The 72,089-nt window shown below is 35.1% G+C and overlaps 2 pseudogenes; one reads left to right on the top strand and one right to left on the bottom strand.

The window, feature by feature from the left end:
* The first annotated feature begins 34,449 nt into the window (after window positions 1–34,449).
* LOC141419899 (actin-related protein T1-like) lies at window positions 34,450–35,538 on the top strand (annotated as a pseudogene).
* Window positions 35,539–59,096: 23,558 nt separating this feature from the next.
* On the bottom strand, window positions 59,097–59,636 carry LOC141419448 (fibroblast growth factor 2 pseudogene; annotated as a pseudogene).
* Window positions 59,637–72,089: the final 12,453 nt, after the last annotated feature.

Here is a 72,089-nt window from a genome sequence, read left to right as displayed (position 1 = left end):
GAGTGTATATTCAGTGCTATTTTAAGAAATGTGAACACTTTGGCTTACATTATAACATCAGATGAAAAAAAATCAATTCAAAGAATAATTTTTAATTCCTGATATGATTAACAAAACTATATAGAAAAATAAGATTGTATTAAAAATACTCAATTATTTTTGAAGAACTTTTTCTCTTCACTACCATACATACTCATATAAATTACTAATCTAAGAAATGGTTCCTCACCTATATTAGGAACACAGTAAATATTTGTGAAACTATCTAAAGATGTGGATCTACTTTAAGTTGTCTTTTTTTTGAAGTTCTTTTCAAGTGAGCAACAGTAAACATTCTGACGTTCTCACTTTGTTCAAGACCCTAAGCCTACTAAACAGTGATTGTTACAAACACTACCCATTATAACCAAAATCATTTGCATTCATCATCCTAGTAAGAGAAACTATCATTATTCAGAACCAATTCTAAGTTAGTAATTCATTGGACATCAATCATTTGTAATGTGATCAAGAAAAGGGGGCTGGGACTTTTAGATTTGTATTTTGCCTCTCAATTTCTATCTTTGGGGCCTCACTCACTCCCCCCAGTACATATTTAAAAGGTTTCTGGAGCATAAGTTGGAGCACATATTCTCCAAGACTTGTTAATGTGGCTCTGAAAACAAATTCAGGCTCTAAGTTCAGAAGGGGCCTCCTAAAGACGAAATAAAATATACTAAGGGAGCACCCACAAATGGAAATGACTTCATGGACCAGGGAGCAGGACAGAGCTTTGCTCTTAGAGAAAGCTCAATGAACACATGATTCAACCCAAAGGTAAACACTGTTACACCCCAAAGTAATGTAATCTTTCATAATCAGATCAAAAAAGCGACTGTCTTTTAAAATAGGACCTTTTCAGGAAAACCACAATTCTTGGGACACTTTTTCAAGGTTAAACTGCTAAACACTATAACTAATACAATGAAAGAGGAAAAACCCAAAGTGGAAGGCAGTGACATTTCAAGGAAGTTAATTTTTGATGGAATTTGGCCTAGATAAAATAGATAATGCAAGTTTCATAAACTCCTATGAGAAAGTTGGTTTGAAAAACCACTTGTCATAATGTTGTAGATCTGATGATTTAGCAGCCACAGTAGGAAGGTAAGAGCATTTGCATATGCTGTTTTTCTCTATTACGTTAGAATTTATAGGAGGAAAATTCAAATTTCAGTTTTCAGGGCTGGTGGAGTAGTTCAAGCAGTAAAGTGCTTGCCTAGCAAATGTGAGGCCCTGAGTTCAAATCCCAATACCACCAAAATTATGCAAATAAAAAAACAAACATATTTATATTCACAAAATACCGTATTAACTAATCTGTTCACCATATGAATAAATTGATAATCTCTCAGTCATTTAAAAAATGCACAGCCAACCTATGATAAATCTTTCCAGTGCTCCAAATGAACTAGCAGTATTTAAGTTTTCTTTAAATGTCTTAAAATTGGAGTAGCTCAACATAATTCTCTTCAGAAAACAATTAGTAGCATAAAAAGTTCCTGGCTCAATGCTAAATGAAATTCGCATTTCTTTCTCTGAAATATTCAAATACAGGTATCCAGGACTGCAAGATTGTCTGCTGACAATATTGGTAATGTTTCTTTTGAAACACATTTGAAATGACATTTTTAGGAAATGATTGCTTATATCAACTAACTTCTCAAATGTGTGTATAATTGTTTCCTTTTACCTTCCATTCTTCTGATTGAATGAAAATACAAAGCTATATTGATAACTGAGCTTATAACCCCAGGAGTGCTTTTAAAAGTTCTATCAACAGAGCAAAATACTCAGATGTAAACAAAGTATCAACATAAACTTGCATGATGACTTTCATTCTAAGAAGTGAACAGTGATAAGCAGAGATAGATATGTCACGGGGGGGTTGGGGAGGTCTCTGAGAGGGAAAGAGGGAGAACTCAGCACTTAAGTTCTACAATGATTGAAATAGAATTTTGTGGATGAGACCCAAGATAATAGACTGACAAAGAAAGTATGCAAGCAAGAGCACAGCCTACACCTCATAAGCAAAGCATAGGTATATGGGAAGATCACAAATAAGCTGGCTTATAAGAAGTGTAAATGCTGGAATGTGTAGGGCGGTGGATCCTGTTAAACATTCCTTCGAGTAACTGGTCTCCACGATCTATGCACCTAGTACTTCGCAATCATTCCTGTTGTTATAGTATTTTAATATATTATCAGTTCAGCCAAGAGACGTTAAGTCTGAAATCTGTATCCTTGCAGCAGAGACTTAGGTTTCCTGTGATATTTAGTGACCATTGTCCTAGACCAATAGAAGGAAGTGTCTTAAAGATACTTAAAGACACATTAATCATCTGAAAAAAGGAGGAATGTAGGGAGAGTGTCATTTTTCTACTACTTGTTATTGCTCAGTTAAGAAGTGTGAAGCTTAAAATAAAGTGTACTTTGTTAGGTACTTCTTATCAGGTCATTCATTAATAATGTTTACTTCTGATTTTCTGGTTTTTGCTTCTCAAGTTGCATTTCCTTATACTTGCATACTGGGTATAGTTTGTAGCTCAGAACGTGGTCTACCTTGCTACATGTTTTATGTGAACTTGACTAAATGTTTTCTGCTGTTTTTAGATAAAGATCTCTACAAATGTCAGACTGATAATGCTGTCTAGCTCAACTATATATGCTTGTAGATTTTCTGCCTATCAGATTTATCAAATCTTTGAGTTACTGATAGAGGAGTACCGATTCCTCCAATTGTTATAGAATGAGTTGTGTTATTCCAAAACTTATATGTTGAAATTCTATTCCCCAGTATACCTCAAAATGTAACTTTATTTGGAGATAAAACCTACAAAGATGGAGCTAAGATTTAATGAAGTGATATTATTGAGCCCTAATCCAGTATGTCTGGTATAATGTTTACATTTATGTGTCAACATGACTTGTCCATGGGATGTCCACATAAGAGGTTGACAATTATTTCTGAGTAGGTCAATGAGATTGTTTCTGGAATAAATTTTCTGGAATAAATTATCAATTGAATTAGTGGACTGAGTAAACCTGAAGGCCCTATATGTGAGGCAATATCATTCAGAATCTGAGAGACTACTGAATAGAAAAACATAAAAGAACCAGAGGGAGTTCTCTGCCTGACTTCTGGGCTAGAACACAGACATTCTGCTATCCTTGATATTCCTGGTTCTCAGGCCATTAGGCCTGAACTGCAATCTATACCATTTTCTCTCAGGTTATCAAGCTGCGGACTTAGGCCATCAACTTTTCTGGGTGTCCAATTTATAGATGATATATTGTGGGACTTCTCAGCCTAGAAGCCTAAGTGTCCTCACTAATATAATAGTATCCTTCTAAGAAGTGGAAGAGTCACCAAAGATATGCATACACAGAAAATGACGGGAAGTACACAGCAAGAGGGACAAGAAGGTGGTCATACATACAAGTGATGAAGAGAGAATTCATCAGAAAACAGCCCTTGATCTTGTACTTCTGGCTCACACAACTGTTCTTTCAGCCACCCATCCTGTGGCATTTTGTTATAATAACTCTAGCAAACTAATATATTAGTAATATAGCATATTTTTCTACTTAATCTTATAGTTCTATCAGTTTTTGTCATATATATTTTGATATTTGGTAAATTAGTATGTATGAATAAAGGACTGATATATTTGTTTTATTTTTTTAGAACTGATTCTTTTGTCCTTACTTTATGCCTCTCACTAACACTGGTAATTTTCCTTATTCTGAAGTTTGCCTTGATTGAAATCATGATGAATATTCTACCTTTCTTTTTATTAGTGTTCCATGGTATATCTCTCTCTATCACTTTATTTTACCATATCAAGGTCTTATGTTATTTGATTCCATTACTTTACTTTTGATTGGAATATTTATATTATTCTCATTTAAGGTGAGTATTGATTTAATCTTGGTAGCCTTGGTAGGCTTGATAAGAATACAAAATTTTTCTCATTTATTGAATTTATTGATAGTACAGTTGCATGTAGTACTCATTATGACCTTTGCATGTTTTTGGTATCAGTTTCACTAGCTCTGTTTTTTCATTTTGATTTTGTTTGAACCGTCTTTGTTTTTTTTTTCTTAGTTTAAATAAAGGTTAGTCAATTTTATCTTTTCAAAAAACCAAATCCCAGTTTTATTTATCTTTTCCTTTTTTATTATCACTAATCTGTAATCTTTCAATTCAAATAAAACAAATGAATTCTTTACTTTTTTTATTCCTTCCCTGTTGTTCTTCTTTTACTGGCAAATGATCAAGTTTCTTATCTATAACATTTTTCTTTTCCATGAAGGAATTATTTCATCATTTCTTCCATGATGTCTCTACTGTTGATGAACTCTTCCATCAGGTATGTTTTGGGGAATGTTTTGGTTTTACTTTTACTTTTTGAAAGATAATTTTTCTGGATACCAAATTCTTGGTCTTTTTTTTTCAACACTTCAATAATTTATTTTTGCTTGTATGATTCTGATGAGAATTCAATTGCAATTATTATATTTTTTACTCTAAACCTAAGATTCCCTACATTGGGCTTGAAGACGTTTTCAGGATGTTTTAACATGCTATACGTAGGTGTGGATAATTTGGTATTTATTGATTCTGTTAATTTGATCAATCTACTGTTTAGTAAATGCTATTAGTTTGCAAAGTTGGTCACTGTTACTTCAAGGATCTCTTCTATTCCATTTTCTCCTTATTTTTCTTGTTTGAATTTTTTCTTACTCAAATTTTGTATATTGCAAACTTGTTCAAAATGCCCCAGTTATTGGATGTTCTCTGTATTTTTCCAGCATTTTTTCTTTGCATTTCATTCAGGAATTTTTCTACTTAGGATCTTAAAGTTCATTTCACAAATCTAGTTCACAAATTAATCTCAAAGAAAAGGCATTATTTATTTCATTACAGTATTTTTGATTTCTAGAATCTTTTCACAATCACCCAGATAAGTATCTTTCAGTTCTGGATTTTGTAGAATAGCTTTACTACTTTACTCCACCTTGTACTGATTAAGTGTATTATGTTGCAAGAGACAAAAAAAAACCATTTTGTTAACTGAAATTAGAGTACTGCCATTAAAAATACTTAAAAATATAAGAATGCCATTAGAACTATAAAGTGAGTGGAAGAAGGACTGTAAGGAAAGTATTAGAAACCCCACAAGAATTTTAGAAGCTTGATATTGCTATACAGTGACATGTAATTTAGTAAAAATGTTCACAGCAACAACTTCAAAGTATGAAATTCAAATTATGAACTATGTGATAAAGCTAAAAAGATTTCCAGGGAAATGTGTTGAGTGTGCCTCCCAGTTTTTCCTTGCTATATCCATCTTTTCATTGTTAAAAACTTGCTAATTTTATCCCTCATCTATGTATTCATATTGACTACTGTTTCAATGTCAGCTGCATACATATTTGTTAAAGTTATTTTAAATTCTCTGTCACATAATTTTTGTAAATTTGCTACATATAAATCTGGTTATGATTTTTCTCTCTTCAAATCATGTTATTTTTTTTCTTTTTCCCATATCTTGTAATATTGTTTTGAAAGGTGTATATTATATATCAGGTCAAGATAGATTTTACTTCAACATTAAAATTGACTTAAAAAAATGTCAATATCTCTGAATATTTAATAGGCAAAGAAAATGGCACACTGGTTTATTTTATGAAGTTGTCATATTTCATTGTATTTTCCAACCAATACTTATTAAAATATTTATGTATGTACTTTCAATTCCAAAATTTATCACTCTTATTTATATGAATTCAAATAATACTACTTAGCCATAATAATAAAAACAGCATGGTACTATTTTCTTGCAAATGGCATAACTTCATTCTTCTTTATGCCTGAATAATAATTCATTATATTTATAATATATATATATATATATATATATATATATTCTGAAAAGGACTTTTGGATAGTGACATGGTAACATCTCAAAGTGATACATGTGCCTATATCACATTGACATAGGAGAGAAGGAACTGGAAGAAATGAAAGGTTCTAGGTTAAAATGCTTCTACTTAGAATGTTGCAGGAAGTTAGGGATGGCATAGCAGAGAGATAAAACCTGAGTAATCTAAATGTGAGAAACATCATTTAGCACTGGGAAGGAAAAAAATCACGTAGCTAAGGTGAAGCATCCTATAAAATTAAATATAACCATGTATGAATTAGACCTTGCTTTTTCCTTTTGTAACCTGCTTGCAAAGGTATATAAGGTGAGACTCCTTTGTTCTCGGGGCTCAGCCTTTGGACATGAGTCCGCTGAGTCTATGGTGGCACTATAAAACATTGCTTCCTGCTAATTTCCTCAGAGTCCCATATCTCAGCCAGCAATTCCCCACAACATTTCCTGGGGGGCTCACCCAGTATTGTGGAGATGGTGAGTTATCACTTCTCTTGTCACTAGGGTGCATCCTCCCCGACCACCAGAAGGAGATCCCACCAGGCTCAAACAGACAGCATGATCTGGAGGGGGATTCATCCTCCTGGCAAGTCAGGGTGAGGGCTTTGGATGTACAATGGAACCCAGTGAGGTGCAGGAACCAATGAGGGGAGGGGAACACTGCTCATCAGACTAGTAAGAACCTGGGTTCGAATTCAGGCTTGCCACAGGAGGCAGAAGGGGAGACTGATCACCTCCCAGAGACTGCTAGTAACTAATAGTAACCATGGTGAAACTGTGTCTCTCAGGTTTAGCAGGCAGGGTAGAAGATCTGTGCTGTGTAAGAGTGTGTGAAAATGCAAGCCTGAGACACAGCCCAGCAACAAAGTGAGTGAACAATACACTGTTCCATGGACAACTTATAAGGTCAAGGGTGAGCCCCAACAGGGTTTCCAGTCTGGGGTTTATATAGGTTCACTAGGGCCAAAGAGACACCTAAGCCCCCACAAGGAGAGCGGCTGGAGAAAGAAGAAGTGAATGCTTTTCAAAACCCCTCCTCCTCTGTGTCCATTTGGCAGTCTGGTGATGAGAGGAGGTGGATGGAAATAAGAGTAAAAACACTCCCTTGGAGTATATAATTAATAATTTTAGAAAGGGATTTAATGGAGACTACTGGGAGTTAACTCTTAACAAGCTTAAGGTCCTTTGTAAAGTAAATTGGACTGCTTTTGGTGTAGGATGGCCCCCTGATGTGTCACTAGATAAAACTGGTTAATGAAGTTTACAGAGTGATTGTAGAAAACCCCTAAAACCCAGGACAATGGGAAAAGCCAAGAGGCTAAAATTGGTCTTCAAAAACCAGATTCTGTTGTTTGTTTAAATTCAGGTAGCAATTTATTGGGCCTACTAAGGAAAAATCAGAGTCTTTCAGTCTTGATGAGTAGCTTTGGTACCCCAGTTTGCATATCTTTTCCCAAAATGGGCATCCTGAAGGAGCACTGAGACTCAGGACTAACTGAGCTCTTATAAAAATTAGCATATGAAGAATGGACTTGCAATGATACTTAAGATCTGGTCTGACATGAAAGAAAAGGAATGTTGCAGAAGCGTTGTGAATGTAGAGAGGCAGAAGTGAAGGAATGGAAACAAAATTGGGATGAGGTCTTCATAGATGAAGTATAGTAAATTGAAAGTATAAATGTCATGAAAAGTTTGGAGACAGAAAAAGATGAAAGGTTTAATTCACTTCTTCAGTTGAGTTTTTCTGTCTTAAAAATAAAAAATAATTAGAAAACAATTTAGGATTATTAAAATACTAACTTGCTGGCACCTTTACTTCTAGGGAGTATAAACAGGGAGAACCTACCTAAAAGGGTGAGAAAAAGAGCAACTTTGACTGTTACTGGTTAAAAAAAAAAAAAAAAAAAACTGTTCCAAAAGGTTGTTGCAGTAAGCTTAGTCTGTTATTGAGACAGTCATGAGATGTTATGTTTCCATTGCTAATGGCTGGTCAGATTATGCATCCATCTAATGGTGTACTCACAATGTGTGTGTATGTGTAAGCATCTTCAAAATGGTTCTTAAGCTGCTGCTATAAGGATAATATGATACTCAAGGTAACAAGAGAAAAAAACAGGGTATTTGTTTTAAAGATCACTGTTATAAACTCCTTAGGCATTTTATACATAAATAAGTAAATATCTTGAGAACAGTTCTTATTATAAAGTCAATGTAAAAATTATTACTCTGATCTACTGTTACTTTTAAGAAAATAAGTTTTTAAACTTATTTCAATCAGGTCTCACTAAGATGCAGGAATTCAGAGGTTAACAGTCCAGCTCAGACCAGAAGAGAGAGAAAAAAAAGAAGAAGAAGAAAAAGGGGACCACAGCCTGCAGCAGGAATCTTAAAATTTGGGCAGTTAAAGAAATGACCTTCACATGTTTCATTCTATCATAAATACAATTTGAAATCTAATTTTCTCTTATAATACATGGGTGTATTAACAAATGAGTTTTCTCTAATTTGCTTTTATACAAAAATAATTTCATGGTTGCTTTCTTTCTTTCTTGTTTTTTCATACAAATGTAAGAGTCTAAGTTAAAAGGTTTTATGAGTTAATTTCAACAAGTAACGTGTGTAAGTAACATGTATTAAAGATATGGTTTTTAAAATAAAAGGATAAAAAGTACTTTTAGATAAAGAAGAGATAAAGACAAGATTCTTTGGGGGATACTAAATAAGTTGTCATAAAGATACAGAGTAAGTTGTCATAAAAGGATGGAGCTTATAGATGCTAATGTAAATGATTAAGTTAACTTAAATCCAGTTACATGAAAGGTTTTGTAAGGTTAAATTTTAATGTACTGATGCTAAGCTAAAACTTAATTCTCTAAGCTCATAACAACAAGGCTACCTTTAAAATATTGTATTGTTCTTGATAAAATTTACCAAAAGTTGTCATGCAAATGGTTTTTGTTTTGTCAAGATAAATGCCAGGAATTTTTGATGGTACGGGTTAATCAACAAATTTGTCAGGACAACTAGAGTTTATTAAAGCACAGAAAGACAAGGGGCAACTGATCACAGGGAGTGCTGTTGCACTAATATGAGGATTGAGACAGATTTACTTATGTAAAACAAAGCCACAGTGCATCCTCCAGATAGGATAAAAAAAAGAAAGAAAAAAAAAACTCAAAAATGAGCACTACGCTGGAAGTCAATACCTCCAATTTTTATTAGACTCAGCAGAGTACAGATGTTAGTCCTACTCTTTCCACAGACAGGTGGAGGAAATTTTGGGCCTGGGATGTCCAGATTGGGCCTGTTATTTTAGTGGGTTCCATTGACTACAGGTTGGTGGGATCCTGCTTTATGTCATGAGCCATATGTTAAATGTCAACAATCTGGGATGTGATCCCTTATCAACATCTGAGCCATGATTCTTGAACATCAAGTTTCCTAACTCCACACTTAGTCCCTATAAATATTTACCTGTGTTCTAGGTTGATTTTTTTCAGGGTTTTGACTACTAAGATAACTGAGTCATGTTCATTTAAGAGTTGATTTATCCATTTCCCCTAAAATCAGGAATGAGAAAAGGGTGCCCACCAACCCCACTCATTTTTAACACAGTACTAGAATTTCTAGCCAGAGCAATTAAGCAAAGAAGAAATAAAAGAAATACAAATAGCTAAAGAAAATGTCAAAATATCCCTATTTGCAGATGATATGATCAAAAAAACTCTACCTCAAAACTCTTAGACACCATAAACAGGTATAGCAAGGTGGCAGGATGCAAAATCAACTTTCAAAAATCATTAGCTTTTCCATACACCAACAATGAACAAACTGAGAAGGAATACAAGGAAACAATTCCATTTACAATAGCCTCAAAAAAAAATCAAATACCTAGGAGTAAGCTTAACAAAAGGTGTAAATGACCTCTACAAGGAGAATTACAAACCCAGAAGAAAGAGATTAAAGAAGACTACAGATGATGGAAAGATCTCCCATGCTCATGGATTGGAAGAATCAACATAGTAAAAATGTCTATACTACCAAAAGCAACCTACATGATTAGTGCAATTCCCATCAAAATCCTAATGACTTTCATCACAGAGATTAAAAAATCTACACTAAAGTTCATTTGGAAACAAAACAGACCCCAAATAGCCAAGGCAATACTCAGCAAAAAGAGCAATGCTGGCGGTATCTCAATACCTGAATTCAAACTATATTACAAAGCAATTATATTAAAAACAGCATGGTACCTGCACAAAAACAGACATGAAGACCAGTGGAACAGAATAGAGGACCCAGAAATGAAACCACACAGCTATACCCACCTTATTTTTGACAAAGCTGCAAAAACCATACAATGGACAAAAGACAGCCTCTTCAACAAATGTTGGTGGGAAAAGTGGTTAACCACCTGCAAAAAGCTGAAACTAGATCCATGTCTATCACTCTGTACTAGAATCAATTCAAATTGGATCAAGGATCTTAATATCAGTCCTGAAACTCTGAAGTTAGTACAGGAGGGAGCAGGAAACACTCTGGAACTAATAGCTATAGGCAAGGACTTCCTGAATAGAACCCCAGCAGCCCAGCAACTAAGAGAAAGAATGGACAAATGAGACTTCATAAAATTAAAAAGCTTCTGCACAACAAAAGAAATGGTTTCTAAATAAAAGAGACCACCCACAGAGTGGGAGAAAATATTTGCTAGCTATACATCTGAAAAAGTACTGATAACCAGAGTATACAGGGAACTTAAGGAACTAAACTCTCCCAAATACAAAGAACCAATTAAGAAATTGGCAACTGAACTAAATAGAACTTTCTCAAAAAAAGAAATTCAAATGGCTAAACAACACAAGAAAAAATGCTCACCATCTCTAACCATAAAGGAAATGCAAATCAAAATCACAATAGATTCCATCTCACCCCTTTTAGAATAGCCATCATCAAAAACACCACCAGCAACATGTGCTGGTGCAGATGTGGGGAAAAAGGAACCCTCATACACTGATGGTGGGAATGCAAGCTGTTGCAACCACTCTGGAAAAAAATTTGGAGGCTTCTTAAAAATCTAAACATAGACCTGCCATATGAGCCAGGAATCCCACTCCTGGGGATATACCCAAAGGAATGTGACACAAGGTACTCCAAAGGCACCTGCACACCCATGTTTATTGCAGCGCTATTCACAATAGCCAAGTTATGGAAATAAGCAAGATACCCCACTACTGACAAATGGATTAAGAAAATGTGGTATTTATACACAGTGGAATTTTACTCAGCCATGAAGAAAAATGAAATCTTATCATTTGCAAATAAATGTTAGGAACTGGAGAACATCATTCTGAGAGAGGTTAGCCAGACTCAGAAGACCTCATATGTGGTCTAGGGCAAATACAGCAATGTTGTAGGACTCAGGTTACATGACAGGGGAGAACATATAAGGGAGGTATGGGGTTAGATAGAAAACCCAAAACATGAAAGCATTTGATGTCCCCACTACAGAGGAATTAATACAGGAACCTTAAAGCAACAGAGGTCAACACAAGAAGGGGATCAGGAATCTGTGTAAAGATCAGTTAGAGATCAATCAACCTGGGTTGTAACACATTTGTACATGAAAACAATGTTAAGAATCTGTCTGTATAGCTGTCCTTATCTCAACTAGCAAAAATGCTATGTCTTTCTTATTATTGCTTATTTCTACTCTTCAACAGAACTTGAGAAAGCGCAAAACAGGTTCTGCCTGGAAGGGAGGGGGAAGGGGGAGAGAGGATGGGGGTGGGAGCAGAAGGGAGAAATGACCCAAACAATAAACAATGTATGCACATGTGAATAGATGAATAATAATAATAATAAAAAGAGTTGGTACATGTAAAATTTTCCAGATGATCTTATGATTAAACTACTGTTGTCTTGAGTGATTCTAATACAGTTGGTACCCTATACATGTCTGTGACTGGGCTATTTGGAGTCACTGATACTATCCTCTTCTAACTGCTGAAAAAAATCTAAGGTTTTACTTCAAGAACAACAACTAAATTAATACATATATATAACCTCTATAGAGCTGTAGTGCTGTTGTTGATTCCTATATATTAAATGTATTTATGTTTTTCAAGTATATCAATCCTTCTAAAATAAAAAATTTAGATAAACATGGTAACAAAAGGTTAGTGATACTGAGAAACTGTTCTGTTATTTGCTAAATTGTCCATCAGAATTTTAACCATGATTCTTTAGTTTTTGTCATTAGCATTGTGATCCTTCTGGGGCATTTACAGTCAAGTCCATAAAAAAATGACTGTAATAGCTACTTATGTGTCAACCAGGTTAGCTCTTTAGACATCTGCTTTTGTTAGATTTTGTATTGCATTTTCCTTGTCTAGAAGCCTGCTGCCTAAAATCCACTCCTTCTAAGCTTCTTTGTTGCTTAAATTTGGCCAAAAGGGTCTATTTCGCATTGACTCCCACCTGATCTGCTCGTTATTCCCCACCAACTCCTGGTCGACATGGGACCAAGACCAACCAAACAAACAAAATCCAAGAAAGAGCAAATCCTGACAATGAGAAAAAAAAAATGACCAGTCCAGAAAGATCATCAGTCTAAGAACATATCACCCTGAACACACTCAATCTCATCTGGTCTCAGAAGCTAAGCAAGATCAGGGCCTGGTTAGTACTTGAATGGGAGACAGATCTTCAGAAAAAACTGCTTGAGACAAGCAGTGTGAAGACAAGGGAGGAATAATGTAGCAAGGAGGAAGATCAGAAGAAAACAGACTAGGCCTGAGTCCTGAGAAAGTAGCAGGGAGGTAGGGATGAGATAGCAGAGAGATAAAACCTGAGGAATCTAAACATGAGGAAGGTCATATAGCACTGGGGATGAAAAAAAGTCATGTAGCTAGGGTAAAGTAAGCTATAAAATTAAATATGACCATATATGGGTTAGACTTTGCTTTTTGCTTCTGTAAACTGCTTGCAAGGGTATATCAGGTGAGACCCCTTTGTTCTCAGGGCTCAGCCTTTGGACATGAGTCTGCTGCTTCTGTTCTGGCACAATAAAACATTGCTTTCTGCTAATTGCCTTAGAGTCCTGTATCTCAGTTAGCAAACTCCTGAAACAAAGAGACATTTTTTTCTTCTTTTATTGTTTTACGTTAACTTACATGTGTATACATTGTTTGTGACACTTCTCCCTCCCCCCTCTGTACCTCCCTTTGTCCCCAACCCCCACCCCCAGCTTCTAGGCAGAACTTGTTCCACCCTCTTGTTCTCTAATTTTGTTGAAGAGAAAGCACAGGACATATTAAGAACAACATATTGTTTTTGCTAGTTTGAGATAAAGATAGCTATAGAGAGAGATTCCTAGCATTGATTCCATGAACTTGTGTATTGAAACCCACACTGGTTCACCTCTACTAGACCACCTCACAACTTCCTGGTCCCCTTCCCATAGTGGCCTCTGACAGTTTAGTATTACTTTGCATGCTCCTCTAAAGTGAGCACATCAACCACATTCAAGTTTTAGGTTTCCTTCCCTTTCACTATTTCTCCCATGCTCTCTCTCCCTTTAGTGTATGACCCATGTTCAACAAGATTATTGCATTTTTGGGGGTTCTATAATCCACATATGAGCAGAACCTGAGATTTTTGGCATTTTGAGCCTGGCAAACTTTGCTTAAGATGATGTTCTCCAGTTCCATTGATCTACTTACGAATGACAAGATTTCATTGTTCTTCATGGCTGAGTAAAATTCTATTGTCTATAAATATGAAATTTTCTTGATCCATTCTTCACTAGCAAGGCATCTTGGCTGTTTCCATAGCTTGACTATCATAAATAGTGCTGCAATAAACAGGGGTGTGCAGGTGCCTATGGTATAACCTGAGTTGCATTCCTTTGGGTATATCCCTAGGAGTGGTATTGCTGGATCATATGGCAGATCTATGTTTAGTTTTTTAAGAAGCCACATTTGTTTTCCAAAGTTGCTATACTAGCTTACATTGCCACCAGCAGTGTATGAGGGTTCCTTTTTCCTGCATCCTCGCCAACATTTGTTGTTGGTGCTGTTCTTGATGCTAACCATTCTGACGGGTGAGGTAGAAACTTAGTGTGGTTTTGATTTGCATTTCCTTTATGGGCAGGGATGGTGAACATTTTTTCATGTGTTTTTGGCCATTTGAATTTCTTCCTTTGAAAAATTTCTGTTTAGTTCAGTTGCCTACTTCTTTATTGGTTCATTAATTTTTGCAGAGTTTGGGTTTTTGAGCTCCTTGTATATTTTGGTTATCAGTCCTTTGATGTATCACAAGCAAAGATTTTCCCCCTTCTGTGGGTGGTCTTTTTAATTTAGCGACCATTGTTTTTGTTGTGAAGGAGCTTTTTAATTTCATGTAGTCCCATTTGTCCATTCTTAATTGCTGTCCTGTTAGAGTTCTACTGGGGATGTCCTTCCCTATACCTATTATTTCCAGGTTATTTCTGCTCTTTCACATACTAGCTGTAAGGTTTCAGTTCTGATATTAAGGTCCTTAATCCACTTTTATTTGATACTAGTACTGGCTGACAGGCATGGACCTTATTTCAGTTTTCTACAAGCAGGTAGTCACTTTTTCCAGCAACATTTGTTGATAAGCCTGTCTTTTCTCCATCACATGTTTTTAGTGCCTTTGTCAAAAATAAGTTGGGCATAGCTGTGTAGACTCAAATCCAGGTTATCTATGCTGTTCCAGTGGTCGTCATATCTGGTTTTCTGTCAGTACCATACTGTTTTTATTGTTCTTTTTGCTCAGTATTGCCTTAGCTATTCTTGGTCTTTTGTGTTTCCGAATGAACTTCAGGGTAGATTTTTCAATCTCTGTGATGCATGTCATTGAGATTTTGATGGGAATTGCATTGAACATAGATTGCTTGATTCTGTGAATCCATGAGCATTGGAGATCTTTCCATCTTTTGTAGTCTTCCTTGATCTCTTTCTTCAGTGGTTTGTAGTCCTCTTGATAGATGTCATTCACATCCTTTGTTAAGTTTACTCCTAGGTATTTGATTTTTTTGAGGCTATAGTCAATGGAATTTTTTTCCTGTATTCTTTCTCAATTTGTTTACTGTCACTGTGCAAAAAGGCTACTGATTTTTGTAAGTTCATTTTGTATCCTGCTACATTGCTGAAGCTGTTTATGATATCTAGGAGTTTTGGGGTAGAGTTTTTTGGGTTTTTAAGATATAGGATCATGTCTTCTGCAAATAGGGATATTTTGACTATTTCTTTATCTATTTGTATTCTTTTTATTTCTTCTTCTTGCCTTATTGCTCTGGCTAGGAATTCCAGGGCTATGTTGAATAGGAGTGGGGAGAATGGGTACCCTTGTCTTGTTCCTAAGTTTAGGAGAAATGTTTTAGTTTTTCCCCATTAAGTATGATGTTGGCTATAGGTTTGTCAATTATAGCCTTTATAATATTGAGGTACATTTCTTCGATTCTTAATTTTCTTTTTTTGGTGTGGTTGCCCTAAAATATAAAATGTATAGTTTTCTTAATATCAGAACATAAAATTTTTCCTCTTCTCAATTATTTATATATTTACTCATATGTTCATACATTGTTTGGGCCATTTCTCCCCCCTGCCCCCTCCCCCATCCTTGTCCCCCAGCTCCCATCTCTTCCAGGCAGTACCTGTTCTGCTTTTTTCTCCATTTTTGTTGAAGAGAAGACATACATAATCAATAATGAGAAAGACATAGTGGTTTTGCTAGTTTGATATAAGGATAGCTATACAGAGAGGTTCCTAGCATTACTTCCATGCATATATGTATTACAACCCAAATTGATTCATCTCCACCAGATCTCTTCACTACATCCCAGTTACCTTCCCATAGTGATCTCTGTCATTTTAAGTTTACTATATGAAGTCCTCTACAGTGGACACATCAAACACTTTCAAGTTCTGGGTTGCCTACCTCTCCCTATTCTTCATGTATGTGTTCTCCCCTTAGTGTGTGACCCATGTTCAATAATATTACTGCATTTGTTTTAGGTCTAAAGTCTGCATATTAGGGAGAATATATGATTTTTGGCTTTCTAAGTCTGCCTAACTTCGCTTAAGATGATCTCCAGTTCCATCCATTTGCATGTAAATGACAAGATTTCATTCTTCTTCATGGCCAAGTAAAATTCCATTATGTATAAATACCACATTTTCTTAATCCATTTGTTGGTAGTGGGGCATCTTGACTGTTTCCATAACTTGGCTATTGTGAATAGTGCTGCAATAAACATAGGTGTGCAGGTTCCTATGTAATAACCTGAGTCGCATTCTTTTGGGCATATCCCTGGGAATGGGATTGCTGAATTATATGGCAGATCTATGTTTAATTTTTTAAGAAACCTCCATATTGTTTTCAAGAGTGGTTGTACTATCTTGCATTCCCACCAGCAGTGTATGAAGGTTCCTTATTACCCACATCCTCACCAACATTTGTTGGTGGTGGTGTTTTTGATGATAGCTATTCTAACAGGGGTGAGGTGGAATCTCAATGTGATTTTGATTTGCATTTCCTTTACGGCCAGAGATGGTGAGGATTTTTAAATGAGTTTTGGCCATTTGGATTTCTTCTTTTGAAAAAGTTCTATTTAGTCCAGTTGCTGATTTTATCATGAAGTTGTTTTGATTCTTAAAAGGCTTTTTCTGAATCTATTGAGATGATCAAGTGGTTTCTGCCTTTGCTTCTATTAATGTGCTGTATTACATTTATTGATTTGCATATGTTGAACCACCCCTGCATCCCTGGGATGAATCCAACTTAGCCAAGGTGTATGATCTTTCTGATATATTTTTGCTTGGGTTGCCATTATTTTTTTGAGGATTTTGCATCAATGTTCATTAAGGAGATTGGCCTATATTTCTTTATGGATGTGTCCTTGCCCATTTTGGGGGTGAGTGTAATCCTGGCTTTATAGAACAAGTTAGGCAGTGTTCCTTCCCTTTCTGTGTCATGGAAAATTTTAAGGAGTGTTGGTATTACTTCTTTAAAGGTTGAGTAGAATTCAGCTGAGAATCCATCAGGTCCTGGACTTTTCTATTTTGGGAGACTTTATATTGCTGCTTCAACTTCACTATGTGTTATAAATCTGTTTAGGTGGTTAATATCCTCTTGGTTCAGTTTTGCATGGTAATAATTATCTAGAAATTTTTCCTTTTCTTCAAGATTTTCCAATTTATTGGACTATGGGTTGTCAAAGTAGTCTCTGATGATTCCCTGGAATTCCTTGTTGTTTATTGTTATCTCCCTTTTTGCATTTCTGATTTTACTGATTTTGATCTTTTTTCCTTTGTCATTTTAGTCAGATTTTCCAGGGACTTATTGATCATGTTTATTTTTTCAAAGAACCAGCTTTTTGTTTTGTGATTCTTTGTATGGTATCTTTGGTCTCTGTTTCATCAATTTTGGCCCTTATTTTTATTCTTTCTTTCTTTTTCCTTGTTTTGGGTTTTGCTTGTTCTTGTTTCTCTAGGAGTTTGAGATGTAGCATTAGGCAGTTTATTTGAGATCTCTCTCTTCTTTTATCATATGTTCACATGGCTATAACCTTTCCTGTTAAGACTGCCATTGCTGTGTCACATAGGTTCTGGTAGGTTCTGTTTTCATTTTCGTTAGCTTCCAGGAAATTTTTGATTTCCTGTCTTATTTCTACTATGACCAATTGATTGTTGAGCATTGTGTTATTCAGTCTCCAATTAATTGTGTGCTTTCTACTGTTGTTTTTGTTGTTGAGTTCTAGTTTTAATGCATTGTGATCAAATAAAATGCATAGGATTATTGCTGTTTTCTTATATTTGCTGAAGCTTGCTTTGGCCCTAAGATATGATCTATTTTGAAGAAAGTTCCATGGGCTTCTGGGAAGCGCACAACATTGTAAAACTAGGTGGCTGACATAAAGCTCTTTCAGTACATTTATGACTTATAGGGATGGTTGCATTTTGAGTATAGAATTGTTAAACTTGATATCTTGGCATGTATGCTGACTGCTTACTGGCTGGTGGCATAAGTAGTGTGGGGGAAAGTAATACTTGGGCATTTGGGATTTGTTCTGTGCTTGTTTAGTTACTTGAAGTTGTCTATCCATTGTTCCATACTATATTTAGTTAATGTTTCTAAGAATAAATGGATAAATCCTTGTGCCCAATTTTATATATAGAAAATAATCCCTACATAGATGTCCTTTTGTTAGTTTTTAAACACTGTACAATGTTTAATAAGCACTGGAATCCACTATATCAACTTATGGCTTCCACAATGTATAATTGTGTTACACACTCTCTACGTTTATGCCATTTGACTTGATTCTGGGATCATGAAATAAATAGGTGGTACATGACAATTCAGATTGAATATTTTCTTCATGATTGTTCTTGTATGTTGAAATATATTTTTAAAGCATGTGTCTTCTGATATTTTTCTGTACTTGTAGAATGTATTTTGTAGTGGTTATTATTATGGAACCCTCTGCACAGTTCTCAATGTATTATTTCTCCAAATTATTGACTTTTTATTTTTTTACCTCTTTCATCACATGATAATTTAGAACTTTTGGTGGTCCTAGGGTTTGAACTCAAGGCCTTGTGCTTTCTATGTGCACTCTACCATTGAGTCACACCACTTACCCTAAGATAATTTCTTTTTTCTTTATTGTTGTGTTGGGCAGGGATACATTGTGGCATTTACAAAAGTTCTTACAATATAATAAACGTATCATACTTGAATTCACCCCTCCACCATTCTCCTTTATTCCCCTCTCTCATTCCTGAAACAGTTTCAACATGTATCATTTTTCCATTTACATACATGAGTACACAGCATTTGGACTATATTCATCCTCCCATACCCTGCCTCCAACTCCTCCTCCATCCCACTTATACAAACTCACCTAGGCAGGACCTGTCCTCCCTCTTGTTCTCTGGGTTTGCAAGAGAAAAATGACATTTTTGTTTGCTTAATATCAGGTACACAGGTAGTATCCTTGCGACATATGTATGTATATATCTGTTGCAACCTGATTGGTTCATCTCTATTTTTCTTCTTTCTACCTTGTCCCCTTCTTATGGTGGTTTTATCAGGTTTGAAAATTCCATATTCATTCTTGAATAGAGAATATAGTGACCACATTCACCTTCTTATCTTCCTTCTTTTACCCTCCCCCTCTCAAATGTGACCTCCTATTAGCATGTCCCATTTTTCTTATTATTGCCATATTTGTATTAGTTCTATATTTCACATATGAGAGAAAACATGTGGCTTTTGATTTCTGAACCTGACTAACTTCATTTAAGATGATGCTTTCCTGTTCCATCTATTTACCTGCAAATAACAAAATTCCATTTTCTTTTGTGACAGAATGCAATGGAATACCATTCCATTATATATAAGTATCACATTTTTAAAATCCATTCATTAATAATAGGGCATCCTGGCTGTTTCCATGGCTTAGCTTTTGTGAATAATCTTGCAGTAAATATGGGTGACTTTATTGTAATATGACTTACATTCCTTTGGCCATCCTTAGGAGTGGTATTGCTGGATCATATGGCATTCTATTTTTAGTTTTTTGAGGAGCCTCCATAGCTGTTTCCATAGTGATTGTACTAATTTGCATTCCCACCAGCAGTGTATAAGCATTCTTTTAACCCTCATCCTGGCCAATTTTTGTTGTTTTTATGTTGCTGATGGTTGCCATTCTAACAAGAGTGAAATGAAATCTTAACATAATTTTGATTTGAATTTTCTTTGTGGTGAGGGATGTTAAGCATTTCTTCATGTGTTTTTTAGGCATTTAGATTTCTTCCTTTGAGAAAGCTCTGTTCAGTTCATTTGCCTATTTATTCATTGGGTCATTGATTTTTGGGGAGTTTATTTTTTTTGAGCTCCCTGCATATTCTGGTTATTAATCCCTTGCCAGATATATAACTGTCAAAGATTTTCTCCCATTCTGTGAGCAGACTTTTCAATTTAGAGACCATTTCTTTTGTTTTGCAGAAGCTTTATAATTTCATGTAGTACCATTTGCCAATCATTTCTTTTAGTTGCTGAGCCATTAGAGCTCTATTTAGGATGTCATTGCTTGTGCCTATTAATTCCAATGTACTCTCTGCTCTTTTCTGCACTAGATAAAAAGTTTCAAGTCTTACATTAAGGTTGTTGATGCACTTTAGTTGGTACTTGTATAGGGTGAAAGACATGGATCTAGTTTTTGCTTTCCGCATGCAGTTATCCAGCTTTCCCAGCAACATTTATTGAAGAGGCTGTCTTTTCTCCATTGTATGTTTCTGGTGCCTTATAAAAAAATCAGGTGGGCATAGCTGCATGTATTCATATTTGGGTCTTCTATTTTGTTCCTCTGGTCTTTGTATCTGTTTTTGTGCCTGTACTATACTGTTTTCATTACTATGGCTCTGTAGTATCATTTGAAGTCAGGTATTGTGATACCCCCAGCATTGCTCTTTTTGCTCAGTATTTTCTTGGCTTTTCATGTTCTTTTGTGTTCTGAATGAACCATAGGGTTGATTTTTCAATTTCTGTGATGAATGTGATTAGAATTTTGATGGGAATTGCACTGAATATGTAGATTACTTTTCATAATATATCCATTTTCACAATATTCATTTTATCAATCCATGAACATAGGAGATCTTTCTGTCTTCTGTAGTCTTCTTCAAATTCTTTTGTCAATGACTTATAGTTTTCCTTGTACAGATCCTTCACATCCTTTGTTAAGTTTACTCCTAGGTATTACATTTTTTCGAGGCTATTGTAAGTGTAACTATTTTCCTATATTCTTTCTCAATCTGTTCATTGTTGCTGTACTGATTATTTTAAATCGATTTTTGTATCTTGATACTTTTCTAAAGATGTTTATGGTGTCTGGGGGGTTTTGGTAAAAGTTTTTCAGGCCTTTTAGATATAAGATAGTGTAATTTGCAAATAGGGTTATCATGACTTCTTCCTTTCTTATTTTTATTGCTTTTATTTCCTTTTCCTATCTTATTGCTAGGAATTCCAAGTTAATGTTGAATAAGAGTAGAGAGAGTGGACAGCCTTGTCTCATTCCTGACTGAAGAAGATGGGTTCAGTTTTTCCCTATTTTACATCATAAGAAAAATTTGAGGTGTGTTGGTATTAGTTCTTTAAAGGATTGGAAGAATTCAGCAGTGAATCTTTCAAGTCCTGGACTTTTGTTTTTTGGAAGACTTTGTATTTGCTTCAATTTCATTGCTTGTCATAAGTCTGTTTATGGGATTAATATCTCCTTGGTTCCATTTCCAATGGTCGTGTGTCTCAAAATTTGTCCATTTCTTTGAAATTTTCCAATTTATTTGAATACAGCTTTTCAAAGTAGTCCCTAATGATTCCCTGGATTTCCTTGGTGTTGTTATCTTCTCTTCTCATTTTTAATTTTATCAATTTGGGTCTTTTCCTCCTCATTTTAGTCAGATTTGACAGGGATTTGTAAATCTTATTTATCTTTTCAAAAACCACCCTTTTGTTTCCTTTATTCTTTGTGTTGTTTTTTGCCTCTATTTTATTGATTTGGGCCCTTTTTGTTTCTCTCCTTCTGCTAGTTTTGGGTTTAACTTGCTTTTGTTTTTCTAGAAGTTTAAGATGCAGCATTAGGTCATTTATTTGAGACCTTTTTGTGTTTTTAACATTTGCATTCATTGCTATCCCCTTCGGATTGCTTTTGCTTTGTCCAGTAGGTTGGAATAGGTTGAGCTTTCATCTTGTTAAATTCCAGTAACTTTTTGATTTCTTCCCTTATTTCTTCAATGATACACTGATCATGAAACAATGTGTTGTTTATGCTCCAGGTGTAGGAGTATTTTCTGTAATTTCTTTTGTTGCTGAGTTCTAGTTTTATAGTGTTGTGATCCAACATTGTGCAGGTGGTTATTTCAGTTTTATTTGTCAAGACTTGCTTTGTGACCTAAAATGTGGTCTATTTTGGAGAAAGTTCCATGGGCTGCTAAGAAGAATGTATATTGTGCTGGTTCAGGATAGAATACTCTGTAGATGTCTGTCATGTCCATTTGATCTACAATATTGTTCAATTCTGTGGATTCTTTGTTGATTTTTTTTTTGTCTGGATGACCTATTTGTTGGTGACAGAGGAGTTTTTAAGTCTGTCACAACCACTGTGTTAGGGTCTGTCTGTGTTTTTCAGTCCACTAGTGTATGTTTCATGAAATTGAGTGAACCAACATTGGGTCCATTTAAGTTAACAATTGTTATCTTCTTAATGTATTGCTCCTTTTATTAGTATGAAGTGACCTTTGTTGTCTCTTGTGACTAATTTAGATTTGAAATCTACTTTATCTGTTATTAGTATTGGGGGGCATTAGCTTAATAAAACTTCTTCCACACTTTCACCCTAAGGCAATGTTTGTTTCTGTCAATAAGGTGGGTTTTCTTTTTTTTTTAATAAACAACAGATTATCTGGTATTCCTTTTTAATCCAGTTTCCCACTTGATGTCTTTTGATGGGGAAGCTCAGTCCATTAACATTCAGTGTTAATATTGAGAGGTATGTGGTGATTCTAGCCATGTAGTTGTTTTTGTTGTGTAAGGGTTTGAGTGTGTTCACAATTTATTCTGTTACTCCCTGATTACTTGTCTGGTCTTCTCTTGAGGTTTAATAATTCTCATCCTTTAATGGCTATGTTTGTTTTCTTTTTCTGTGTATAGGATTCCTTTCAAATCCTCTGTAGTGGTAGTTTAGTGGTCATGTATTGTTTAGTTTCTCTTTATTGTGGAAGATTTTTATTCTTCCTTCTATTTTGAATGATAGTTTTGCTGGGTAGAATATCCTAGGAACAAAATTGTTTTATTTCAGTGCTCAAATACCTTACTCCATGCCCTTATTTATTTTAAGGTTTCTGTTGTTAAATCTGCAATTATTTTGATGGGTTTATCATGATATGTTATTTGAATTTTCTCACAACTTTCAATATTCTTTTCCTGATCTCTGTGCTAATTGTTTTGACTATAATATGCCTTGAGAAATTTCTATTTTGCTCATGTCTGCTTAATGTCTTGAAGCCTTCCTATTCCTGGATAGGCATCTTTCTTGAGATTTGGGGAATGTTCTGCTACTACTTTGTTGAATATATTATGTATCCCTTTGGCTTATACCTCTTCTCCTTCAATGCCCATGATGTACAGGTTTGGTCTCTTGATGAAGTCACAGAATTCTTCCATATTTCTTTCACAAATCTTGAGTCCTCTTTCTAAGAATTCTTCTATTTTTTCAGGTATATTAATTTTGTTTTCGAGGCCTGAATTTCTGTCTTATACTGTTCCAGTTTTCTGGAGTGCCTTTCAACCCTGTTTTTTACTTGACCAAGGATCTTTTTATTTCCAGGATTTCTGTTTGACTGTGTTTATTCTGGACTTTTCATATCTTTGTTGAACTCGTCTTTCAAATCTTATTCTGTCTTCTTTTATTTCATTTAACTCTTTTTTATAATCTCCTTACCTTCATTTCAGAGTTTGTTGAAATCTCTTTGAGTTCACTTAGTTATTTCTGTGTCTTCTAGAGTTTTATTTACCTGTTCTCTCTTCTGATTCATTGAGTTGTTTTTGTATGTACTCTTTAAGCTCACTGAACATTCTTATCATCATCCTTCTGATGTCAGCAATTGGGGATCGAGCCCCTTCACTTTCCACCAAATCCTATGGTACTGTTAGTCTTTTCAGGAGCGATATTCCTTTGCCTTCTTTTTCTCCTCATGTTTCCATTTTGTACTTTTTTAGTATATTGTTTCTTAGTTACCTGTGGGTTTTAATCACCTGTTATCTTTCCCTCAACTTAATTTCTATGCTCTGACTAACTTAGTTCCTAGCTAGTTTGTTGTTATGTTTCTGTTCCCTGACCTGGACGTATAAGTGAGCAATAACAGATTCACAGACTCAATGTCAAACCTCTTATTTTTATAAAATATAGAAAACCCCTTGGTAATATTACCTATAAACAGCAGGTATTGGGGAGAAACAGTTGTTTGAATAGAAATAGAAACATATGTATTTTTTAAAAATGACACTAGAAGAGGGAGCAGAGAGGGGGGATAGGGTGAGTGGGAGTAGAGGTCTGAGATGTGGAGGCTACAGGGTAATAAGGCCCAAATGTGTGTAAAGGTGTAGTTCAGTTGTTGTGGAGGAGGGCATTATTGTCAGGGATTGTAGAAGGATAGAAACAATGGGTTTAACATGTAAAGTTTATATAGTAGACTATTCAGTGAGTGGTGAGTGTAGAAGAGGTAGGGACAGTGAAGGGGAAGGAAAGGAGAAGAAAGGAAGAGAGAACACAAGAAAAAAGAAGAAAAATGGGGGGTGAGAAAGGAAAGTGGAATGAGAGGGCTAAGCAAGTTGGTAGAATGGAAGAGAGAGGTAGGTAACAAATTCTTTTAAATTAGTCAAAAATTAAATAAAAATAAAAATATTAATATATATTAGTATATTGTATATAAATATATATAATATTTTTATATATAATTATACATACATTTATATATTTATTTATATAATATATTTATATGTTATATAATATATATTATATATAAATATATATAATGTATAATATATTACATAATGTGTAATATAATATATAACATATTATATGTAATATATAATCAATATATAATATATATGTATTTATATATATTATATTACATTATATACAGTCTGAAATTCTTCCTTCTTATGGAGAGGAGTGGATTCTCTCTCAGTTCAATGATTGTTCTGGGCTCTTTCATCTGATTTCTAATCCAGTTGCTAACAGTTTTGGCAGGGGCTTTCTGTATGTCTCTGCCTCTTTTTAAGGCTGGTATGTTGGACTGTGGGGCAATGGATGCTACCCCTCCCTATCAGATAGCTTTGGGGGGGATGGCTCAGGGTATTTGAGCCCAGGCTTTCTTTGGTGGGATGGGCCATCTGCTGTGGGCAGATTCTCTGAAGTGGTCCCATAACTGCTGTTGTGCGAGCAGTTGCCAGCCTCTGTTGCCTCCAGTGCAAACCTGGGAGCTAAAATTGAGATGTTTGGTCAACCACTTTTCTCTTGGAAATCTGTCAGTTTCAGTTCACTACCAGTTTCTCCAAGGTGGTAGAATGTTTTCTTTTCACCATATTATGCCCCCTTCCCCAACACATACACAGGCTGGATCAGCTTAGCATTCTGCACCACCCACACCAGGTGGAGCTGAAATTTACCTTCCATTTATTTGGCCACCAGTTTTGTACATGGGGGGAGGGTGGAGGTGGGATACAAACTGCCCACCCTCAGAGCTGGACTATGTGGTTCCCTCCAGAGCAGATGATATGTCACAGTTACCTGGTGAGGCTGCAGTTTCACTCAACTCTGGGATGGTGCAGACTGGTTCCATGAATTATGGTGGATCCAGGGTGTCCCAGATGCTTTTAGAACTTGTTCTGCAGTTCTCTGCATTGTGTTTTCGGAAGAAAGGAAAAAAGAAGCAAAAAAAAAAAAAAAAAGGAGGAAAAACAACTTTCCAGCAGGCAGGCTGGGTGCTGCTGATCTGCAACACCTGGGTTTCCAGAGCTTTACATGCTATAAAAACTTAAATTGAGGGTCAGTTGTTGTATTCTATGTTTACCCTATATATTCACGGTATCTTAGTTTTATAGCATATCTTTGTTGGCAAACAAAAAGCTGGATTACCAAATTCTTCTTAGCACAAATCTGAAGTATTCTTCATGAAATCATGTAGCTCAGGGTTCCAAGGTCCTTAAGCTATCTTCCATTTTGGTCCAAAAATCTTAAGTTAATTTCTGAAACCGTATTTTTCTTTGATTTTGTCTGTATATTTCTATCAGCACTTGGGTGAAAATTAAAGTCCTAACTCAGGCTCATCTAAATAATTAGATCACTCTCTAAATAGCTTAGATTTTCTTATGAGTCCTCTAAATTACTGATATTCTAACATGTCCTTGTTACATTCATGTGCAATGTGATTAGAAGCCAGGTTAAAACAACCTGATTTGTCACTTTGTATACTTGGTTTGTCCCTTGATGATATGGATTGGATTTCAATGAGATCCTTTTCTTGTGACAAGTTGAGTATATTGTATCTAGGCATTGGCCTCTTTGTAAAATAATGATTCAGGCTTGTGGAAGTTAGTTTTTTTTCATGACATATTTAATTTTTCTTTATTTTCTAGGAGGTACTGGTAATAGTCCCATTTTCCCCAGTATCAATAAGGATTTTTCTTTCTATTGTGAAATTAAATAACTCAACAATTTAATGTTTCTACATAACATTATTTGTTACAATTTCTTGATTTATGTTTCATTTTGAGTTGATTCTGCCCTCTTGAAACTTCTACATGTGAATATCTGAACTTTGATACATAAATTTCCTACATTATTATGTTGAGAGTAATTTTAAAATATGTGTCATTTAGTACCTTTCTGCTGTTTCTATAAACAATTATATACTAGATTTTATTCTGGCTCTCCCATGCCCACTTATCAATATGTAATTGGTCATCCAAACTAGTGCTTTTATATTTTTCATCACACCCTAATTTGTTATTTAATATCTGAAAGAATTTTCTTTCATTCTGTCTATCTATTTCTACTGCCTTTTGAGAAAAATTTAATGTCTTAGTCCAAGCCCATATTGATGCTTAAAACATATTCCCAACTTCTTGGATTTCTTTGCAAATTCTCTTGACTCCTCAAATTCTAATATGAATTGGTCATCTTCATGGGCACTGTGATTAGAAGCCGGGATATGACAACTTGATAATTCAACTTCTCCACTTTGTTTTTTCTTTGGAAATACTTGATTGGATTTTAAACAATTGATTATGAAAATTTGTGTATATTATACCTTGGTATTGGTATCTTTCTTATTTATTCACACTTAAGGTTTTGATTATTTTATTTATGCCTATGAGAAGCATTTTCCTTTAAATTTATAATTCCATTTCTGTTTATCTTTACATAAATTGGTGATTCCTCATACAGGCAACTGTATACAATGTACAACATGTACACAATGATTAGCAGGCAGTTGAAACCATGCCAATAATTTACTTTTCCATGTAGCAATTTGGGATATACTTTCTAGATTTCTATGGCATTTTATGTTGGTCTCAGACTCTTGAAACTTCTAGTGGCATTAACCTATATTCTGGTATATAGAAAGTAATTTTACAGATATATGTATTCTGATAACTCTTCTGTATTTTAGGAATTGAGTTTGTTTGGTTACTATCTTAGCACTCTCATAATCACTTCTCAATATATTATTACTCTATCCAAGCTATTGATATTTTGGCTCTTTCACCAGAGTATATTTTATAACTGTTATCTGAATGTATTTTGCTTTTATTTTATCTGTAAATTGTGACAATTTAATGTTCCAGTCTAGACTCATCCTGATGTTTTGAATACATCTTCAATGTCTTAGGAGATTTCCATGTGTTTTGCCAGAGTGCCTCATATTTAGGACCTGGACATCTTCTTGTGCACTCCAATTAGAAGACAGGTCATACATGATAATTCACCTTCTCCAATCATAATATATATGTGTGTGTGTGTGTGTGTGGGTGTGTGTGTGTGAAACTTGATTGGATTTGGAGCAGTTCCCTTGTGAAAAATTTAATATATTATGTGCAAGTGTTGGCATATTTCTTTTATAATTATTCAAATTTATGGTAGTTAGTTTTTTCTTTACTCCTTATAATTTCCCTCATTTCTAGAATGTAGTAGTTGGCCCTTTTCCCCTAGTTGCTGAATAGCACTTTTTCTTCCATCGTGTGTTCCAAAAAATTAGTTCTTTCTAACTATTTGCGTATCAATATATCTTCTACTAAAATAGTTGAATGACTTTTTTCTGTTTTTCTATGAATAATCATGAAGGAAAGTTTATATCTGAATGTGTAACTATATGTTTAAAAATTCAGTGTGTACCCAAAATGCCACAGAAATCTAAAAAGTGTAACAAAAATATATTAAATGAAAAAGGTAAATTATTAAAGTTGACTGCTAAACCATGAAACTATGTATACATGAAGGTTTCCGGGGGAAGATAGAATTTTAAGGTAGTTTATGACTTCACAATGACAACAAAAATCAAGATGGTCACAAGTTACCAGCCCAGAAATCTGCAGTCAATCTAAATAAATATTTAAACAAAGGTAGATGAAAATTTAAGAGGAAACTCCATCAAAACATACATAACACTAAGTAAGTAAAATATATTTAAAGAGACAACAAAAAAAGTCTTTGAAGTTGCAAAAAATGACATTAAATATATATGTGAGATATAATTTAAAAAGTTGACCATTGTAATTTAGGAAACATTCTTTTTTTTACTTTGGTGGTACAAGGGATTAAACTCAGGCCCTGTGCTTGCTCAGTAGGCAGTCTACAACTTGAGCCACTGCACCGCCTGACAATCGCCTTTTTTGACAAAAAATAATTTAGTTAAATAAATTAGTTGATATCATACTATATAGCATAAAACTCCACAAAATAAAGGTGCTACAAGCTAGAGAGATTCTACTGTAGCTTCCAGAAGAAAGGAACAAAAATACCCACTAAACCCAGTGGCAGTCCTAAAAAGGAAAAGTATTTTCATTGAGATGGTGCAAAATCAGGTTGAACTAACATAGCTGTTGTGGGTATCAACCCTCTGTACACAAGGTACCCAAAAAATTTAGATTATTGAAGACTGTTCTTACATCAGGAGGAAAAGGTCAAAAAAGAAGGGTCACATTTCCTCATGACAGGATGTAAAATAGATTAGTAGGATAAATAGAAATTGATGATAGAACATAGAAAGAAAATAGATGATCAGATATTATAGTAGAAAATACATTATTCTGAGAATGGCAAGAAATGACTAATTTCAAACAAGACATAATGGATGGAAGAGTATTTATGAATAACTGAGAAAAAAGAGAAAGTTACCATTACATTTTAAAAAAGGAAGAAAAAACTTCATCAGTCATTTAAAAAAGCTCACTGACACATGTCAGAATAATTATTAAAGAAAATAACAAAACCGACAAATATTCAAATTTTCAAGAGTAGAGTCATTAAAACAGCATTTCCAAAGACAAAATCTAAGTGGAGAAGGAAAATTATCAGTTTTTAATCACCTGGCTTTTAATGACATTGCAGATGAAGGCGAAGAACTTGTAGAGCACACAGGGAAATCTCATAAGAAGTTGACATATTCAAAGCATCAGGATGGGCCTGGCCTACGACATTATATTTTCACCCAAGTGCCAATAGAAATGCACATCAAAATCAAAAGAACAAAATTTTTTTCAGATGTTGAGCAATATGTTATCCTCTGAGGTAAAAAAAAAATCAATAATTTGAATGAAGTAATAATATACTGAGAAGTGTGCATGAGAGAGTTCTGAAATAATATCCAATATAAAATTTATTCCTAAAATAAGCAAAAAATATCTGATGACACATTTTTAAATATTACTTCACATAGCAGAGTGATCATGAAGGAAATATTATATATCAATTCTAGATGTCCACATCTAGAATATTCAAGAATACAAAATTGATGCAATTTTCATTCAAACATAGATGGGAACAGTAAGTTATTAGAGTGGGTTCAGATGACTCTTAGACAATGTGTATATGAACATCATCAGAACAACCTAAAATATTGGGGTTGTCTGACAGCACAATGACAAAGAAGATCAAGGTTACCTGAGGTTACAGGCACCAGGAATAGTCAATGTATATATTTGTACACTGGGAGATACAAAGTTAAAAAGAGACAACTTCTTAAAAAATATATTCTGTTATTTAAGAAAAGTATAGAAAGATTAAACAGATAAAAAATAATATTTTTGATGAGGCAAAATAATAACGTCAATTATATATGTGAGATAAAATTGATCATTTCAACTTTAGGCAAAATGGAACAAAATCCAGTCATGTAAATTAATCAATATCACAACACAAAAAAGTAAAGCTTTCATGACTTACACATACTCTATTGTAATTTTCATAAGACATGAAAGAATTTAAGCCAATGTGAATCCAGAAAAGATAAAATGTATTCTCAGAGAGGGTACAAGGTGGGATGAAACTAAAATAGGTTCAGCCCTGTATACACAAAGGATATCAGGAAAGCTAAGTATGTGCAGGCAGCTTCAGACCTCAGAAAAAAAGATAAAATAGGTCCACAATTCCATGTTCTAGGATAAGCCTAGATCAGGATCTAAAACATGTTCATAATGATAAATTGAAATTCACAGAAAAAGACAAAAATAATATAGACACTTAGACACTGCAGTAGAAAATACATTGCAGTGTTAATCCATGAGAGTTATGTGGAGATACTGCTACCACTGGGAGTCAGGAGGCCTCTTCCACTGATGGTAGAGAAGTCTCTATCCCTGGCAGAAAAGACTCAGAGTTTATTGGCTCCATGTCTCGGTTTCACCTTGGTCTTCCCACTTGTCCCCTTTCGAATTGTCAGGATCCTTCCTAATCAATATCCTCACTTTGACAGTAAAAACCCTATGAGACTGGTAGTGTGTTATAATTTGTATTTTAATGTTCCCCATAGGTTAGCATGTTGAAGGTTTGGTCCTCAGCTGTTGATGCTATTGGGAGGTGGTGGAAACTTTAGGAACTGATAAAAAATTGGAGGAAGTATGTCACTGGGGGCATTCTATTCAGTGGAATATTCAGAACCAAATCTTTTCTTCTCTCTTTGCTTTCTGGGCACATTGAGATGAGCAGATTTCCTGGACCATGTGCTTCCACCATGATGTGCTGCCTTACCACAGGCCCAATAGCAACTAGACCAAGTGACTACAGACTGAAACCTTTGAAACCATGAATCAAAATAAACCTTTCCTACTTCAAATTGATTTCAGGGATTTTTTTCATAGAGATAAAATTTAACAGTTCAACTTGTGTTATAATCCAAGTCATAGGATGAGGATGAAATTCTGTTTTTGCTTTTCAGCAATTAACTGTATAGCTACAGAAGTTAAGCTATACAAATTGAAGTTTTTAAGTCAGTTGAGCAGGCCTTGAGTTGGGAATTTGAATCTCTGTGCTCATCCTTTTCTTTATTCACATTAGTGACTCTAGGAATATTCAGCCAATATAATTACATCAATTACTCTGATAAAAATGTTCAAATGTCATACACACAGTCTTCTTGCTCCTTGATTCTTAAAAGGAAATGATTAGGAGTATCCATTTGTGGTAATTTGCATATGTCTTTTGCTAGATTATGCCCTGGACTATTAGTGTTGTCTTTACTTTTAGTAATGTCATATTTAGCATATTAGACTCTACTCAGACTAGATTGCCAATTGCAAAATTCTATTTTAAGGCTTGTGCCTTAAAATTCTTTTTATTTGAAATACCTAACAAACAAATCTGTATTACTCAGTAATCTCCAGATTTCTTTTTGTTGTTTTCCAGTGCCTGGAGTGCATTTTATTTATTTACTCAGTTTTTATTATTCATCTATTCACATGTGCATACATTGTTTGGGTCATTTCTCCCTCTTGCCCCCGCCCCCACCTTCTCCCTCTACCTTCCAGGCAGAACCTGCTCTGAGCTTTTCTCCAGTTCTGTTGAAGAGTAGAAATAAGCAATAATAAGAAAGACATAGCATTTTTGCTAGTTGAGATAAGGACAGCTATTCAGAGAGATTCCTAGCATTGCTTTCATGTACAAATGTATTACAACCCAAGTTGATTGATCTCTAACTGATCTTTACACTGGTTCCTGATCCCTTCTCATGTTGACCTCTGTTGCTTTAAGGTTTTTGTATTAATTCCTCTGGAGTGGGGACATCAAATGCTTTCATGTTTTGAGTTTCTATCTAACCCCATACCTCCCGCATATATTCTCCTCATGTCATGTAACCCAAGTCCTAAAACATGCTATATTTGCCCTAGATCTAAAGACTACATATGAGGGAAAACATACGATTTTTGATTTTCTGAGTCTGGCTAACCTTGATCAGAATGATATTCTCCAGTTCCATCCATTTACTTACAAATGATAAGATTTAATTTTTCTTCATGACTGAGGAATCTCCAAATTAAAAGAACCAAAAAGGTGTGTGTGTGTGTGTGTGTGTGTGTGTGTGTGTGTGTGTGTATGTCTGTGTATGTATGAAGAGCTTGTTATGTGAATTACAGGTCTTATGTTCTGTTTGGTCACCAGTAGAAATGCTTCCCTACTGACCTTTGTGGAAATGGACCATCTAGGGTGAGCTGATATTTGTAATAGCAAAAATTCCACTGCAAGCTGCTTGCTGGGATAGCACCACCACAAGACACAGTTGGCTTTAATGTGTAGCTTCCTCAATGTGTCTGTGGAGTAAATCAAAGGAACAGGTACTGACACAAGGACAATTTGGCTGGCTACTTGGCTGAGAGTCCTTCAGCCAAGGGCTCAGAGAAATTCTCTAAGAGCTGGCAAACATGGAGTCAAATTTCGTCAGCCCCCAACATCCCAACACATGTAAAAGGAAAATCAGCATTAAGAGATGTGTTTACAATAAAGGCAGTGCTTTAGTAGTTTATTAAAGTGTCTAACAATGCTTAACTCCTGTCTCCCTGCCCCAGGAAAAGTTGGGTTCCTACCATTTCTTTCAGGTATATGCCAAACAGAAATTAAAACATAAATCTACCCAAAATACACACAAAATTAATTCTAGAATAATATTTCATAAAAACAAAAGGTAAAATCACTAAATATCTATGAACAGATGAACAAATAAAATGTGGTATATACAAAGAATGGTTAAACTTGCAAAGTGAATGATGCCAGAGAAAAAAGGCTACAAATTGCCTCACTTCATTTATCTGAAAAATGCAGGAAAGGTAAATTATATAGAAACAGAAAATCCTTTCCTGGTGTTTAGGTATCAAGAGAATGGTCTAATCAGGGATGAAGGTAAAGGGTACTGTAACATTTTTATGATAGGAAAATATTCTAAAAGTGAAATGAGAACATATCTGTGAATACGCTAAATGGGTGAATTGTTTGTGTATGTTATGTGAAAGTTATCATAATGAACCATTAAAAATAAGAAAAGAGGGCTGGGATGTAGCTCGATGGTACAGCGCTTGCCTAGCATGCGTGAGGCCCTGGGTTCGATCCCAGCACCAAAAAAAAAGAAAAGACAAAAAAAAAAAACCTCTCCCCAAAAATAAGAAAAGAAATTTAAGAAGATGCACGTGGTTCATGCCTATAATCCTAGCTATTTGGGAGGCAAAGATCAGGAGAATCGGTGGTTGAAACCAGCCTGAGCAAATAGTTCACAAGACCCTATCTTGAAAATAACCTATAAAATAAAGGACTGGAGAAGTGGCTCAAGTGGTACAGCTCCTGTCTAACAAGTGTGAGGCACTGAGTTCAATCCTCAACACTACCAAAATCAATCAATTAAGAAAACAAATTTAAGATGAAATAAAAGAAAGTGTATTCTGAGTGGACTATGGATGTTCTCCCAATACACCTGAACTTCCTTTTGATGCTAATTTTCACCACCTAGCATAGGGAAGACTGTTTTTGTCATCTCACATATAGCTACTCAATAAGAAAAGACACCAGATCGCTGGGACAGGCCCATAGCTTGACACTTTCAGTTATTTCTAAACTTAGGCTTCTCTTTGGGTTCTCAGGCTACTCAAACCTGAAGGCGTATGTAATAAAACTATCACCTCATACCACTCCTGTATCACCTGTCCTTTATAGATTTCTATTATCAGAATGAGATTATTTTGACTCTATATTCCTGATAGATACATTTTCATTTTTATTCTTCAAAATTCCTTTCTCAGTGAGCCATGTTATAGTTATTTTAATTTCCTAATTATAATTTTAGAAATGTTTCTTAATTTTGTAAATTATAATGTGTACATCCACTCACAAAGTTTACGGGTAAATCAGGTAATTCCTTTGGTACATTTCTTAATGGAACAGAGTAGGCTGCTATCTAGACAGCAGCATCAATTTGTTCTAAAACTAGGGCTCTGCTTTGGATTTACAAGTGACTCATATCTGAGGTAGGGATGATTTGCCTTCTCTAGCTTAATGGATCACAGTGTAGAGACTACTGGTGGCTCAGAGACTCAACCCCTCTGAAGCTCACTGAAGACAACTGTTGTCATGGCTACATTGTTACATACATGGAAACTATCACTCAAAATGCCTCAGCAGCTATGGGCCACCATAAAAGAGACAGCATTTATGGGGTGAAGAGAGAAGTGCTCTGACCAATTGAGAACAGCTTACCAGCTTCACATGGGTCACAATTTGAGAAATTTGGAATTTGTAGCTTTAAAACTACCAGAGGTACTCATTTTCTTACTAAGTGGCCTAGGACTCTCTCTCTCTCTTCTTCTTTTTTGAGTGAAGTTGAGAAGACCAAGTAAAGACATGTTTAATCCACACATATTGGATATTCCCACTGTAATTTTCTGACAGTGGTTCTGGACTCTGCAAAGTAGGCCTATCAGGAGACATTGGACCCCATCATGTCATCAGCGCTGTAGTGGGGCACCCTAAACTCAACATCATCAGGAGCCAACGAGAACAGTTGCTTTGTAGGAGAAGAAGCCCAACACAGGTATAATTACTTATATTTGTACTACCCCATTGAGCGTGGGCTGGTAGTGAAGTGGGATGACATGGGAAAACTCTGGGATTGTCTTTTTGAGTGGGAGCTAGGAATCAAACCCAGCGAAAGACCTGTGCTAATTACTGTGCCCTCCTTAAACCTATGGGACACTTCACAGAAGACTGCAGAAATCATGTTTGAGAAATTCAATGTGCCTGCATTATACTTGTTCAACCATACAATAGCAGCTCTTTCTGCCTCTGCCTCTGTCACAGGCCTGGTGGTGGACAGTGGGGATAGTGTTACTTGCACCATCCTTGTCTATGAGGGTTACTCCTTTCCTCATGCTGTCACCAAACTCTATGTGGCAGGGAGGGACATCACAAAACACCTCATCTGGCTTCTCTTTTCTAGAGTATATAACTTCCCTTGTGTGTTCAACAAGGCCACACAGAAGGTGTGCCTTGTCACCTTCAAGTCAGAGAAAGAGGTACTCAAAAGGCAGCAGGAATCCGGAGAGTACAAACAGCCAGATAAGAATGTCATACAGATTAGGGATCATCTATGCCAGGTGCCCGAGGTTCTTTTTGCACCAGATCAGCCAGGTATCAACAACCAAGGACTTCCCCAAATGGTCTGCAGCAGCATAGCCGTGTGTGACACAGACATCCAGAAAAACCTGGAGGCAATGCTTTATTTCCTGGCCTTGAATAAAGGCTCATGAAAGAACTGGAAGTACTGGCTTCCTTAGGAACCCCCATCAAGATCACAGCTTCTCCAAATAATGTTTCTCTACATGGATTGGTGCATCCATCATGAGTTGTATGACCACTTTCAAACAGATGTGTGTCACCTTTGTGAATTTCAAGGAGTTTGGGAAATCTATGGTTGAAAGAAAGTACTTTTAAAGAACACTGAACAGGACACAACTCAAAATACCAGGTGAAGAGAGTACTGAGTGCAGGTATGATTGTTCCTTACCCTTGAGTAGAAACTTCAATGAAAGTATTTTCCATTCCAGGTTTCTGATACTTCTCATTGTGCCTTGTAAGCAGTTATGCAAGCATCTATTGGAGTCTCTGCACAATTCTTTTGGGTATACACCTATGAGTAGAATTTCTCTCTCATACACTATTTTTTTCAACTTTTTAAGGACTCCCTAAACATTAACCTGGCAGTTTCAGCATTTTATATTGCCATCAGCTATGCATATATCCATCTATATTCCCTAAACCTCTTTAATTTGGGGATTGTAGGTATTTAAAATAGCATGTGTTTTAGAGTTACATTTCTTTAATGGTTAGTGGTGTTCTACATTTTTATTTTGTTTTGAAGAGATATCTTTTCATTCCTTGGCTCATTTTTAATTGGCCTGTCTTTTAATAACCTAGGGGTAAGGACTACATTCTGGTTATCAAAATGCTGTGAGATATGTGAGTGTTATTTTTCTGTTTTGTTGGTTTGCTCTTTATATTTTTGTGAAAAAGTTCAGTTAATGAAGTCCAATTTTTCAGTACAGTTTTCTTTAGCTATTTTTGTTTTTGCTATCACATTTAAAAAAAACTGCAAAATTTTAAGTCAAAAAACTCACCAATTTTTCTTTCAAGAGAGTGTGGATTCAGCTCTTAATTTAAAGTTTTTGATCCACTGTGGTCTATTTTTTTGTATATGGTGTAAGATAAGCATCCAACTTCAGTTTTTGATTCTTGAGATCCAGTTTTTTTGAGACCATTTCTTGAAGAGACTTCTTTCCCCATTATGTCATCATGTCATCTTTGTTGAAATTCCATTGACTGCATATGTGATGGTTTATTTCTGTGCCATCTATTTATTCCCTTGATTTATATGCTTATATTTATATAATTAACATGCTTATTTTATTATAATTTACCTTTGCATTAAAATTTTAAGCTAGCATGAGTCCTCAAAATATGTTCTGCTTTTACAAAGAGATTTGGTATTTGGAGTCTCTTGAAGGTCTATAAGGATTTTAGTACAGTTTTCTCCATTTTGACAATAACCAATATAAAGCACAGTCTAGAATTTATATACGATTTTTAGTAATATTGTCATTGTAACAATACCATATACTGCACTTCACATGTACAGGATATATTTCTTTCTTTTTTGTTGTTTTTGTTTCTGTAACATGTATTTTTAAATTTTTTTAGATTTTCTTTTGAGATAGGGTCTTGCTATGTAGCCCAGGCTGACCTTGAATTCTTTTTTTTTTATAAAAATTTTATTAGGATATATTCATTATATGGGGGGGAGTCATAGTAACAATTTTGATTAGCCTTATATTGTACATTATGTACATTGCCCCTATCATCTCTTCCCATCAGCCTCCCCACCCCACTTAAAGCAATTGAAAGAGGTTTTTTTAGTTCTGTCTCATGGAGGTGTATGAAGTCCATCAACCATATACCATCACCTTAATCTTCTTCTTTTACCTTCTTCCCTTCTCCCTCCTCTCCCACTAGTACCTCCCCTTTCCCTGCACACACTGGGCCTTTTTTGTAGTCCTAGTTTTCATTATTAATATTTGAATTGACATTCATTGTGGTGTCTCAATATATGCCCTCCGTGGGTTTACTTTACTTTGGTCTGTTCAATCCTTTCAAATAGTCTCCCTTACCCCTTTACCTCTCTCCCCTGTTTTTCAACAATTTTCAATACACATCCTCATATCCTCTACATTCACATTTTGTGGTATGCAATATTACTGATGTTCTATCATTCTCTTTTCCTTTCTCCTTTCCCCAGTTCCATAAAGTAGCTCCACTGTTACAAATATGTTTTAAAATTGAGTTTGTATATGATCATGCTTGTTTTTGTGTATATATTTATCTTTGAATCTACCACATATGAGAGAAAACATGCATCTTTTGTATTTCTGATCCTAACTTCATCTAACATGATGTCCTCCAATTGCATTCATTTACTATCAAACCCCATGTCATTATTCCTTACGGCTGAGTAATACTCCACTGTGTATATATACCATAATTTCATAATCCATTCATCAGTTGTAGGGAAACAGGGTTGTTTCCAGGGCTTGGTTATTGTCAATTGTGCTGCAATGAACATAAGTGTGCAAGTATGTCTACTGTACAGGATATATTTCTATCAAGCTATTCTTTTTTATTCATATTTGCATACAATGTTTGGGTCATTTCTCCCCCCTTCCCTTACGCCTTCCCTTATCCCCCCATCCCCTCCTTCTTCTCCCCACCCCCACACTACCCAGCAGAAACTATTTTGCCCTTATCTCTAATTTTATAGAAGAGAAAGTATAAGCAATAATAGGAAGGAACAAGGGTTTTTGATAGTTGAGATAAGGATAGCTATACAGGGAGTTGACTCACATTGATTTCCTGTATATGTGTGTTACCTTCTAGGTTAATTTTCTTGATCTAAACTTCTCTCTAGTTCCTGGTCCCCTTCTCCTATTGGCCTCAGTTGCTTTAAAGTATCTGCTTTAGTTTCTCTGTGTTGAGGGCCACAAATGCTATTTCCCTTGTGTGCTCATGCTTTATCATGTGATCAAAGTCCAATCCCCTTGTTGTGCTTGCCCTTGATCTAATGTCCACATATGAGGGAGAACATACAATTTTTGGTCTTTTGGGCCAGGCTAACCTCACTCAGAATGATGTTCTCCAATTCCATCCATTTACCAGCAAATGATAACATTTCGTTCTTCTTCACAGCTGCATAAAATTCTATTGTGTATAAATACCACATTTTCTTTTATTGAAGAGGCTGTCTTTTCTCCATCACATATTTTTAGCTCTTCTGTCAAAGATAAGTTGTTCATAGTTTTGTAGCTTCCTATCCGTGTCCTCTATTCTGTTCCACTGGTCTTCGTGTCTGTTTTTATGCCAGTACCATGCTGTTTTTATTGCTATTGCTTTGTGTAATATAGTTTGAAGTCAGGTATTGTGATACTTCCAGTGTTGTTCTTTTGACTGAGTATTGCCTTGGCTATTTGTGGCCTCTTGTGTTTCTATATAAATTTAACCATAGATTTTTCAATCTCTTTAATGAATGTCATTGGAATTTTGATGGGAACTGTATTAAATATGTAGATTACTTTTGGGAGTATAGACCTTTTTATTATGTCGATTCTACCAATCCATGAGCATGGGAGATCTTTCCAGTTTCTATAGTCTTCCTCAATCTCTTTCTTCAGAAGTTTATAGTTTTCCTCGTAGAGGTCATTCACATCCTTTGTTAGGTTTACACCTAGGTATTTGATTTTTTTGAGGCTATTTTAAATGGAATTATTTTCATATATTCTTTCTCAGTTTTTTCATTATTAGTGTATAGAAATGCTAATGATTTTTCTATGTTAATTTTATATCCTGCTACCTTGTTATAGCTATTGATGGTGTCTAGGAGCTTTTGAGTAGAGTTTTTTGGGTCTTTAAGGTATAGGATCATGTCATCTGTAATTATGAATATTTTGAGAGTTTCTTACCTATTTGTATTCCTTTTATTCCTTCTTCTTGCCTAATTGCTCTGGCTAGGAATTCCAGTACTATGTTGAATTGGAGTGAACATAGTGGGCATCCTTGTCCAGTTCCTGATTTTAGAGGGAATGGTGTCAGTTTTTCTCTGTTAAGTATAATGCTGGCTGTAGGTTTGTCACATATAGCTTTATAATGTTGAGGTACTTTCCTCCTTTTCCTAGTTTTCTTAGAGCTTTAATCATAAAATAGTGTTGTGTCTTATCAAAGGCTTTTTCTGACTCTATTGAGATGATCAAGTGGTTTTTGTCTTTACTTCTGTTAATGTGGTTTTATATGTTTATTGATTTTCATATGTTGAACCAAACCTGCATTCCTGGGATGAAGCCTACTTGGTCATGGTGAATGATCTTTTTGATGTGTTGTTGAATTTGGTTTGCCATTATTTTATTGAGGATTTTGGCATCAATGTTCATTAAGGAGATTGGCCTATAGTTCTCCTTTTTGGAGGTGTCTTTGCCTGGTTTTGGGGTAAGTGTAATACTGGCTTCATAAAATGTGTTAGGCAGTTTTCCTTCCCTTTCTATTTCATGGAACAGTTTAAGGAGGGTTGGGGTCAGTTCTTCTTTGAAGGTCTCATAGAATTCAGCAGAGAATCCGTTGGGTCCTGGACTTTTCTTTTTGGGGAGACTCTTGATTGCTGCTTCAATTTCATTTTGTGTTATAGATCTATTCAAGTGATTAATATCTTCTTGGTTCAGTTTTGGATGATCATATGTATCCAGAAATCTGGTGTAGCTCAGGTGGTAGAGCGCCTGCTTTGCAAGTGCAAAGCCCTGAGTTCAAACCCCAGTCCTGCCAAAAAAAAAAAAGTCAGAAATCTGTCGATTTCTTTAAGATTTTCAAATTTATTTGAATATAGGTTCTCTAAGTAGTCTCTGATGATTTCCTGAACTTCCATGGTGTTTGTCATTATCTCCCCTTTTGCATTCCTGATTCTACTAATTTGGGTTTTTCTCTCCTCATTTCAGTCAGGTTTGCCAGGGGTCTCTTGATCTTGTTTATTTTTTCAAAGAACCAACTTTTTGTTTCATTAATTCTTTGTATTTTTTTTGGTTTCTATTTCATTGATTTCAGCTCTTATTTTTATTATTTCTCTCCTTCTATTTGTTTTGGGATTTGCTTGTTCTTGTTTTTCTAGGAGTTTGAGATGTATCATTAGGTCATTGATTTGGGATCTTTCAGTCTTTTTAATATATGCACTCACGGTTATAAACATTCCTCTCAGGACTGTCTTTGCTATGTCCCATAGGTTCCGGTAGGTTGTGTTTTCATTTTCATTGATTTCCAGGAACTTTTTAATTTCCTCTTTTATTTCATCGATGATCCATTCTTCATTAAGTAATGAGTTATTTAGTTTCCAGCTGTTTGTATGTTTTTTGTCTTTTCTTTTGTTGTTGAGTTCTAGTTTTATTGCATTGTGATCAGATAGAATGCATAATATAATTTCTATGTTCTTAAATTTGCTGAGGCTTGCTTTGTGCCCTAGAATATGATCTGTTTTGGAGAAGGTTCCATGGGCTGCTTAGAAGAATGTATAATGTGTAGAAGTTGGATAAAATATTCTGTAGACATCAGCTAGGTCCATTTGATCTATGGTATATTTTAGATCTAGGATTTCTTTATTTTTTTTTGTTTGGATGACCTATCTATTGTTGATAATGGGGTGTTAAAGTCTCCCACACCACTGTGTTGGAGTTAATATATGTTTTTAGGTCTTCAGTTTATGTTTGATGAAATTGGGTGCATTGACATTGTGTGCATATAGGTTGATAATTATCATTTCCTTTTGGTCTATTTCCCCTTTTATTAGTATGGAATGTCCTTCTTTATCTCATTTGATCAATGCAGGTTTGAAGTCTACTTTGTCATAGGTAAGTATTGCTACTCCTGCCTGTTTTTGTGGGGCATTGCTTGGTAAATCTTCTTCCAGTCTTCCACCTAAGCCTATACATATTTCTGTCGGTGAGATGGTCTCTTGTAAGCAACAAATTCTTGGATCTTCCTTTTTAATCCATTTCGTCAAATAGTGCCTTTTGATGGGAGAATTAAAACCATTAACATTAAGTGTTAGTACTGATAAGTATGTGGTGATTCCTGCCATTTAGTTGTCTTAGTTGTATGAAGGTTTGATTGTGTGTACCTAAGTTGAGGTTACTCTCTACTTTCTTGCTTTTTCTTTTCCTGTAGTTTGATGCTGCCTGCCCTTTCATGATTATGTTGGGTTTCACTTTCTGTGTGCAGAATCCCTTGAAGAATCTTTTGTAGTGGTGGCTTTGTGGTCACATATTGTTTTAGTTTCTGCTTATCATGGAAGACTTTTATTGCTCCATCTCTTTTGAATGATAGTTTTGCTGGGTTGAGTACCCTGGGGTTGAAGTTTTTTATTCATTGCCTGGAAGATCTCACCCCAAGCTCTTCTTGCTTTGAATGTTTCTGTTGAGAAGTCTGCTGTGATTTTGATGGGTTTACCTTTGTATATTGCTTTTTTTCTCTCTTACAGGCTTCAGTATTCTTTCTTGGGTCTATGTATTTGTTGTTTTAATGATAATATGCCATGGGGTAGATCTATTTTGGTCTGGTCAGTTTGGTGTTCTGGAGGCCTCTTGCCTCTGTATGGGAATATATTTCTCTAGATTTGGGAAATTTTCTGTCATTATTTTGTTGAATATATTATGCATTTCCTTTGGTTGCACCTCTTCTCTTTCTTCAATGTCCATGATTCTCAGTTTTAGTCTTTTGATGGCGTCAGTGAGGTCTTGCATTTTCTTTTCACAGGTCGTAATTTGTTTAACTAATACTTTGGTTTTTCCTTTAATTACCATTTCATCTTTGAGTTCTGAGATTCTGTCTTCTGTTTGTTCTTTTCTGGTGGATTTGCCTTCCATTTTGTTTTGCACTTCTATTTCATTCTTTTTTCTGAGGTTTTCCATATCCTGAGTACTTTCCTCTTTAATGCTGTCTATTTTTGTCTTGAGTTCATTTATCTCTTTATTAATTGTGTTCTGTGTTTCACTTTGGTTTTTATACAGTGCTTCTATGGTTTCTTTTATTCCTTCTTGTGCTTTTTCAAATTCTCTATTTTTGTTGTCTTGGAATTTCTTGAGTGTCTCCTGTACATTTTGATTGACCATATCCAGTATCATCTCTACAAAATTCTCATTGATTACCTATACTATTTCTTCTTTTAGATTATTCCTGTGGGCTTCATTGGGTTCTTTGGCATAGTTTATCTTCATTTTGTTTGAGTCTGGATCTGAGTATCTGTTTTCTCCATTTCCCTCTGGTTCCTGTACTAATTTTGCTGTGGGGAAACTGGTTTCCCTGTTTTTTCTGTCTTCCCGTCATTGCCCTTGGTGTTGTCATTGTCCTTGTACTATGTGCAATTAAATATTTTCTAGCTTGTAATAATAACAATGGTGATTTTTAGAATGGAAGAGTGAGAGGAGATGGAAAGCAAAGAAATTAAAGAAAAAGGGAAAATCAAATAAACAAGTAGAAAAAACAAAACAAAAACAAACAAAAAAGTTTTCAAAGATATAAACAGGGAGAGAGAGTGCATTAATCAACAGTAAGTTGAACAGGAATTAGAGAGTCAGAGAGAGGATTGAAAAATAAATAAATAAATAAAAATAAATAAATGAGAAAACAATAATAAAAAGATAAAAAATTTCCAAGTTCAAATGCAATAAAGTTTCAGTCTTAATCATTTTTGTGTTAGTCCCTCAGCCTCCAATCCTGGAGATAGTGTCTCAGAAGTAGTTCTGTTGTTGTCTCATCAAAGGGGAAAAAAACAAACCAAACAAAACAAAACAACACAAAACAACAACAAAAAAAACACCACAAAGTGTCCCAAGTTCAAATGCAATACAGTTTCAGTAAGTTTTTCAGCATGCAGGTGTAGTTCTGTTGTTGTCTCATCAAAGGAAGAGAGAAAAAAAAAAGAGTCTGGAGACAGTTCTGTCAATGTCTGTCTGATGCTATGGCTCATCTGCCCACTGCTGTCAGCCTGCTGTTGCTGGAGGCTTTATTTATGCAGATCTCAGGAGTGAGCTTAACACTCACGTAGCCCCTCAGGCTTTGTATACTTAGAGTTCTCCTGGGCTTCACCGCTACTGCTACAAGCTTTCCTCTTTCCAAGCACACTGGGGGAGATTACACTGCACCAGCTGTCTCAGGCCTGCGTGTTTATTTGCAGTTCACATGTTAAGTGGGTCTTCCCCCCTCTCCTGTGGAGTTTTCCTCCCACTGCCACTTTTCCAAGTTTTCCCATCCTGGTTGCTAGGCATGTGTCTCCGCTCTTGCATTCTCCAGCAGCTTGTTGTGAGGGATTTCTCCTCCCTACCTCTTCGGTGCTCAGGGCACCCCACCCTCTTTGCTTCATGTCTTTTTTATTGTTATTGCTAATTATTCAGTTTTTTTTCTTTTTTCCCTTGGTGGGTTTGGTCTGTCCAGGGAGCTATGCTGATCTGGCCCAAGGTTATCTGTGGGGTTACCGCATGCTGCTTAGCTCACCTTGTGGTCTGCATCTTCTCAAGCTGCCTGGACGCTGCCATGTGGCAGCGGCATGCGAGCCCTCCTGGTTTCTCCGTTTAACGTGAAGTGGAGATGCTATGCGCAGGCTGGAGGTGTGGAGGAGTCACAGTTTTGCCTCTTCTCGATGGTTTTTCCTGTAAGGTGTATCTCCAGTGTCTCTCCAAAATTTTACTTTAGGAGGCACACTTTCTGCTTCCTCCCTCTAGCTGCCATCTTGGAATCTTCCTTCTATTTTTAAATGTTTTAGTAATATTCTTTGGTTTTCTCTGTATAAATCTCATACCTCCTTAGTCAAATTTATTCCAAAATATGAATATTTTGAAGTTTGGAAAATGAATTTTTTTCATAGTTTCCTTAATAGGTTACTTTAAATAATGTGTAGAAGTAATCTGATATTTGCATGTTGACTTCATCATTGACCATTACCACTAAATTTGATAAAAGAAGAAAAAATTATAGAAGTGAACTAAAAACTCACTGCCATATGCATCAATAATTATTAAAGAATGATACTAATATCTACATATAATATGCTCGTATTTTCTAAGAGAAGGATCTGGTTAATGTTCTGGTTAATCAGTATCTACAAAAAAATAATTTTGTGGAGAAGGTGAATTATTAGATTTTCATAATCTGATTTCTATTCACAGTGTATACAGTGTTATACAGACACATTAGAAATTGAAAAACTTAGAAAACTTACAAGAAGTTGAGCCCATGTTTCAAGCATTAGGATGGGCCTACACAGTAAATTTTAATCCAGGTGCTGATAAAAATGTACAATAAAAATCAAAGAAGTAATGCTTTTGTGTATCAATGTATGCACATTTTGATTATCAAAGGACAAAGTGAAGAAGTTTTGCAATTTTATAGCATCATACCATTTTATTTTTTGAAACATGTATTTTTGTTTATTTATTTACATGTGCATACATTGTTTGGGTCATTTCTCCACCCTCCCCCCTCCCTCACCCTTGCCCCCCTAAGTTTCAGGCGGGACCCATTCTGCCTTTATCACTGATTTTCCTGCAGAAAGGACATATGCATAATAAGAAAGACAAAGCGTTTTTGCTAGTTGAGTTAAGGACAGCTATAGAGAAAGATTCCTACTATTGCTTTCATGTACCCATAAGTTACCGCCCATGTTGATTTAACTCTAACTGATATTTACCTTGGTTCCTGATCCCCTGCTCATGATAACCTGTTGTTTTAAGGTTTCTGTATTAGTTCCTCTGGAGTGGGGACATCAAATGCGTTCATGTTATAGGTTTTCTACCTATTCCTATATCTCCCATATGTGCTCTCCTCTTGTCATGTGATCCAAGTCCAACAGCATTGTTGCATTTGCCCTAGATCTAAAGTCTGCATATGAGGGAGCACATATGATTTTTGGTATTCTTGGCCTGGCTAACCTCACTTAGAATGATGTTCTGCAGTTCCATCCATTTACCTGTAAATGATAAGATTTTGTTTTTCTTTATGGCTGAGTAAAATTCCATTGCATACAAGTACAACATTTTATTGATCCATTCATCAGTAGTGAGGCATTTTGGTTGGTTCCATGACTTGGCTATTGTGAATAGTGCTGTAATAAACATGGGTGTGCAGGTGCCTCTGGAGTAACCTGTGTTGCATTTCTTTGGGTATATCTCCAGGAGTGGGATTGCTGGATCATATGGCAGATCTATGTTTAGATTTTTAAGAAGTCTCCAAATTTTTTTCCAGAGTGATTTCATCAGCTTGCATTCCCACCAGCCAGTGAATTAGGGTTGCTTTTTTTCCACATCTTTGCCAGCACTTGTTGTTGGTGGTGTTTTTAATGATGGTATTCTAACAGTGGTGAAGTGGAATCTTAATGTGGTTTTGATTTGCATTTCCTTTATGGGCAGAGATGGTGAGCATTTTTTCATGTGTTTTTTGGCCATTTGAATTTATTCTTTTGAAAAAGTTCTGTTTAGTTCAGTTGCTCATTTCTGAATTGGTTCATTGATTTTAGGAGAGTTTAGTTTCTTAAGTTCCCTGTATATTCTGGTTATCAGTCCCTTGTCTGATGTATAGCTAGCAAATATTTTCTCACACTCTGTGGGTGATCTTTTCAGTTCAGAGATCATTTCTTTTTTGTGCAGAAACTTTTTTAATTTTATGAAGTCCCATTTGTCCATTCTTTCTCTTAGTTGCTGGGCTTCTGGGATTCTATTGAGGATTCTTTGCCTATACCTATTTGTTCCAGAGTGTCTCCTGCTCCTTCCTAAAGTAATTTCAGAGTTTCAGGTTGATATTTAGGTCCTTGATCCATTTTGAGTTGATACTACTACAGGGCAATAGACATGAATCTAGTTTCAGTTTCTTGCAAACAGGTAACCACTTTTCCAGCAACATTTGCTGAAGATGCTGTCTTTTCTCCATCATATATTTTTGACACCTTTGTCAAAAATGAGGTGGATATAGTTGTGTGGGTTCATATCTGGGTCCTCTATTCTGTTCCACTGGTCTTCATGTCTGATTTTGTGCCAGTACCATGCTGTTTTTATTGCTATTGCTTTGTAATATAGTTGGAAGTCAGGTATTGTTATACCTCCAGCATTGCTCTTTTTGCTGAGTACTGCCTTGGCTATTCACGGTCTCTTGTGTTTCCAAATGAATTTTAGGGTACATTTTTCAATCTCAGTGATGAAAGTCATTGGGATTTTGATGGGAATTGCATTAAACATGTAGATTGCTTTCATTAGTATAGCCATTTTTACTGTGTTGATTCTACCGACGCATGAGCATGGGAGATCTTTCCATATTCTGTAGTCTTCCTCGATCTCTTATTTCAGGAGTTTGTAATTCTTCTTGTAGAGGTCATTCACATCCTTTGTTAAATTTACTCCTAGGTATTTGTTTCTTTGAGGCTATTGTGAATGGAATTGTTTCCATTTATTCCTTCTCAGTTTGTTCATTGTTGGTATATAGAAAAGCTAATGATTTTTTTATGTTGATTTTGTATCCTGCCACCTTACTGTAGCTGTTTATGGTGTCTAAGAGTTTTTGGGTAGAATTTTTTGGGTCTTTAAGGTATAGAATCATATCATCTGCAAATAAGGATATTTTAACAGTTTCTTTATGTATTTCTATTCCTTTTTATTTCTTCTTCTTGCCCAATTGCTCTAGCTAGAAATCCTAGTACTATGTTAAATAGGAGTGGAGATAGTTCGCACCCTTGTCTCGTTCCTGATTTTAGGTGGAATGGTTCCAGTTTTTCACTGTTAAGTATGATGTTGGCTGTAACTTTGTCACTTATAACCTTTAAAGTGTTAAGTACATTCTTCCTATTCCTAGTTTTCTTAGAGCTTTTATCATGAAGTGGTGTTGGATCTTGTCGAAGGCTTTTTTTGCATCTATTGAGATGATCAAGTGGTTTTTGTCTTTGCTTCTATTGATGTGCTGTATTACATTTATAGATTTGCATATGTTGAACCACCCCTTCCTCCCTGGGATGAAGCCAACTTGGCCATGGTGAACGATCTTTCTGATGTGTTGTTGGATTCAGTTTGCCATTATTTTATTGAGGATTTTTGCATCGATGTTCATTATGGAAATTAGCCTGTAGTTCTTTTTGGAGGTGTCTTTGTCTCGTTTTGGGATGAGAGTAATACTAGCTTCTTAAAATGTGTTAGGCAGTGTTCTTTTCCTTTCTATTTCATGGAACAGTTTAAGGAGAGTTGATATTCATTCTTCTTTAAATGTCTGATAGAATTCAGCACTGAATCTGTCAGGTTCTGAACTTATCTTTTTTGGGAGGCTCTTGATGTTAGATTCAATTACTTTTTGTGTTATAGATCTATTCAGGTGATTAATATCTTTTTGGTTCAGTTTTGGGTGGTTGTAAGTTTCTAGAAATCTGTCCATTTCTTCAAGATCTTCAATTTTATTAGAGTATAAGCACACAAAGTAGTCTCTGATGATTTTCTGGTTTCCTTGGTGTTTGTTGTTATCTCTCCTTCTGAATTTCTGATTTTACTGATTTGGGTTTTTTTCTCTCCTCATTTTAGTCAGGTTTCCCCGGGGTGTGTCAGTCCTGTTTATTTTTTCAAAGAACCAGCTTTTTTTTCCTTGATTCTTTGTATTTTTTTTGTTTCTATTTCATTGATTTCAATCCTTATCTTATTATTTCTTTCCTTCTGGTTGTTTTGAGGTTTATTCTTGTTTTTCTAGAAGTTTCAGGTGTAGTGTTAGGTCATTGATTTGAGATCTTTCTGTCCTTTTGATATATGTACTCATGGGTATAAACTTTCCTCTCAGGACTGCCTTTGCTGTGTCCCACAGGTTCCAGTAGGTCGTATTTTCATTTTTATTAACTTCCATGTAATAATTTCCTCATTTTAATTTCCTCATTTATTTCATTAGTGACCCATTCATCATTGAATAATGTGTTGTTCAGCTTCCAATTGCTTGTGTGTTTTTTACTGCTGTTTTTGTTCTTGATTTCCAGTTTTAATTCATTGTGGTCAGACAGAATGCATGGGATTATTTCTATTTTCTTATGTTTGCTGAAGCTTGCTTTGTGTCCTAAGATATGATCAATTTTGGAAAAGTTTCCATAGGCTGTTGAGAAGAATGTATATTGTGCAGAAGTCGGATGAAATATTCTCAACATCAACGGTGTGATTTAGTTCTAGGATTTCTTTATTGATTTTGTGTTGGATAACGTATCTATTGGTGATGGGGAGTACTAAAGTCTCCTACTACCACTGTGTTGATGTTACATATGTTTTTAGGTTCTTCAGAGTATGTTTGATGAAATTGGATGCATTGACGTTGGGTGCATATAGGGGTGAAACACATTTAAATACTGAAAAAGATTACATAATATAGATATTTGCTATATTTGTCCATATGCATAGTGAATGCCTAAAACATGTAGAAAAGAATTAAATAAGCTAATGCAGATGGGAATAGACCTAGAAGGCACTTGAACTATAGCTTTAAAGTATCAATTAATGCTCTATTCAATCCAAGTGTCTATCTATAATGACATTTAATGAGAATTTTCATGTTAAAAATTTTTAAATGAGATTAGAATATTGAAGACAAATGACTGCGGCTTTTAGATCTTAGTATGTGAAACCACTTACATTTCATTATGCACATTGATAAACTGAACTATAATAATAGGACTCACTGAGTTGTAATGTGTTAATCATCAAAATTTTTAACATAAATTACAAATCTCCTTTAGACTCTTCAAAATAGGAAAGCAACCTGAGACAATTGTTACGAGTGTTAGACTAATATAAAATTTATTCTTATAACTGAAAATTCATAATAAGTAACCTTTTAAAACACTGAATAAATATTTTTGTTTAGTTAATTTTTGAACTTTAGAATATTGTCTACATATCAGGAGACACTGAAAATCTGGTTCCTTCTCTTCCACTAAATTTCTGTATAAAGGGAGAATTTATATGCTGTTTGACTTTGAGGAACAATCAATTAAGTGAATTAGACTCTCCATTTATTAAGTGAAGCCAATGACACTGCCTAATTTGACGATTTTTATAAACATGAAATTACAATAATAAAAACTGTTAAAATTGCATTTAAAAAGTGGGGGGATGAGAAAAAGTAATAAAAGGTGCAACATACACATATGGAAATATCATAATGAAACCCCTTTGTGTAATTGATAGATGTTAATAAAACTAACATTGCCTAATTCTGGGGTTTCTTCTTAGATTAATTTGTTCTTAAGACATATTTGTAAAATGTACTTGACAGTTTCTCACACACAGCACTCAGGAAAGACTGGCATAAATATAAGGCTATAATGTAAAATGTAAATCTATACTAATTTTAGGTTATGAATACAAAATATCATTCCTCTTAATATTTAAGATAAGTTTTTATGCTTAAAATATTTTCTTTTTAAAAAAAATCAGAAAAAATAATACAGAAGACCACATGCATAAAAAACAAAGGAAAAGCTACTATTTGGTATGTTATTTACTTCACACAGTTACAGATAAACAATATTAACACAAAAATAAATTCTTTCCAAAAGAAATAAAAGTTAAACACAGCATCAATAACAACAAAAAAAGGTCAAATTGTAAAAGCATATGAAGAGCTACTTCTTAGAAAAAGAAATCAAAATGGTCCACAAATATATTAAAGAATGTTATACATCATATAATCACTCCTCACACTTAGGAGAACTATAATAATGTGCCATTTTGAGAGAAAGCCTATTTTAAACTGAGTTACTCATGTCTTGAAAATAGGGAAAACTCATGGCTCATGGAGACCTGGTACATGATGCCACAGTGCTTGGATGAGAGATGCCCATGAGAGGTAGAGGAACAGAGTCTCACGTGGTCTTCCAGAGAAATTTAATCAACTGGGAGCTATAACAGAAGGGGTATGGTGATTAGCGCTCCTATCCTCCCTGGCAAGGTATGAGTCCCATTGCCTCAGGGTCCCAGTGAAAATAAGCACTGAGCTTGTGGCTTGCAAAGTATTCAGCTTCCAGGGCCAGCCTCTAGGATGTGTGTGTTGTCTAATAGGTGAGTAAGAGAGTCCACAGTCAGGGCCTTCCAGTTCATGTGATTTCCATCACCTCCTGCACAAAATCTGAAAGCACTGAGGACCATGTCTGAGAACTGCATTGCAGTGTGTGTTTTCTGCCAGAATGAACTGAGTTTAGGCTTTCTGAATCACATGATTTCCAAAGCCTATTCTCCTCTACAGGAAGATGAACTGGTGGGTAGTTTGTGAAAGCACTAAGGTCTACCTCCAGGAACTACACCTTGCTGTGTGCTTCCTACCAGACTTGTCTAAGGGCCTCCAGCTCAAGCCTACTGAATTATGTGACTTCAATAGCCTCCCCCCTCTACTGGGAGTTGGACTGGTGAGTAGGGTCTGAAACTACTGAGGCCCACCTCCAGGGTATAGCTGACAAGATGATCTATCAGCTCAGAATCCAGACCATACGAATCACCTGATTTTCATATTCACCTTCCCCATACAGCAAAGGAAATTGTTAGGCAAAATCTGAAAGCACTAAGGCCCATCTCTGGAAACTGAACTCTTGCATGTGTTTGCTATCCCATAGGACAGGGGGACTTCCAATCTGAACCTTGTGATTTATACAGCCTCTTCCTCCACATAGGAAGGTGGAGTACTGGACATAGTTTTGGGACCATCAGGAAGAGCACCTAGGTCCTCCCTAAGTGTAGAACTCAGTTCTCTGTTTGTCTCCTTCACTCTCTGAGGCATTCATGGGTCACCTTGAGGCTTGAAAGCTTGCTGCTCCTGGGGACACTAAATGGGGGCACTTAAGGAACAATTAGAAATCTCTTGGGCTCACTGACCATAAAGCTCCCAGCCACAGGCTAAAGACATAGAAAATATATTCAATGAGATAATAGTAGCAAATTTCCCAAATACAGAGAAAGAAAGGGTCATCTAGGTACGGTATGGTTTTAGGACACCAAACAGACAAGACAAGAAGAGAATGTCTCTGAGTCATATTATAGTTAAAACATTATAAAAAACAGAGAAAGAATAATGAAAACTGTAAGAGAGAAGTCCTAAGTCACATATAAATGCAAACCAATCAGAATATCAGCAAATTTCTCAACAGAAATTGTAAAACAAGGAGGGAGTGGAATGATGAATTCTAAGCCCCAAGAAAAAAATATAAGTGTCAACCTACACTACAATATCCAGCAATGCCACCCTTCATAATTGAAGGAGAAATTAAAACAAAAAACTTCCATGGTAAACAAAAACTGAAGGAATTCATTACTAATATGCCAAAACTATAGAACATACTTAAAGGAACACTACACAGAGAAGAAGAAGGCAAGTGCAATTGTTGCAGTGGTCTGGTCTCAGGAATGTTGTAGCAGTTGCTGAAAACTTTGTCATGTGTGATTGAAGAATGAAAGTCACACACAACAGGGTGAGCAAAAGAGCAGAGTTTTATTTAAGTATAAAGGAAACAGTGAGTCTTATTTAAGCAGAGAGGAAAAGGAGAAAAGAAACACTCATATAAATTGAGTCTCAGAAAGGCTGAGCCCATGAGGCTCTTTGTGTAGTGGTTTTTATAAAGATTTTATTTCCTGGTTGAAGAGAAGCTGGCTGTATCTCTGTGCTATTGGTCCATTTAGGGGTTATGTGTCATCACCAGTCACTGTGTTCCATGGAAACACTGTATATATCACTCTTTTCCTTCCCAGTGGCCGTGAGGTCTGGTGTACTGGCCACGCAGCCTATCAGGGAATGGCTCACATATCATTCATTAGCTTCATTAGTTTCAAGGCCTGAGCAAGCTGTTTTAAGACTACATAGACTACCAATATCTGTTTATCTCAACTCCCAGGATTGCAGAAATTTCAAGTTCTCTTACATTCTGTTCCTCTCAAGGCTTTTCGGCCTCTCCACCAAGGATCCTTCCATCCTAATTTTCCTGACCAGTCTCTAATTCCAGGCTTCCAGTTTCACAACAAGGAAAGAATAAATTTCACTAGACAAGCAGATAAACAATGGAAGAACAATAGAAAACACCAAATGGACAAGTTTTACTACATGTATTTCATTAAAAAATCCATTTAAAATACACAGACTGGGAGATTGAATTAAATAATATGACCTAACCATTTGATTCCTATAAGAAATGCAGCTCACTTGCAAAATAAACATAAGTTTGAAGAAAAGGAATGGGAAAATATTCAATCCAAAAGCAGCAAGAAAAGAAGTAGAGGAAGCTATACACATATCTAACAAAAAGCAAATTATAAAACATCAATGATAGGGAAAAAAGTCACTTCATATTGATAAAGGGATAATGTATCAAGGGGATCTAACAATTTCAAATGTGTATGAACAGAATGTGCACCCAATTTCTTAAAGCAGCTCTGAACATAAAAGCACAGAAAAACCACAACAAAAAAATAGCAGTTGATTGAATACCTCACCCTTACCAATCTATAGTGCATTCAGACAAAAAATCAACAAAGAAACCTTAGAATCAGATTCACTATAAATCAAATGGACTTAACAGACATCTTAGAATATTTAAACAATTAGCCACAGAATACACATTCATCCCATAAGCCAATAGAACTTTGTCCAAAGTAGACTATATTTTAGGACAAAAGAAAATTAATAACAAATAATGAAAATTCAAATAGCTTTCTGTATTTTATCAGGCACAATGGAATCAAACTAGAAATCAAAAGCAAAAGAAACCCTCAGGAAATGTATAAACATATGGATACTGAACAAGAATCTTTAATAACTGGTGGGTCACCAAAAGGAATTACTGGAAAACTCTTAAAATCAAATGAAAATGAAAACACAACTTACTAATACTTTTGGAACCTAGCAAAAGCCCTAGGAAAGTTTATAGCAATGAATGCTTACACTAAGAAAACAGAGAGCTTTCCAATTAATAAACCAATTAAGTGCCGAAAACTCTAGAAAAACAAGAAAAAGGCAAACTCAAAATGAGAGACAGAAATGACAAAGCTCAGATCAGAAATTAATAAAATGGAGACTAAAGGAACAATATGAAAATCAATAAAGCAAAGTCTTGCTTCGCTAAAAATATAAAGAAGATTGAAAAACCTTTAGCCAAACTAATGATAAAAAGAGGGAAAAGATACAAATTAATATAATTGGAGGTGAAAAAGACAACTATTACGTAGATACAAATGGAGTTCACAGTATCAACAGAGAACATTTTGAAAATATATGTTCTAAGAAGGTGGGATATCTAGAAGCAATGGATAAGTTTCTGCATAACAACATTGGACCATGAAGATATAAACAACATAAATAGATCTATAATGAGTAATGATATTTAAACAGTGATAGTCTCCCAACAAAGAAGTGCCATGGACCAAAAGGATTCTCTCTTGGATTCTATGAGAACTTTAAAGAAAAAGTAACACAAATGATCCTCAAGCTATGCCATGAAATGAAACAGGAAGGACCATTATCAAACTAATTTTGAAGCCATTTCTATATTAATAATAAGTAGATAAGGACATAACAAGAAGAGAAACCTATAGAACAATTTTCATGATGAACACTGGTGCAAAAACTTTCTTTAATATACTTTCATATCAATTTCAAGAACACATCAAAAAATCATACACCATGACCAACTCAGTTTCATTCCAGTTATGCAAGGGTATTTCAACATAGGTCTAAACATAAATGTAATTCAACACTTAAATAGAATGAGAGACAGAAGAGTATGATTTGTCAGATAGACAAAAAACCTTTGACAAAGTTAACCATCTTTTCATGATAAAAAGTGCCAAGGGATTTAGAAACAGAAGTGACATAACTCAGAAAAAGAAATGCTGTATACAATAAAATAATAAGCAACATGGGATTAAAAAGTATACAACCTAAGTGTTTCCTGTAAAAACAAGAAAAAGGCAAAGGTGGCCATTCTTTTCGATCTAATAAAATACAGTGCTTAAATTCTTATCCAAAGCATTCAGGTAAAAAAAATAAAGAGATACAAATAGCAAAGGAAAAATTCAAATTATCCCTATGTGTGAATGAAAGGTTTGTAAACTTAAAAGACCCTAAATATTCCAACAGAAAACTCTAAAGTCTCAGAAATACTTCTGTAAAAGTAACAGAATAAAAATATATATATGAAAAGCAGTAGTTTTTCTATATACTTAGTGATCACATAGAGAAGGAAATAAGGAAAGCAATTCCACTCATGACAGCCTGAAATAAAATAAAATACCTATAACTAAACCTAACCAGGGAGGTAAAAACCTCTATAATGAAAGATATAAAACATTGAAGAAAGAAATCATGGGAGGCAGTAAGAGATGAAAAGACTTCATGCTCATGCATTGGCAAAATGCAAACCACACAAAAATTCCAGTGCCACTCTTCACAGAAGTAAAAAACTGTGTTAAAATTCATATGAAACCACAACAGACCTAATATAGGCAAAGCAGTACTGAAAAAAAGAGCTATGTTTGAGGCCTCACAACACTTGATTTCAGGTTATACCACAGAGCCATAGTAGCACAAAAACCTACAAGTAGAACAAAGGAATAGAATGGAGGGCATAGAAAAAATCCACACAGCTACATCAGTCTGAATAGTGACAAGGCACCAAAAACATTGTCAAACAAATATCTCTTCCAAAAAATGGTGTATAAAAAACTGAGTATCTACATGTACAAGATTGAAACTGGTTCTTATTTTTCACCCTTTGGAAAAAATCCATTTAAAATGGAACAAAGACCTTAATATAAAACCTGAAACGTTGAATCTAATGGAGGAAAATATAGGTAAAAGTCTTCAAGATATACACATAGGCAATGACTTTCTCAATAGGACTTGACTACCTCAGATATCATGAGTAATAACTAACAAAAGGAATTGCATCAATTTCAAAATATACTTCATGTCAAAGAAAACAATTATCAGAGTAAGGAGACAACATCCAGAATGAAAGAAGAATTTCCAGCTATTTACCTATTGAGGGATAAATATTTAGAACATATAAAGAGTTCCAAAAATAAACACAAAAGCAACAAATAATCAAATTAGTAAATGGGGAAGTTAAAAATATTACAGTTTTTAAAAGAAAAATTACTAGTGGCCAAGAAATGCATGAGAAAATGTACTTCATCTCTAGCCATTAAAGGGAAATGAAAATCAAAGCATCATTGATGATCTATCTAATCCAAATCAGTATGGTTGTCATCAAGTAACAAACAATAAATGATGGCAAGGAGGTGGGTAAAAGGAAGACTTGTACATTTTTGGCAGAAATGTAAACAAGTATAGTCACTATGGAAACCAGTATGGTATTTCTTCAAAACTGAAATTATAAGTACCATATTATCCTTTTATACTACACTTATGATATATCCCAAACACTGTATGTCAAAATACAGTAGAGATACTGGCAAATTCATGATTATGATGGCACAATCTGTAACAGCCAAGTCATGATATCAGTATAGGTGCCCATCAACAAATGAATGGGTAAAGAAAATATGATACACATATAAATAAATAAATATATATGTATATATATACATCACATATAAATAAATATATATATTGTATATATATACCTATATGTATATGTATATATATATACTATATATATATATACAAACACACACACAGATTATGTCATTTGTAGGAGAATGGATGGACTCAGGAAGGCACCCATGTTGAATCTCATGCATGGAATCAAGATCTAATGAAAAAAAGAATAAGAGACACATATAAATAAATATATATATAGTATATATATATACCTATATGTATAGGTATATATATATATACTATATATATATATATACACACACACACACACAGATTATGTCATTTGTAGGAGAATGGATGGACTCAGGAAGGCACCCATGTTGAGTCTCATGCATGGAATCAAGATCTAATGAAAAAAAGAATAAGAGACAAAACAGGGACTATTTAGGCTGGGGCCAGTAACAGTTGGGAGGGGTAAAGGGTGACGTGGAGGATAATATGATCAAAGTATCATGCACAGATGAAATGGCAATAAACAAAAACATTTTTAAAAATTTCAATAAAGTGCAAAAGTGGATGTAAGGGCAGGTGAGACAAGAAATAATTATAAGGACAATGAGTATGATCAAAGTTCATTATATGCACTTATGGAACTATCACAATGGAATGGCTCACTATGTACAATTAAAATACAGTAACAAAAACAAAAATAAAGAAAATTGAATTAAATTATGACCCATGAAGCAACATGGATGGAACTTGAATATATTTTGCTAAGTGAAATAAAAAATCACAAAAGGAAAGATATTGTATGATTCTAGTTATATGAAGTACTTATTATCATCAAATTCAAACAAATAGAAGTAGAACAGAGGTTATTGGAGGCTAAGGGGGGGATGAAGGAATGAGTGTGATGCTATTCTATAGCAATTTAGATTCACCAAACAGAAATGGTAGAGTGACACATTCATACACCAAACAATTACTAGACTTTTGAGAGGAAAATGAATAAACTTAAGTAAAGCCAAGCAATAAGCTATCAGATACTTATTCAAAGAAGTAAAATAGAGTATTTATGAAATGAAAATGTACAAGTGATATTAAGTGAACTTTTCTGCAAATGATGTATATTACAATTTCATTTTATATACATCTTTTCATAGAAAAAAAGTAGAAAAATATAAATGTTTAATAAATTGTCCCTAAGTAGTAAGCTTCTGGATAATTTATTTCTCATTTTATTCTATTATGTATTTTCAAAGATTCTGTGATCAAAACGAAAATATTGTATTTCTAAAGTTAAGCAGTTAGTGCCCTGAAAATATCAGTAACTTTTCTTTTCTTAAAAATACGTAAAGCCTTCCAGAATAATTTTCTTAAAACTGTTAATGAATAGTATAATTACTGCTACTTACACACACACTTCCAATATGTTTAATTTAATGTACTAGAGGCTCTTAACCAGGAGATTTTGATCAATATTCTCCATTTTCCATCTCTTTCAATGTGAGTTTGAAGTGTTTGTTTGATAATTGGACTCAGAATTTACATACATTTACAAAACAAATATAAGTAAATGTTAAATTATAATAATGATAGTAGAAAATAAGCATTGTATCAGAGAAATATACAAGTATCTTATAATTATATTTGATTTAAAATAGATTTTTTAAGTGGAGGACAAAATGAGAAAATGACATTTTACTATTAATTGGAATATTTTATGAAAATCTTTAATAAATAGTAACATTTTGAAAATTTTACCAATGGAAGCATATATAAAAATTTATGTAACAATATAGATCCACTATGGTTTATTGCTGGGTAATAGGAATAAGAATGAGAACACTGTTTATAAACATAAATGAAGTAATTCCAAGAAAATTTATCATATCATTTATTTAAATTTTAAGTACAACTTTACTGTAATTGACATACCACCTGACAAAATCTATACCAAAACTTTAGTGGCAACATGATAAATCACAATGTAGGTAGATTCATTATAATTTATTACCTAGTCATCCCAAGGAAGTTAATAACTAAATCAACCACAAAAACTGAACCACATTGTCATCAGACCAGAGATTTGTAGATTAACAGATAAAACAAATATGACTATTTAAATGTTGAGTGTTTAAAATCTGTAACTATTGAATTTGTTTTGCTCTTGGCTAAAGACACCCATAGGCAAAACCACAGCTCCCACCCTTCAGATATTTACATACAGAACAACCCACAATGAAATTAAGTGTATAATAAATCTACATCCAACAGAAAAGATCAATTCCACTAATTTGCACCCTAATTTATATGATGTATATAGATTGCTAAAATAAATCAGTGTCCCCCACTTCCAGTTTCATTCTCTTTAGAAGAGAAGTAAGTGGTTTTGACATGGAAATTTGTTAACTGTGCCCTTTTCTGCTAGTATGTCATTAAATTCTTCCAGTAGACAATTTGAACACTGAGACTATGTTTATCTTACTGATAAATATTTTATTCTAATGATCTTGCTTTAGTTTCTTCCATGAGAAAGAAAAGCGCCTTAGCATAGCATGCTTAGCCTTTCTGGTCTCTGTCCACACAACCAAACTCATTTTCTTTTCCTCCATCACTTTTACTGAACTAACCAGTAATGCTACACTACTTATGTGTAGTTTCTCTAACAAAAAATGCCTAGAAGCTGGGCATGGATGGCTCATGCATTCATGTACATCGAGGTACACTATTTGGAAACCTGAGATCAGAAGGATCATGGTTTGAGGCCAACCGAAGCAAATAGTTTGTGAGCCCCCATCTCCAAAATAACAAAAGCTAAACGGGCTAGAGGTGTGGCTCAAGTGACAGAGTGCCTGCTTTGCAAGCATGAGGCCCCAAGTTCAAGTCCCAGTACCACCAAAGAGGATGCCTACATGTGTTTTTCTGTGTTAATACTATGTTCTGCTGGAATCTCCTCTTCCTTGCATACTTATCTATGAAACTCAAACTCATTCTTCAAGTCTAAGGACAATAGTAAAAGCTCCAGTTCTTCATCCATAAAATCTGAATATTCCTAAAGACGTCTCAGTATTACTCTGTAAAAAAGAAGTAATATAAAATTATCATTAAGTGAAGTTACTGAAAAAAGTGATCATAATGATAGTTTTTTTTACTGTTAGATTCTGGAAATGTTTGACAATTTTATAAGATGGATTTCCTAAAAGAAAACAAATAAAACTCTTATGCTTTGCTAAAGATAATAATAAGACAAAGAAAAGACATGTCATGAGGGAAAATATTCAGAAACCATTTCTAATAAAGTACTTTTTTACAAAATATAGAAATAACCATTAAAATTCTAAATAATTCAACAATGAGATAAGATGCTGCTATTAAATGCTATTAATCTTAGCAGGGATTAGAAGAAAATGTATAGCTTTCTGTCCAGTTCCTGTTTATCCAAGTTTATACTTCGCAGTTTCAGTGCTACATACCAACTGGAGTATTTGCTTGACTGGTAAATACAGTAGTTAGTTATTAGCAGTTATTAAATTCCAATAGTTCAAAAAAGAGTCACTCATCTGTAATACATTTAGAAGGCAGCAATCATCCTTACTTCTTTCATAGCAAGGTAAAAACAGGTCACATACATTCCCTTGATTGACACAACTCTTCTCTCTTCTACTTGCAGTTGTCACTTAATTTGAGGGTCGTTTTTCTCCCAGACCCAGTCCACCAGACCATAGGGTGAATGCCATGAAGAAGCCTCCACTTTTGCAGTACAGCAGTTTAGAGTCTTTGAAGTTGTGTGGCAAGAAGTCTCCACTGCCACCACCCTTGGGCAGACTGGTGATGCAGCTGTCATGGCTCCTTCTGAGTCTTGCTGGGGTGCCCAAGCCACAGGACCTGCACTTGGGGCTGCTGTGCCCCATTCCTGCCCCAGGCCCAGCCCTCCAGTCTATGACCCAGTGCCACCCGAACTGTCTCTGTGGCCTCTACTCTCAGAGTGCTGCTTTCCAAGCTGCAGGGCTGGGATCCTGCAACAACTTGCAAGCCTAGTGCCAGCTGTTCTTCATTGTAGATTTTTGTGTGAACATGAGCTTTCACTTGACTTTATCGATTATGTAAGTTTGGGATATCTGGGGTTCATATGTTTGCCCTCATGAAAGATAGCTAAATTATACTCCAAATCCCTATACTAATTTTAATTTCTGCCAACAATGAATAAGAATTTCTTTGTAACCTTAACATATTTTGTATTTCCAGACATTCATTATATACCTTATTTCATTTTCAGCAATTATAAAAAATTTTAGTGACATCTAGTTTTGGCTTTTGTTTGCATTTCCTTAATGACAAACTATATTAAGAAGATTTTCCTATGTGTATGTTATTTTTCCTGTATTAATTCTTTGGGAAAGAAATTTTTGGTTAAAACACTTTGGTGATGTATTTTCATTTTTCATCCATTGTTTGCTTTGCTTGTTTTCTTATAGTTGATTTTTTAGAGTTCCTTATATATTCTTTATATAACTACATTACAGGTATATGATTTAATTATAATATATCCCAGTGCTTTGTCTTTTCAGTCTCTTAAAAATACTGTTTACAGAGCAAAAGGGGGTTTTGTTTGTTTTGTGATTTTTTAAATTTTAATAATGCCCATATTATTCATATGGTATTTGCCTTTGTGGTTCTTGCTTTTAGTATTGAATCTAAAATCCACTGCTAAAACAAAAGTCATAGGTTTTCTTAATATTTATTCCAGAACATTTTAGTTTTATACTTTCTATTAGATATTTGATTCATTAAAGAAGACTTCTTGTATAAAGTGTAAGGTGTATGTCAAGATTTATTTACTTTTCATTTGGATGCATAATTGTTTCTTCATCATTTGTCAAAAGAGTGTTACCCCACTAGATTAACTTTTCATCTTGGTCAAGGATTAGTTAACAATTTTTATAGGTATATTTCTGGCTTCCCTGTACTGTTCGAATAGTCTGTATGTCTGCCTTTCACCAATATCCTGGTATTGGCTCCTGTAACTTTAAGTCTTAAAATCAGGTACTATGAGCTCCTTAAATTTGTCATTTTTCAGAATTGTTTTCATTAGTTTGGTTCCTTTGCCTACCACATTATTTTGCAATCATCTCAACAATATCGCCTGAGGTGGTCAGTGATATTTTCAGCTGTATTATGTTGAAACTTCAGTTCTATTTCTGTAGTATACATGTACTAGTAGTATGGAGTTTTCTAATCCATGATCATGGTACACCTCTCAATTTATATAGGTAGCTTTGATTTTATAATATTCAGCATGAAAACTGTATATTTTGTAAGATTTATCTCTAAAGTGCTGTTGTTTCCAAACTTCAACACATTTTATATTTATTTATGTTCTCATATATGTGATCCTATAATTATAGTTTATTGTAATTTTTGTTTTATTATTTGGACTTTTCCAAGTAGTCCTTATCATACATATGACTCCTGATAATGTCTGAAATACTTCATCTCTATACTTAGCAAAATTTACATATGACAGAAATATACTCATGGTACAGTAAAATTTCATGGAAATATGCAATTAATCATGGTAGTATTTTTTAAATGCAGGCACATGAATGTGTCATGTAAGTCAATGTTCTTTTCTGAAGTTTGTCAGTAAAACATATCTTTGGGAGAGAGAGCCAAGATGGTGGATTGAAGAGGGAATCAGAATTCCTGAGCTTCACAATTTCAGAAACCACTTAGAGTTGTGGTAGCTTCATTTGGCTAAATCTGATTCTTTTTTGCCAACTGAAAAACTGCCAGCACATAAGGTGCACATAAAATTTAAGGACAGACACTTAAAACATATTTTAATTGCACCTAACAGCTGTGGAAGTCCTGGTCCATCACACCACTGGGGAGTATCTTCCCTGGGAAAAGCCTCTGGCAAATTCCCTGTGTTTTACTTTTCCTGGCAAAAAGCAGAAGACTGAGGATCAAATAGAACTGAACTCTGTGACATACAGGACCCCTAACCCATGGAAAGCCTACATATGTCCCACTGGCCTGGATAGAGACCCAGTGATTATCTGCCTTCAGAAAAGCCACCTGCCATTTCTCCCCACCAGCCTGGACCCAACTCATCCTGTGTGACTCTGAAAACTCAACAGGAGAGTGACACACACCATACACCCTCCCAAGAACATTATCCAGCACAGCTTGTGGGCAGATTGAACCCCACCCCCCAAACAAAACTGAACAACATAGACAGTGAGTACAATTCACCACTATCAGCATGAGCAAGATGAAATGCTGAACCAACCCCAGAGAGCTGGGTTGGGATGAGGAGGTGAACTCAGAGCAGGAGTGGAATGAGGAATGAATACTGAGAACAGGGGTGGGGTGAGGAACAAGAGATGAGAGCTGGGGTAAGGCAAGAAGCCAACCTTGCAGAGCAAGGGTGTGGCAGATCACTGAGCTAATCTCCTGAGACTTTGGGCTATACACAAAACTGAATTTCCCCCACCTCACTGGGAGAGGAGCTGACCACCCAGAATTGTGGCTGCAGAGCTGAACAGTCAGAGTTGTAGATATAGAATGAGTCAGCTGCCACCTGGTGAAAAAAGAAACATATCTTACCACCTTGTGCAATCTAGTAGTGAGTAACCACAGATGTCAACAGCAGCCTGACTTGTGGGCAGAAGGAACCAAATACTGCTCTAGACAGCCCATCAGAACAAGGAAAACAAGACTAAAAATCCCCCACCCTACTATCACCTAAGTTGTCTGACAAAGAGGAGCAGCACCTTTCTCCACACACCCTAGAATACCAACTTTGAGAAGAGACCAGACATTGAGAAAGCCCCAGTCATAAGCTCCAGTACCTGGATTTGATGCCAAAGGAATAAGTCCAGAATATTCACTGAGCTGGTTTTATTTTTTTGTTGTTGATTGTATTTTTTATTTTATTCCATTTTTTCATTTTTATTATTGTATTTTTCTATTTTCCTTTCTTTTATTTAGTATTTTTAATTTTGTCCTACTTTTTTCTTATCTCTTCTCTTACTCCCTTAGTTTTCTCTCCTTTTCTTGTGCTACAATCCATTGTTCTCTCCCCAAATATTCTTTCTGTCCCTTTTCATCCATTATCTCCCCCTCCTAACCCTCCCCCTACATTTCACCTCACTACCCCTCCATCCTCAACACTTACCTCCCACTGATTAGTCTACTGTACCAACCTTACAAATACAGATCCCTCTGTATTCCTTGACACAAGCACCCTCCTCTACACAACTGAGCAATACTTTAACACACAAAAGAACCCTAAAATCCTAGAGCCCTCACATCTCTTTCCACCCTCATGTCATCCCCCTTTTCTGGCCCCCCTTCTAGTGCCACTTTTTCAAATTACCCAAGTATCTATTTCTATCTAAATAACCATTGCATCCCTAATTTCCACTGCTTATAGACAATATTACCAAGGGGTTCTTCATGTAAATATGTAAATTCAATGGTCTGGCATTTAATTTCTGAATTTGTTATTGCTAATTTATGCTTCCCTGTCAGGGATAGAAATAGTACTTCAACTTAGTTAATGACTCAGCCAGTCACACACAATAATTATGTCAAGAAAAGATAACAGATGATTAAAATCCCCAACTAGCCAATCAATAACATAGGGCCACAGCACAAAATAGATGCATGGGGAGAAGAAACAAGGGAATTCTACCCCTCAAAAGTTGAAAAATTCAATAGAGGATTTAGTGGGAAATGAAGAAAATGAACACCCAGTTCCTGACGCCAAAAGAATAATGATAAATATGACAACTGAGCTCCATGATGTCCATAAAGAATTTCTCAAAAAGGAAATCATGAATGAGTTCATTGAGGTGCTTATGGAGAAGCTACAAGAGAATGTTAAAGAGAACATAAAATCAAACTCAAAGAACATCAAGACATCCCAACTAAAAAACTTGAAAAGACACAGAAACAACTAAATGAACTGAGAGAGGACTTCAAAAAATTTCAGAGTGAAACAAAGGAGACTATAAAAAAGATATATATGAAATAAAGAAGACAGCTCAAAACCCTGGAAATAAAATGTTCTTTAAATCAAATAAAAAATACAGTGGAAAGCCACTCCAGCAGACTAGAAAAAATGGAAGAGAGAATCTAATGCTCAAGGATAAAATAGATATTAAAGAAAACAACAGAAGAACTCTTAGACCAAAGACTCATGATTTGGGAAAAGAATATGCAAGAACTCAGTGACTCCATCAAAAGACCAAACCTGCTAATCATGGGCATCAAAGAAGGAGAAGAGGTGCAAGGCAAAGGAATACATCATATATTCAACAAAATGATAGCAGAAAATCTCAAGAAAGAGTTGCCCATTCAGGTACAGGAAGCCTGCAGGACACCAAACACACATGACAAAAACAGAACCTCTCCACGGCATATTATTGATAAAATAAGTAGCACAAAGAACAGAGAAAGAATATTGAAGGCTGTAAGAGAGAATAAATAAATAACGTATAAAGATAAACCCACCAAAATAAAAGCAGATTTCTCAATAGAAACCTTAAAATAAGCACCCAAATAAAAACAATTTCAGTCCTAAGATACTCTAACCAGCAAAACTATCATTCAAAATTGATAGAGGAATAAAATTCTTCCATGGTAAACAGAAACTAAAACAATATATGACCCTCAAGCCACCATTACAGAAGATTCTAAAAGGTGTCCTACACACAGAAGGTGAAAGCAAACATAACCATGAATACTCAGGGAGTACTAAACCTCATGAGAAGAACAGACAAGTACTTAGAGAGAAGCATTAATCAGCTGCACACACTCAAATCCTTGAACAACAAAACAACTAAATGAAAGGAAACACCACATATTAACATTGAATGTTAATGGACTCAACAATCCCATGAAAAGTCACCATTTGTCAAACTGGATTAAAAAGGAAGACCTGACAATCTGTTGTTTGCAAGAAACCCACCTTATTGACTGAAACAAACCCTGTCTCTGGATGAAAGGGTAGAAGAAGAATTACCAAGAAAATGGCCACCTAAAACAGTCAGGAGTGGCAATACTTGATGAGATAAAGTGGACTTCGAGTCTAAATTAGTCAGAAGAGACAAAGATCACTTCTTACTAATTAAAGGAACAATAAATCAAGAGGAAATAACCATTATCAACTTATATGCAGCCAATGTCAGTGCACCCAACTTCATTAAACATGCACTAAAAGACTTAAAACCACATATAGACCCCAACACAGTGATAGTGGAAGACTTTAATACAGTTCTATCACCAATAGATAGGTCATCTAGACAAGAAATCAACAAAGAATTCCTAGGAGTAAATGATCCCATGGATGTAGTGGAACAAACTATAGAGAATTTCATCTTGCAACAGCAGAATATACACTCTCCTTAGCAGCCCATGGAACTTTCTCCAAAATACACCATATCTTAGGGAACAAAGCAAGTCTCATCACATATAAGAAAACTAAAATAACACACTGCATACTATATGATCACAATGCAATGAAACTGGAACTCAACAACAAAAGCAACAGAGAAAATGCTCAAACACCAGGAGACTGAACAACGTATTGCTCAACAATTGGTGGATCATAGAAGAAATAAGAGGGGAAATGAAAAAGTTTCTGGAATTTAATGAAAATGAAAACACTCCTATCAGAATCTATGGGACACAGTAAAGGCAATGGCAACAAATGTTGGCGAGGATGTGGAGGAAAGGAACCCTCAAACACTGCTGGTGGGAATGTAAGCTAGTAAAACCACTACAGAAAACAGTATGAAGGCTCCTTAAGAAACAAAAATAGACATGCCATATGATCCAGCAATATCACTCCTAAGGATATTACTGAAGGATTGTGAGTCAGCTTTCAACAAAAGCAAAGCACACCCATGTTTATTGTAGCACTATTCATAATAGCTAAGCTACAGAAACAGCCAAGATGACCCACCTCTGATGAATGGATTAAGAAAATGTGGTACTTATATACAATGGAATTTTATTCAGCACAAAGAAGAATGAAGAATGAAATTTTGTCATTCACAGGTAAATGGATGGGACTGGAGAACATCATCTTAAGTGAAGTTAGCCAGGCTCAACAGGCTAAAAGTCACATGCTCTCTCTCATTATTGGAATATAAACCTAACACAAATGTAGAAATGTTATGAAACACTGGTTACACTAAGGGGAGATCATGCACAGGAAGGGTATTGAAACTAAGAACTTGAATAGGATTGATACACTCACTATACAAGAATGAATATAGAAATCTTAAACTGACTGAAACTACCATAAGAAAAGAACTAAGGTAGAGTGAAGAAAATTAGAGAAGATAAGCCAATTGGTTTTATAATACATACATACATGAAAATACTACAAGGAAACTCCCTGTGTAGCTACCTTTATCTCAAAGAAGCTAAAATTTCATATTTTCATTTTACCTTTTCTCTTTTTTCTCCTACAAAATAGGAGACCAGGAGACCAGAATAAGTTCTGCTGGGGGTGGGGAGGACTGGCATCAGTGGGAGGGGGAGGTATTGAATAAGGGGAATAGGAGGATGTATACGGTGCAAAAAATTTGTACAACTGTAAGTACATACAAAAATGATACCTGTTGAAACTACTCCAGGAATTTGGGGTGGGAGAGATAATGGAAAGTGGTTGAGGAGGTGAATTAATTGTGATACATTTGATACATTGTAAGAACCTGTGTAATTTCCACAATACACCCCCACCCATCACAACAATAAAGGAAAAAAAACCCATATTGCTGGTATTTTTTAATGTAAGTATACTCTATTGAAGATGGAATAATTTAATTATTTTATAGCATAAGATTAGTTAAAAATTCAGAAATATATAAAATATTTGTCAGTTAACTCCAGTTTAATTTTCTTTAAATAAACTGGTTAATTTTCAGTGCACACTATGGCACTATTTTCTACTGATTCACAGGTTGAACAGTTTCAGAACATCTATTTCTTTTTCTTTTTCTTTTATTCATATGTGCATACAATGTTTGGGTCATTTCTACCCCCTACCCTCCACCTCTCCCATCCCCTCCTACCCCCTCCCTCTCCCCCATCCCCTCACTTCCAGGCAGAAACTAGAACATATATTTCTTAAATAAATTGTTCCCCATATACAATAAGATTTGAAGTTAACAGTGTTATATTTGCCAATTCAAATAAGTAGAGCAATTTTCATTCTGCTTACTTCTTTGGTGGTTGACTTTCAAGGAATGAATTACTGTTGAAGCCTTAACCAGCAACTAAATAATAATAATAGTAAGGTAAATTCTGTGTCAAGCTCCTAGAAAAAGAGTTTGTTTAAATACAGGTATTGAAATCTGAGCCAAGGAACATTTGTAAAATATCGGGACATTTTATAAAAGGTCAGAGTTGAGTAGTCAACATTAATTTAAGTTTAGAGAATCTGTTGAAAAGAAAGTCTACGATATATCTGCTTTTTTTAAAACTCAATTTAATAATATTTTCAAACTTTCATCTTGATTTTCATGGAAATGAGTTATATGATAGTGGGTGATTTAGTTCCAAAAAGTTTAGATTTCATCATAATCTATGTATCTTAGTCTACTGTGCTGCTATTACAAACTATCTGAGAATAATTAATTTATGCACTTAAAAGTTTATGTTTTTAGCTAACAATTCTGCAGGAAGACCGAAACAGAATTGTGCTGGGGTTTTGCTGAGGTTCCCTGGATATGTCTCTAAATAGTGGACAAGTGAAAAGAAAAGTAGCCACATGCAGAAAAGGCCAAGTCCATTTGATGGCCTTACTTTTTTATTTTTTAATTCTTGGTGGGTTTTTTTTGTTTGTTTTATTATTCATATGTGCATACAAGGCTTGGGTCATTTCTCCCCCATGCCCCCACCCCCTCCCTTACCACCCACTCCTTCTCTCTAGCCCCCACCCCCTCAATACCCAGCAGAAAGTATTTTGCCCTTATTTCTAATTTTGTTGTAGAGAGAGTATAAGCAATAATAGGAAGGAACAAGGGTTTTTGCTGGTTGAGATAAGGATAGCTATACAGGGCATTGACTCACATTGATTTCCTGTGCGTGAGTGTTACCTTCTAGGGTAATTCTTTTTGATCTCACCTTTTCTCTAGTTCCTGGTCCCCTTTTCCTATTGGCCTCTGTTGCTTTTAAGGTATCTGCTTTAGTTTCTCTGCGTTCAGGGCAACAAATGCTAGCTAATTTTTTAGGTGTCTTACCTATCCTCACCCCTCCTCCCTTGTGTGCTCTTGCTTTTATCATGTGCTCATAGTCCATTCCCATTGTTGTTTGCCCTTGATCTAATGTCCACATATGAGGGAGAACATATGATTTTTGGTCTTTTGGGCAAGGCTAACCTCACTCAGAATGATGTTCTCCAATTCCATCCATTTACCAGCGAATGATAACATTTCGTTCTTCTCCATGGCTGCATAAAATTCCATTGTGTATAGATACCACATTTTCTTAATCCATTCGTCAGTGGTGGGGCATCTTGGCTGTTTCTATAACTTGGCTATTGTGAATAGTGCTCCAATAAACATGGGTGTGCAGTTGCCTCTGGAGTAACCTGTGTCACAGTCTTTTGGGTATATCCCCAAGAGTGGTATTGCTGGATCAAATGGTAGATCAATGTCTAGCTTTTTAAGTAGCCTCCAAATTTTTTTCCAGAGTGGTTGTACTAGTTTACATTCCCACCAACAGTGTAAGAGGGTTCCTTTTTCCCCGCATCCTCGCCAACACCTGTTGTTGGTGGTGTTGCTGATGATGGCTATTCTAACAGGGGTGAGGTGGAATCTTAGCGTGGTTTGAATTTGCATTTCCTTTATTGCTAGAGATGGTGAGCATTTTTTCATGTGTTTTTTGGCCATTTGAATTTCTTCTTTTGAGAAAGTTCTGTTTAGTTCACATGCCCATTTCTTTATTGGTTCATTAGTTTTGGGAGAATTTAGTTTTTTAAGTTCCTTATATATTCTGGTTATCAATCCTTTATCTGATGTATAGTTGGCAAATATTTTCTCCCACTCTGTGGGTGGTCTCTTCAGTTTAGAGACCATTTCTTTTGATGAACAGAAGCTTTTTAGCTTTATGAGGTCCCATTTATCTATGCTATCTCTTAGTTGCTGTGCTGCTGGGGTTTCATTGAGAAAGTTCTTACCTATACCTACTAACTCCAGAGTATTTCCTACTCTTTCCTGTATCATCTTTAGAGTTTGGGGTCTGATATTAAGATCCTTGATCCATTTTGAGTTAATCTTGGTATAGGGTGATGTACATGGATCTAGCTTCAGATTTTTGCAGACTGCTAACCAGTTTTCCCAGCAGGTTTTGTTGAAGAGGCTGCTATTTCTCCATCATATATTTTTAGCTCGTTTGTCAAAGACAAGTTGGTTATAGTTGTGTGGGTTCATAGCTGGGTCCTCTATTCTGTTCCACTGGTCTTCATGTCTGTTTTTGTGCCAGTACCATGCTGTTTTTATTGTTATTGCTTTGTAATATAGTTTGAAGTCAGGTATTGTGATACCTCCCGCATTGTTCTTTTGAATGAGTATTGCCTTGGCTATTCGTGGCCTCTTGTGTTTCCATATAAATTTAAAGGTAGATTTTTCAATCTCTTTAATGAATGTCATTGGAATTTTGATGGGAATTGCATTAAACATGTAGATAACTTTTGGGAGTATTGACATTTTTACTATGTTGATTCTACCAATCCATGAGCATGGGAGAACTCTCCACTTTCTATAGTCTTCCTCAATCTCTTTCTTCAGAAGTGTATAGTTTTCCTTGTACAGGTCTTTCACATCTTTGTTAGGTTTACACCTAGGTATTTGATTTTTTTTGAGGCTACTGTAAATGGAATTGTTTTCATACATTCTTTTTCAGTTTGCCCATTATTAGTGTATAGAAATGCTATTGATTTTTCTATGTTGATTTTATATCCTGCTACCTTGCTGTAGCTATTGATGATGTCTAGAAGCTTCTGAGTAGAGTTTTTTGGGTCTTTAAGGTATAGGATCATGTCGTCTGCAAATAGGGATATTTTGACAGTTTCTTTACCTATTTGTATTCCTTTTATTACTTCTTCTTGCCTAATTGCTCTGGCCTGGAATTCTAGTACTGTGTTGAATAGGAGTGGAGATCGTGGGCATCCTTGTCTGGTTCCTGATTTTAGAGGGAATGGTTTCAGTTTTTCTCCATTAAGTATAATGCTAGCTGTAGGTTTGTCATATATAGCTTTTATAATGTTAAGGAACTTTCCTTCTATTCCTAGTTTTCTTAGAGCTTTTATCATGAAATGATGTTGGATCTTATCAAAGGCTTTTTCTGCATCTATTGAGATGATCAAGTGGTTTTTGTTTTTGCTTCTGTTAATGTGGTTTATTACATTTATTGATTTTCATATGTTGAACCACCCCTGCATCCCTGGGATGAAGCCTACTTGGTCATGGTGAATAATCTTTTTGATGTGTTGTTGAATTTGGTTTGCCATTATTTTGTTGAGGATTTTTGCTTCAATGTTCATTAAGGAGATTGGCCTATAGTTCTCCTTTTTGGAGGTGTCTTTGCCTGGTTTTGTGATAAGTGTAATACTGGCTTCATAAAATGTGTATGGAAGTTTTCCTTCCCTTTCTATTTTGTGGAACAGTTTAAGGAGAGTACACTCTACTGAGAACTAACTAACTTCATCAAGATCTAACCCACCTAAAAGAGCAACATCAGTCTGTTCATGAGGATAGAGACAACATGACCCCATTGTCTCCCACTCTTAAAGGTACCATCATCAACACTACCACACTAGGGGGCCAATTTCCATGGACCTTCCAGGACAAGCTATGTCTAAACCTTACTATTATATGATGAACTTGTTAAAATGCATATATGTAAGTCATCCAGACCTTTAGTTGATAATTTTTTCTGGGTAGAATTCCTTATAATTAGTCCCTTTTATTAATTACAGTTGAGTAAATTGCAGCCCACAAGATCAGACATGCAAAAAGAATCATGTCATTTACTGTAACACAACTGACTTTCTAACAGAGCACCAATTCAAATAAGCAGCTATAATTTTAAATTTTAGTCATTCTTGGGGATTTTCTCTTCCATATAACCTATACTGAGAGTCTGCCTCAGTTCTGGGCCTTATGAAACATCAAACAGACGCATCATTTACTCATTTTTCTCTCAGGTCTGACAACTTTGCAAAACAGGTGACATAAGTTTTTGGACTCCACTGCATTAAAAACTCAGTCTTGTAATCTCTCTGTTCCTTCCTCTGCTTCAGCTGCAAAGTGCTTTTTCATTCAGGTAAAAAGAGCCTGCCATTAGTTTTTTGCCAAGGTACTTTGGCTATGCGCTGGACCTTCTCTTCTAAAAGACATTCATTTTACCATCTAGGTACTCACCTTCTTCAAGGCCATGTGCCCTCATTTTAATTTGTGTAAATTGTATGTTGGGGGAAATTCATGGAAGAAGAAACAAACATAGATAATATCTAAAAATATTACCCCAAAGATTACTTTAAGATGCTCATGATATTCTTTGTTCTTTTGTGTGACATGCTGTAGATCAAAAAATAAACTATGCATTTGATAATTTCAATGGATATAAAAGTATTGAAGAGGTAAATTTGGAAAAAAAATTAGGAAAATTGAAGCTTAAACTGTAATCATTACATATTAGTGAGTTTCAAATTAAGTGTCCATATAAGTTTGTAACAATTGTTTGGAACCAATACTCATCTGGTAGATAGGTGTGAGGAACAGTAGATTAAGTCTTAATAGCCTCTTCTGATGAATGAATGAAGAGGACAAACATGCATACAGAGCAAATGCCAGAATTTCTTATTACCCTTAAGCAGATCCACTCTTTTTCTTATATACAGGTAATTATGAAAATAATCAAATGAATCATTAGGAAAATGAATGAGATTCTGTAGGCCTCATTTGGATATCTTTAGAAAAAATGTGTAAGACTAAGGATGAAAATTTTAAAAAGAATATAAAATTAGTGTCCTTCCCCATTATTTTTTTTTCACAAAATTCTAGGAGTAGATATTTTATTCTCTTTGATAGCTCTGCCTTTCTTCTCTCTCTGAATGTCTAGTGTACCACAAAATCTTGAACAATTTCTCAGAATGGTTTTGCTAGATATAAAAATTATAGTCCCTAAATCCATGCTGAGAATTACTCACATTATAAGAAATAATTTTAATAATTAATTTTTAATTATCTAATTACAAAGTTCACTATAGGAATCATATCTCTAATTTAACCTAGTCAACACAGAATTTATAAAGGAATAATTTAGAGTATTCAAAGTATATT

This window comes from Castor canadensis, chromosome X (assembly GCF_047511655.1).
Source record: "Castor canadensis chromosome X, mCasCan1.hap1v2, whole genome shotgun sequence".
Classification (NCBI taxonomy): Eukaryota; Metazoa; Chordata; class Mammalia; order Rodentia; family Castoridae; genus Castor; species Castor canadensis.
Note: the sequence above shows the minus strand (reverse complement) of the source record. Positions and strands in the feature narration are given on the sequence as shown.